The sequence below is a fragment of the Felis catus genome, chromosome D1 (assembly GCF_018350175.1).
Source record: "Felis catus isolate Fca126 chromosome D1, F.catus_Fca126_mat1.0, whole genome shotgun sequence".
Classification (NCBI taxonomy): Eukaryota; Metazoa; Chordata; class Mammalia; order Carnivora; family Felidae; genus Felis; species Felis catus.
In genome coordinates this window covers 68417461-68485466 of record NC_058377.1, presented here as the reverse complement: position 1 = coordinate 68485466, position 68006 = coordinate 68417461, and the positions used below count along the sequence as shown (strand labels likewise).

Genomic DNA, 68006 nt, shown 5'->3' with positions numbered 1-68006 from the left:
CTTAATAGCTGGCAGGGTCAGTCTTCTTGGTTTTCTTCACCGTCACTTAAGCTATTCTTTGGCCTTCTCTCTCCCACGTGAATTTTAGAATTGGCTTGTAAATCTTTGTTGAGATTTTGGTGGGCATTTTGCTAAATTTACATACTAATTTGAGAGAAATTCTCACATTTGTGGTATTGAATTTTCCAATCCGTGAGTCAGGTAAAGCTCTCCGTTTTCTCAGGTTTCCTTTTGTGTGGGATGTGGCCATGAGCCCCGGAGCACCATTCCCAATGGAAGAGTAAAGTGCATCTGAGAAAGCGATCACCGGGCGTGGGCAGAGCCGAGCCAGCAGGAAATGAGAACAGGCTGTTCAAACGGACTGCCGAGGTTTGGCTGCTTCCTAACCCCACTGTGGCAGATACTACCAGTGCTCCAAACCTGGGGCTCTCAGCTGCCTTCCAACCTGGTTCTTTAGGCAGTCCCCCCACCCCCATCAGAGCTGGTGATGCCGAGTGATGAAACCACTATGCCACCCCGCCTAAATCTCTCAAAGCAGAGAGGCATTTGCTGGGACCCTATGACATCCCAGCACTGGTGGCCCTGAGGGACTTTGCAGGCCTGCATGGGGCTCCGGGCCGGCTGCCTTCCACAGACAGAAGTACGGGCACATAGTACCCAGGAGCTTCTCCCTGGAGAAATGGTAGATTTCAGGCAAACCAAAGCGCTGAGTAGACTGAACAAGGGCCTACTTTGCCACACGATCCGGTTTGACTTCTGAGAATTCCTGCTACCAGGCTCCTCTGTGTTTGTAAGTGCAGAAGCCCTTGGGATCTGGTCCCCGAATGCCTGGTAGTGGAAGCTCTTTATGTTTCCTTACACCTTTTATGGAAACAAATCACTACAGTCTATTATGGAAAGATGACAACAGAGGCTTCAGGATCTCCACCTTGCTCCCCCTGGACCTTCTGCATGTGGGGCACAGGAGGGGCTTACCTGACGCGGGTTACAGTCGGAGAACGTGTCTTCAGTACCCATCACATGTCAGGCACTGGGTTAAGGGCTTAAAAGATACGTCCGCAGCACAGCAACACGATCATCTTCCTTTTGAGATGAGAAAAAAAGGCGCAGGGAGCTGAAGTGACTCATCCCACGAGGGTCCCACAGTCGGTGAGAGAACTGGGAGCCAAGCTCAATCTACCTGTGGCCGTGGAATCCAGGTCCAGTGCCATGAACTCACTTTCGCCTGTTCCTGACGAGAGGGAGAGGGAAGAAAAGGGAGACACAATGGAAGGAAGAGAGGGAAAGAGGAAGCTGGGGGCGGGGAGGGAGGGAGGCTGGTGGAGTTGGAGGCTCCAGGCCTGACCCCCTTTTTCCTCCCCCAAGGTCTGCATCCGGGGGTCCTGTGCACCTAGAAGCCCCATTACCACAGTCTCCCAGAGTGCTACTGTTTGCCCTAGGAGGAAGGAGGGGGGGAGGACAGATCTTCACAGCCGAGGACCCTCTCTGAAGGGGAAGGCACAGTTCATGGAGGGCTGGCGGGTGCAGAGGAGGGTCCTGAACCCAATTAGCAAGATAGCCTGACCTTCGCAACAAGGCCGGAAAAGCCTTAGCCACCCATGACCGCTGTGGCCTGGGAGGGGGGCTCGGCTAAAGACCAAAGGGAGTACTAGAGAGGGGATCTGAAGAGCATAATTGGGTTAAACATTATAAAAGCAAACAAACCCTTCCAGACATAGAAACATGTATCTCGAGGGGTAGAACTCAAAATTTTCTTTTCTCTGTTCAGGTATTCTACTATATGCAGATATTACAGTGGGTATAATTCTCTTTCTCTTGCTTCATTTGCTGGATGTTGCTAAGAGATCATCCCCACCTCTCAGCGGATGGAAGGGACAGGGTGTATGTGAGCAGAGGGAGTGGTGGTGGGTGCGGGGAGGCCACCGCAGGGAGGAGCTGGCCTCCTGGGAGCAGATGCTCAGGTGAGGTGCACATTCCATAAGGCGCGTTGCTGGGCCATTACCTCAGCCAGGAAGGAACACTCTGGACTTTAGAATTCACTTTTACTTCCCTCTTCTCTGCTCCTGGCTCCCCAGAACTCCTCCCTTTCTTGATGGCTCCTGAGGGAGTTCTAGAAGGCCGTCTCTTGTCCCCGGATTCCTGGGGTACGGGCCTAATTGGAAACCACTCCGGTTTGCCCCTCGGTAGGAAGTGAGGCAGACAGGATGTTGGTGCCAAGGCAAGCCAAAACCCTAGTCAGCATGGGAGGCGTCTGCAAGCTTCCTGCCATGAGCAGCTGGGCTCAGCTACAAGGCATGCTGGGACAGGAGTAGTGGGAGCCGGCCCCAGGGGTGACGGACTGGCTGCTGCCCTGGCAGGGGCTCCAGGCGGGTGGGCGGGGCTCTGACAGAAAGCATCTCTGGCATGTGCCAAGGGTGTGTGTCCTCAGGTGGGCAGCAACATCTCCTCTCCCAGGAGTTCTGTAGTTCTTCCTCTCCAATTGCTCAGCCTGTGCCGATCCCTGTGCGATTATTTGAGGAGCCAAAGAGGACAGGCAGAAAACAGTGGTGCAGGGGAGAAGGGACCATGCCAAATCTGCCAAATTCAAATATCTCTGTTATCCTTTGCCACAATACTGTTGCGTGGCTGTGGCTGCTTCTGGCTCCCAAAGGTGGCGCCAATCATGTCGCGCCTCCTGCATTGTTTTTTGAAATGTGATCTTGCCATTTCCCCATCAAGAGGCGACATCTATTTCTTTGCCCTCTTGAATTTGGGAGGATGCTATGACTGTTTTGACCTATAAAATACGAGGGAAGTGATGCTGTACCAGAACCGGCATAGCCCTTCACCAGCCTGGCGGCTTCATCTTCCTGCCTCTTGGAAGCCAGTGGCCGTGTTGTGAGAGGCTCATGCCACATGGAAGGGTCATGTGCAGTCAGTAGCCCCAGCCGGGCCCCCAGATGACAGCCAGCCTCAAGCACCAGCCATCTGCCTGAGCCATCTCAGACCCCCGGTCTAGTCGAACCTTCAGATAACTGCAGCCCCCAGTGTCATCTGACTGTGATCATATAAAAGGCCCCAGGTGGGAATTGCCCAGCTGAGACTGGTCAATGCCCAAGACAATGGGAGATCATAATAAATTCGTATATAATAAATTGTTTTAAGCTACTAAGTTTGGGGGTGGTTTGTTACTCCACAATAACTAGCTAGATCAGAAATAGAATATCCAAAACATATGCCATAAACCAACACCACGTGGGGCGCCTGGGTGACTCAGTTGGTTGAGCGTCTGACTCTTGATCCCGGATCTGGTCATGATCCCAGGGTCATGGGATCGAGCCCTGCATTGGGCTCCCTGCTGAGCATCGAGCCGGTTTAAGATTCTCTCTCTCTCTCTCTCTCTCTCTCTCTCTCTCTCTCTCTCTCCCCCCCCCCTCCCTGCTCATGCTCTCTCTCTCTTTCAAAAAATTAACTAATTGTAAAAAAAAAAACAGGGGCACCTGGGTGGCTCAGTAGGTTGAGCATCTGACTTCGGCTCAGGTCATGATCTCACAGTTTGTGGGTTTAAGTCCTGTGTCGGGCTCTGTGCTGACAGCTCAGAGCCTGGAGCCTGCTTCAGATTCTGTCTCCCTCTCTCTCTCTGCCTCTCCCTGCTTACGTTCTCTCTCTCTCTCTCTCTCTCTCTCTCTCTCTCTCAAAATAAATAAACATTACATTAAAAAATTATTTTAAAAAACCCCAGCCACCTGTATTATTTCTCATGAGTCTGTTGTTTATGTGACTTCAGTCAGTTGGCGAGGGGCTGGCTGCCCTGGGGTGGCCTCAGCTGGGTCAACCCAGCTCTCTCTACCTGATCTCTCATTCCCCAGGCGAACCCAGGCTGTTCTCATGGAAGCATCAGGGGTTCAACAGGCTTCTTAACAGGCTTGGAACTGGCATGCTATCACCTCCTCTAAATACTGTTCAAAGCAAATCTCAAGGCCAGTGCATATCCAAAGGGTGGGGAAGTCGATTCTGTGTCTTGGTGAGAGGGTCTATAAATTCACAGAGCATGTGAATAACAGGAGGAGTGGAGAATTGTGGCTGTTTCTGTGATCTATTACAGCATCTAATGAGGATATTAAGAAGTTTGCTGAGGGTTATAAGACATAAACCCTTCCTTTGTTTTTACTAGTGTCTTTAAATCTCCATTGCCTGCTAATACTTTTCATTATTTTAACTTTTCAGCCTCTACATGGAGGTAAGGAGAAAAGGACTGTGAGAAGTAGCTTTTAGGTGGCCAGCCTTTCTTGTCAAGTGCCCCAGTCTTGTGGTTTTCAAATGGGGCTCTGTAAAGCCCTGGGGTTCTCTGGTGGCTTCTCAGCAGCTACTACGAGGGGGGTGGGTGTGTCTAAGTGTGATGTCCCCACCTAAATCAGCCAGTTTTGTTCTCTGGTGATTTCCTTTGGAGAAATGTTATGCGGCTTTGAAAAAAATAAAAGGAAAGATTTGAGGTCCTCTGAACTAGATCAACCTCTGAGTCTTAGAGAAAAGAAAAAAGTCTTAGTGAAGTTGAGTGTCTACTCCAAGTTACTCAGCAAATGGCTGTCTTGGATGGCCAGTCTGCTGACCCACCATTCGATCTGAGACTAGCCCTCTTAACTTATTCCCCCTGCCCTTCACTGGGTTAAGGTAGGAGAAGTTTGAGGTAGCTTGGTGGACACGGGGAAACCAAGGCATGCATAAACGATATTCCTGATACTTTTTAAATTCTATTTCCCCAACAAGTGGGATCATTCACTGTCCTTGAGCCTCGAACCTCAGTGACCCCCATTTATACACAAACATACCCTCACATACTCCCTATAGGGCTTGATCCCCAGAACCACCAACAATTCAGGGCATCATGTTGGCAGACAGGCTGGGTTGGCTGGTCGACCCCAAAACAGAACTGAGTATGCTGGGTGGAGTTGACTCCTACAAGGCAGATGGAGCTCCATCTGGAAGAAAAGCTCATCTCCCAGGAGAAGTCCTGGTCTTGCTTAGAGCCTGTGATCTCCTTGTTCTCCTTCCAGTGTGTTAATTCCATTTCTTCCCAAGTTAGATTTTTTAGGACAGGGGCTATTTATAGCTCCTCCTAAGCCCTTTTCAGTCTGTTTCCTGTTCAAGTACTGCATTAGTCACCAGAAAGTGTCTCAGGCAATCTCCGAGTGCCTGCCTGATCTCAGCAACAGGGAATAGGGATGATGGTCAGACTCAGGGTGGTCCTGTGGGGAAGGGGGGAAGTAGGAGGCAGCAGCCTGAGCAGGGAGGCAGAGGGGATGCTCCCATCCTCTGTGGCATGAAGTTCTGAGTCCTTATGGCTTCCTAGAGTTTGCTTAGCCCTTGGAGACACAGGAACTCCGCTGAGGCACCTCCATTTGGACACATATTTTTGCCATTACTTGATGACCTATTTGCATGCAGCTCCTTGTAGAGAATTTCCTCCCAAGCCATATACGGTGATTTCATTGCACCACAAACCAAGGCTTCTCTTCACAGTCAGTGAGAGGCTCCTTCCTGACTTCCTCCTGCCTGTCCCTGCATCTCTCCTTTTTACTGGAGCCTACCTAGGCTGCTCTGAGCTTTCTCCAAGCCCAGGTCTCACCAAACATGTTTGTTCCCAGGAAATTACCAGCTTCATCTGAGTGAAAGGCCCCTGATCTGAGCTTTTGTGTTCACAGGCCCAGGAGCAGCGACCTCTGAGGCCAAGGGGAGGAAGAGGCAACTTCAGGCAAGGGAGTGGGCAAAAGGGCAGCAGCCAAGCCCTCCATGCCTCTTCACCTTCCCATGCCTCCGTTCACGTGGTTCCCTTGCCCGAGATGCACACACTGGACCGGGGTGAACGTGTCAGGGGACCCGCTGCTAAAGATCTTCAGCGGGGCACCAACATCCCCTGGCAGCCGCTGGCCACCTTGAACGCTTTGATCAACCTCTACAAATCCTTAGCGAAGAAGTTGAGTTCAAGTTCCTGACCCTGCCTTGCTGGGGACAAAAGAGGGAAAGGTAGAGAGGTGCCGGAGCTTCTGTTTGCATAGCACATCATCAGGTGGCCGGCATCCCACAGAACGCCATCTTTCCAAGTGTAGCGTTACCAATTCCACAAGCCCCAAACCAGGGCACTCCTGCACCTTGAACAGAGCTCCCGAGGGCTTCAGAGACAAGCCTCTAGGCTCTCCTCAGGGACAGCGGCCCCCTCTGTCCCAGCTTCCGGGTGCACCGGGCTCCCTAACACCAGATGGTCACTGGGCACTGCTTTGTGCCAGCTGCCTGCCGAGTGCCATGGAGACAAATGCTCCAAATGCTCAGAAACCACCTTGGTGAGAAGGTGTTTGGGCTAAATGGGACCTTCCAGTCTCGCTCAGAGAGCTGGCATGGATGCCAGGGCCCTGAGCGGTGGAGAAGAAAGAATTCAAACTTGAGACAAGCATGCCGGATGCCAGCCCAGGCCCAGGCATATCAGGGCCACTCCACCTCTGTGAGGCGCACCAGCAATCTGGTGCCACTTTTCTGATTTCCATTCAGATTCCATCTAGGAGATGTATTACAGACTATCTCCCCACAGAGCACCCTCAGTTATATCCTTGCGAGTGCCAGAGCCCAGAAGACGCGGTCAGGGGCAGCTGAGTCAGACTTCGTCAAGGATGAGATTGCTTCGGCCAGAGCTGGAGGCCTTGGGACTTATTTCCAGGGGGCAGGTGATCCAGGAGCAGGGCGAGGAGGTCCCTCTTCTGGGACCATGATGACGGACTCTGAAGCAGAGAACATCAGAGGGTGAGAACCTCACCTAAGCCCCTCTTAGAATGAAGCTCTTTCCTGGTTCCATTTTTTAATTACACCCATCCAGAAAAGCGCATAGGACCTTTTACATTCTAGTAACTACAAAGCAATCCCCCACGTACTCACCACTCCCATCAAAAAGCGCAACACTGCCAGCACAGTGAAGCCCCTTGCATATCCCCATCTGATCAGACCCACCCCTCCCTCAGGCTTTTATGGCATCTACTTCCTTGTCTCTTTAATAATGTTACCGAGTTTGCCTCCCTAAAGAAAATAGTTTTGTTTGTTTTGAGCTATTTGTGAAGAGACTCATGGTTGGGTTATTTGTGTGTCTGGCTTCCTTTGTTCAGTTACGTTTACCAGATTCATCCACGCTGTTGTGTGTAGCTACGGTGTATCCATTTTCCTGGCTGTATAGTATTCCACTGCATCGATATGCCATATTTATTTGTCGATACTGCTGTTGATGAATATTTGGGTTGTTTCCAGGTCTCGACTATTATACGCAATGCTGTCACGAACATTCTAGGTATGTGTATCCTGGTACAAATGTGCATGCATTTCTCCAGGGTTTATATCTAGAAGTGGAATTGTTAGGTCATAGGGTGTGCACATCACCCCTTTATGAAATAACAGCCAATGGTTTTCCAAGTTGTTGTGCCTCTTCTTCCTCTCTCTCTTGCCTAACTGTTTATGCAAGAATTGCCGGTCCCACGGAGATGCTTCAGGAGGAAGAACTTCAGTTGAGAAATCAATCTGCATGTGCCTTTGTTTCTTTCCTCATGTTACTGATGGAGCCTGTCAGCCCCTGCCTCACTGTTCCAGCCTCTGTGACTGGAGCTCCCCAAGGTGAGCCCACTACTCTCCCACCTCAGACTCACTCTACTGTGGTTGCCAGACTAATATGGTCAAAGACATGATAGGCAGTTGTCATCTGAAGGTTAGCCCAAGGGTAGTAGGACCCCAGCCATCAGATAGGAAGCCAGAAGAGATGATACATGGTGGGGTCTTTAGCAGGGCTTGCAGCAGGATGGCCCTGTCACATCTGGGGCCTGACGAGCAGGGAAGAGGAGACATTGGGACCCTCACTAGGCCCAGAGACCTGGGGCAGAGGCAGGACTGGCTTCAGCATAGCATATCACCTCTGAGCCTTTGTATTACAGCAGAAACCCAACCTGAATGCTCTTAAACAAGTAGGAGAATTTGTTGGCTTATAACAAAATATAATGACAGGCCTGCCTTCAAGAGGAGCTTAATCAAGAAGAGTAAGATAAAGCTCCAAAGAAAAGACAAGATTCTAGAAGAGGATCAAAACCCAGCAAACCTCACAGAAGCCAGGTCTCAGCAGGATCTGTAACAGGGGGCAAGTTGGGGAGCAATGCCCTGTGTCTGGATACAGTGGGTGTCCCCAGAGTGTTCCTAGTGCCTAGTGGACCACTGACGCTTGGGGAGCAGCATACTCACACAACCCTACAGAGGCCTGTTTGTACCCTCAGATTCCTGGAAAAAAAAGTAACGTATGCTGAGCATCTGGGAGGGTACTCAGGAAAAGAAAAAGTGAATGTCTGTACTAGACATGAACATTTTGAATATATTTTCTACACTAGAAATTGGGAATCAGGGTCTGAGTTAAGATTTGGCACTATTTTCAGGTAGGTGAGGAAATTTGGGTGTCAACATGTGGTCAGCGTCTCTGGGATATTTCTCTGATGTGTGAGATCAAAAGGAGAAAATATCTGAACTCGGCTGTCTTAGAAATCTTAGAAGTACAGTAACGGCATTGATTTTTAATAATATTTACTTGTTTTTTTTTTTTGTTTTATTTGGGGGTGGTGCAGAGAGAGAGAGAGAAAGGGAGAGAGAGAGGGAGGGAGAGAGAGAATCCCAAGCAGGCTCTGCCCTGTCAGCACAGAGCCCACGTGGGGCTCCAACCCACAAACCATGAGATCATGACCTGAGCTGAAACCAAGAGCTGGATGCTCAACCGACGGAGCCACCCAGGCGCCCCTACTTGTTTTTTGTTTTGTTTTGTTTAATACAGAAAAAAAAAAAAAAGAGTAAAAACCAATTGGCCCAAAATCCCACTGATAACCTCCTTGGAGTTTTTCTAAAACAACACCTCTGCATGCTATTTATGCTAAAAGGTATTCAATGAAAAAACAAAACTCCTCTTCTTTAGCTCCCCCTTTTCACAGGGACCCACTAATCAGATTCTTATGTGCTTTCCAAAAAATTATTTCTTCATCAGACCCAGAGTAAAGGATTGGAGAATCGTTCTGTTAGCTGTCCCACCTTAATGAGGGGAGACCCTCTGGCTCCCTCTCTGGCCAGTCCCCCTGCCCCAGCTCCAGGTAGCCCCTCCAATGGGCAGGGCTACACTGACCCTCCTCTCCCCGCTCCTGCCTCACCCCTACCAAGGCACCCCTCCTGAGGAATCTGACAGCAGGGGAATATTTACTGAATGAGAACACCCTGAAGGGAAAGATTTTTCTACTGATTATATGTCTGGCGCCCTAGAACATCTTCTATTTTTTCCACGGTGATTCATCCAGGGATCATGAGAGACAGGCTGCTGGGAAAGATGCCGTTGCCTTCCCAAGCTTTGATCAGGGTTATACAATCTTGAGCTGATTTCTGCTTGGAAGCCCCCTCACTTCCCCCCTTGCTACTTATCCCCGAAACCTAGGGAAGAGGACCGTATAGCGCCTGGGGGTTATGTTAGCGTGAAATCCTTTTTTGTAACCATTGAGTCATATGATATGCCTCTGTATGACACTGGAAGATAGTGTGAGGTTCTCAGAAATTCTCATTTATTCATATCATATAATTCCTGAGAGTTTACCATGTATTCCTCTAATGCCTTTGTACTAGGCTTTAAAAATTAGTCAAGTTTTCCTGAGGCTAAGAGAAGCAACTCAGGTATAAGGAATAACTTGCTCAGAGGTGCAAATGTCTGAGACTAAATGCCAAGGCCTCCTTGAAATTAGAATCTTAGAGTAAGTGAAGGCCAAAGTCAGGAACCAGGTTGGAAAGGTAAACGGGGGGTGGATGATGAAGGAGCTTGAATCCTAAGATCATCAATTTCGACTTCATTTTAAAGGCTGATGGAAAACTTTGTGGCTTATTAAGTAGGAGAAGGGAACCATCCAGGGACCCCACACTCAAGTGAGGATGATTTGAGGAGTGTTAAGGTACGGGGTTACTTACTAAGGTTTGGGCAGCATGTAGTAAAACCACAAGGTGTACTGCTATTTCTGGAATAAGCAGCATCAGGGCTGTAGGAAGGGGTGAGGGACAGGTGCCATTGCTTAGAGAGTCATGCAAATGTTTCCCTGAGAGGAGCTGTGGCCTTTGGTTGGGGTGACTCCACAGTGAGGGGGCCAGGGTGTAAATCCTCAACCTCACTGTCCTCCCCTTTTGACCTCTTGCTGGTACTCCCCATTGGCCAAAACCAACCAGAAGCCAGAAGCCAAGGGAGGCCACTGTCATGTCCATACAGGTCAGCCCCCCCCCCCCCAGGGCCAAGAGCAGGACAGAGTAGATTTGCAGGGGCAAAGGACAGATGTCCAACAAGGCCATCTTGGGCAGAGTGGAGGGTGAATTAGAGGCAGAGGGACAGGAAGAGAGTACAAGGGTCTGAACTAACCTGGGTCATGGAGATAGGGAGGAAGAGAAAGATTCGAGCAATATTGAGGACTTAGAATGACCCTTTCACAGGAGAAACTAGGACAAGGGAGGTATCTAGGGTCACCTGGGTACCTGAGTGGATGGTGACCCCGTTACCTAGGAGAGGAGACAAATCCAGGGGAAGGTGCTGCTAATGGAGAAAAAGAAATCACTCTTTTCTGGCTGGCCAGGGCAACCATGGGCAGAAAGGTGGATGGCTTCTTGTGTGCCTGCTCTGGGCAGAAGCACAATGGCTTCCGGCATCTTTCTCCTTTTCTGAACCCTTCTGCTCCAGCACTTAGCAGCCCCCAATCACCCACTTCCACAGGAGTCTGTCTTCCTCAAAGCATCCAGACTACAAACTGATTTCTTTGTTTTCACTGCGCTCCCTTTCTACTAGTCCAAGAAAACCCAGTCCTCCTTAAAGGGGAAAAAAGTGTAGGGGTGGAGGAGAGTGGGGAAAAAACAATGAGGAGTGACTGACTGCTAGTTCTCTGTGGAGATAGATGCATATTTTTAAAGGAACTACTGGGTTGAGTTTCTAATTAACAGATTATGGGGGGGGGGGTTAGTTTCAACTCTGGACCCTCCCAGGGCACTCAGGATTCCCAACTCTGCCCAGCCCCCCACCTCCTCCGAAGTACACAGGGAAGCAACTTGGCGCCTACTCTACCATGCAAACAACCCCTAATCTGCATTATGTAGTGCTTGGGACTTTCAATGGTGGGTGAAAATTTTAAGTTTGACTTCTAAGAAGCGTGGGAGTAGGGTAGACCTAAACATAATCCTAAAACAACAAGGCCACTTCAGGGTGCTTTGCCAGCCGGGTCTCCAGGAGTGCCCTCTCCCCCCCCCCCCAGTGAAACCCAGTTGTTCTACCCACATAGAGCTGCCTGAAAGGGGAGAGAGCTCCCCGGAGCCCCCTCCCCATTCCTGACCTCCCCACCCCCACCCCTGAAGGTGGGTGTGTGGGAGGCCATGTTGCTAGGCAACTGGCTGTTGTCCTGCAGTTGCCTGGTGACAAGGGCTTGTGTGTACTAGGGGGTGCTCCTGGGTCCTTGCTGTATAAGCAAGCTGGACTCGTCTGTATAAGCAGGCTGGACTTTTCCACCATGATGCGTTCCTGGAAACCGTGTCATAATGTGGTTTGTCAAAATTTCTCAGAGGAACAGCATTTGGTCTCCGTAAGGGGTTACGTTCCCGACTAAAGACGCAGCCAGAGATAAATCACAACTGTGATCAACAATCTGTCATAAGCAGAAGGCACAAGTGCCCAAATATCCTCAATGAGTTCTACGGCTAAAATTATGCTCCAAGCCTCACCACGAAGCTATCACTTGACTGCACGTGAAGCCCTATGCATCATGTTCATTCATTCACTCATTCACTGACATGAAGGCTGTAGGGGTCATTGTGGCTCACTCCTAGCCTCATTTCCACTTCAGATGACTCGTCTTCTAAGACAACATTATGGGTCATAGTCCCTTAAAAAGATGTGTTGACGTCCTAACCTCTACTACCTTAGAATGTGACCTATTTGGAAATCAGGTCTTTACAGAGATCATGAAGCTAAAATGAGGTCATTAGGGTAGATCGTCATCCAGTGTGACTGGTGTCCTTATAAAAAGGGGGAAATTTGAAGAGGCGTGCACAGAGGAAAATGATGTGAGGAGACACAGGGAGAAGGCCACACGAAGACAGAGGTTTGGAATGATGCATCTACAGGCCAAGGAATGCCAAGGATGGCAGGCAAACCACCAGAAGCCAGGAAGAGGCAGGGAAGGATTCCCCTACAGTCCGAAGGGAACAGAGTCCCGCTGCTGTCTTGACTTCAGACTTCTAGCCCGTGAGATAATACATTTCTGTTGCTTTAAAACTGCCAGGCTTGCACCACCTTGTTTCAGCAGGCTTAGGGAACTAATAATGGCCAACCATGGTAATCCCACCCTCTTGGCTCAATCCTGGCCAAAGAGCAGTAAGGAGAGGCTACTGGGCTGTTTCTGAGAAAGGTCCCACTTTTCCTTCTGCCTGTGCCTGGAGGTGACTCCAGGAATTGCTGTAGCCACCATACTGCGAGCCTAAAAGGCAAAGCCCTCGCGGAGGAAGGCAGGGAGTACGTGCAAAGGACCGGGGACAGATGACCTGTTGAGTTGCCATTTGAGCCAAGCCGGAGTGTGGCCAGCCTCTGCGCATCCTGTCACGTGAGATGATGGGGTTCCCTGAGGTTTAAGGCAGAAGGTGAAGCAGAGTCTCCTTGCTGACACAAGTGTCCTCCATGTGGGGTCAACTGTCACATGTGCTCAGCACTTCTCCCTGCCACCTCCTCGTGCTGACTGAGGCTCCAGCCTCCTTCCAACTGCTATTCTGCATCTCGGTACTGACTGTGGTAGATTGTTTGCAAAGGTGGCCGTAATAGCTCCTCCTAGCCGTGCACTTCCCAGTCCGACTTGGCTGCCCCACCAGTACAAGGTGGTGTTTATCTCTCCATCCCTTAAATCCAGGCTTGACCATGTGACCTGCCCTGCCCTGCCCTGTGGGAAATTAACAAATGAGACATGAGCAGAGCTTTCAGAAGCACTTGGGAAGTCGGGCTTGCTCTGTGGGCTTCAGTTGGAAGCCTGAGACCGTGATGCAAATGGCCTGAGGCAGCCTGCTGGAAAGGCCACTAGAGGAGAACTGAGGCACTCCGGCTGACAGTTGCCACTAATTGCCAGCTCTGTGACTAACCTTTCTTGGATTAGTCAACCTTAGTCAACAGCGACATGAATGATCCCAGGTAAGACCAGGAGAAGTGCCACTGAGCTGAGCCCAGCCTGAATTTTTGACCCACAGAACCACAAGCAAGTAAAATGGCTAGTTTTAAGCTACTAAGTTTTGGGGTGATTTTTTTTTTTTTAATTTTTTTTTCAACGTTTATTCATTTTTGGGACAGAGAGAGACAGAGCATGAACGGGGGAGGGGCAGAGAGAGAGGGAGACACAGAATCGGAAACAGGCTCCAGGCTCTGAGCCATCAGCCCAGAGCCCGACGCGGGGCTCGAACTCCCGGACCGCGAGATCGTGACCTGGCTGAAGTCGGACGCCCAACCGACTGCGCCACCCAGGCGCCCCAAGTTTTGGGGTGATTTGTCACATAGCAATAGCTAACCAAGGAACTGGCAGATGGTCCCCAGTCTGGCACAATCTCCTCAGGTTCATTCCCAGGCCAGGCACTGGGTGGGACACTATGGATACAATCATGAGAAAGAATAGACCTCATCTCTGTGCTCTCTCTCTCTCTACTTTTTTTTTTTTAAACGTTTATTTATTTTTGAGACAGAGGGAGACAGAGCATGAATGGGGGAGGGTCAAAGACAGAGGGAGACACAGAATCAGAAGCAGGCTCCAGGCTCTGAGCCATCAGCCCAGAGCCCGACACGGGGCTCGGACTCACGGACCGTGAGATCATGACCTGAGCCGAAGTCAGACGCTTAACCAACTGAGCCACCCAGGCGCCCCTCTCTAATTCCTTTTAAGTTTCTTTATTTATGTTGAGAGAGAGAAGGAGAGACAGAATCCCAAGCAGAATTCACGCCATCTGCACAAAGCCCGATGCGGGGCTCAAACTCACCAACTGTAGGATCATGACCTGAACCGAGAGCAAGAGTCAGACGCTTAACCGACCGCACCACCCAGGCGCCCCTGCTCTCTTTTAATATTAGCATGTGCCAGGCACTATGCCAAAGGCGTTCGGTGTGTTAACCTGAATGACAGTGTTAGTAATTACTACCATCTTACGGCTGAGGAAACCAAATCTCGGAGAAAGTAAACAAATGGCCAGCTTTGCCAGATCGTATTTTCCAAAGGTGGCTGCGGCGATATCTGCCATCAGATATGCTCTGCTAGAACCTTGCCACCCTCCCATCAAGGGGCAGAATGTAATTCCCCTCTTGAATCCAGGCCGGCCTGTGATTGGATTACAAGCGAATAGAAGGCAGCAGGAGTGACACCACGTGACTTCCAAGGCAAGATCATAAAAGAAGCTACAGGTACTTTATGAGCTGGGGCGCTTGCTTTGAAGTCCTAACTTCTGTGCGAGGTTGCCGTGCTCTGAGGAACCCTAGGACACGCTGCGAGGCCCCGTGGGGGTGTCCCGGCTGCCTACTCCCACTAGGACCCAGCTGACAGGCAGCCCCTATCAAACTCCAGATGATTCTACCGCCCAACTGTTGAGTCATCCCAGCCTTTGAATCTTCTCCCTTGAGGCCCAGAAATTATAAGTCAGAGACAAGCTGCCCTCACTGCGCCCTGTCCAATGCACAGAAGGCATGCACGTAACACAGTGGGAGCTTTACGCCGTGAAGTTTGGGGTAGTTTCTTCCACAGCAACAATAAGGAAGCACGCAAGTTTATACAGCTGGATAGCAGGAAGGGGAACGAGATTGGATTTGAACCCTGGCAGTCTGACTCCAGAGCCCCTTCGACCTCGGCGAGCCCTTCACTCCCATGCCCCTCAGCTTCCTCCCCAGAATGGAAGCTTGGCTCCCCTGACACCACCACGTCTTTCTGCGAAGCCACCCCAGTCCCCACCCCGAGAGCAGTGAGGAAAGGAACAGGTTTGCTTCTCCCTCTGCTGCTCCCAGGCCACCCTGCCCTCTTGGAAGCCCAGGCCCTTCCTTACCTCGGCTCCACAACAAGGCTCTCTCAACCTTGAGCACACAGCCTGCTCTCCTTGATGATTGCAGTTCCTGCTTCGGGGGGTTGCTTTGCTCCCCACCGAAGGCTATGCGAAAATGCCCCAAGTGAACCTACTATGGGTCAGGCGCATGGTAGGGAGACAAGGTAGAATGAGCTCTGTGTTTACTCCCTCTTGCTCTTTCACAAATTGCCACCAACTTAGTGGCTGAAAACAACACAAAGTTATTCTGACAGTCCTGGAGGTCAGAAGCCTAAAATCAAGGTGTCTGCAGGGCTGTTTTCCTTCTGGAGGGCCTAGGGGAGATGCCGTTCCCTCCCTTAGCCAGCTTCTAGAAGCTGTCTGCATTCCAGGCCCCATGGCCCCTTCCTCCATTTTCAAAGCCAATAGCACAGCCTCTTCAAATCTCTCTCTCTGACCCTCCCGACCCACTCTTCCACTTACAAAGACCCTTCTGATTACATTGGGCCCACCAGATTGTCCAGGAAAATCTCCCCATCTCAAGGTTCTTAATCATATCTGCAAAGTCCCTTTGGTAAGGAAGGTAACATATTCACAGGTCCTGGGGATTAGGACGTGGATGACTTTAGGAGGCCATCATTCCACCTACCATGGGCTCTTTGATGGAACTCATCTTGGGTGAGGTTATATATTTATAGCAGACACTGCCACTCCTCACCAATTATTCATCTTTTCTTCTTACTAGACACACGCATCCTATGCATGACCACGCAGTTGAGTTCTGGCCAATAAGGTAGAAGCAGAAGTGATAAAGTGAGGGACATAATTGCAGACCTGCCCCATACAAACCCACTTACGGGCCTGGCCACAGAATCCCCAACAGGTTCATATATCTCCCATGCATGAGCTAAGTGAACAGGACTGCAAAGACCCACAGGAAGTTGGAGCCCGTGGGGCAACAAGTCAGGGTCCCTGAATGACAGTGGAATAGTATCCCTGCTGACCCACCTTGTATGCTGACATACATTAAGACATTGACGTTGCGGGTTGTTGGTTACAGCAGTTAGCCTACACTGACAATATACACCCACAGTAATGTACTTTAAAAGAATTTGTATAAACGTATTTCATAAATTTTATGAGGCATTCAATTTTGTAAGTAAATATAATATTTACTTATTACAATGATAAGTTCATCTATGACATAGATCATAGTAACAAGAAGGTTACTTGAGTATGGAAACCAATGTGACAATAAATTTCATATATTGGAAAAGAAAAGAAGAAGGTTACTTGAGAAACACACACAAAAACAAAATCAGTGATGATGCCTCTCAGCTGCAGGCAAGAGGAAAGAAATCTGACTTATTTCTGTTTTGTATGGACTGCACCATAGTGAGGAATCCTGATTAGAACACATAAGTGCAAACAGTAACAAGTATATTTTAACCTACTGTAATCTCCAGAAGCTCTTCAATAAACAGAGATCACCAGAAAAGCTTGAATCTGAGACCAGCACAGGAACTAGCTAACTTGGCAACACAAGTTCGTGTTTCGGGGGACTTCCACATGGATTCATTTATACGTTGTTTACTTTCAAAAGGAGAAAAGACAATTTACCCCCAAACCTGCAGGACCAATAAAACCAAAACCAGGCAAACAAGAACAAGAGTCCAGTGATCAAAGAACTGGAGCTAGGAATTTCACGGACTGAGAAGCCAGGGAATGTGTGTGTATGTGTGCGTGCATGTGTGTGCATACGTGTGTATATGTGCATGTGTGTACATGCATGTGTGTGCAGATGTGCATGTGTGTGCATGCATGTGTGTGCAGATGTGCACTGTGTGCATGCGTGTGTGTGCATGCGTGTGTGTGTGTGTGTGTGTGTGTGTACATACACATGCACGTGATGGGGACCCAGGGGAAAGGGTGGTCAATAAGACCCTGTGGTCTTGGAAACATGAGACCTTTTTCCCAAAATGGTCCTTCTGGGCAAATGACTGCAGGGTCCCACATCTAAATGACCAAGCAGCTGGTCATTTAGAATAAAAGCTTAGGTTCCTGCAATTGTTTATCAGTGAACAGAGTCTGGGAGCCCCAGCCCTGGCGTGCACAAACATTGAAAGAGAACTTGGGGAGAATCTATAGCCCCAGAGCAGTTACTTCCAGACTATGGTCGGTATCTTACGTGTGATACATTACAGAAGATTGGTTCCGCGGCCTCATCAAGGCTGGGTGCAAAGAGGGTCTCGAGGAGCCCCTGTTCCCTCTGGCATAAAAAGACATGAAAAGTTCTGGAAGCCCAGCTAACAAGTGGCCCAGCTGTGGCTCCCAGGACTGCAGGAGAAGGCAGCTTCTCCCAGACCGGCCTGGGCTGCCCACACCAGGAAGGACCCACTGGGGGAAGAAGGACACTCTCACTGACCAAGCACATGTTCTGTGCCAAGCTCTATGCTCTGTTTTTACATATAGTTCAGTTGAACGACAACCCTGTGTGGTAGGTCCTTTTAATCCCCAATTTAGAGAAGGGGGCAGTGAGTCTTAGCAAGATTAGAAAGTCAGCCCCCAAAGCACGCGGCCATTCGTGGCAGGTGGCATCCGAGCGGAGCCGAGTCCGTGTGCTCACACATCTGCCGGGAGTGCTCCAGCTGCACACAATTGTCGGCTCCCTTTCCTCTTGACTCGGAGGCTCGGACTGAAATAGACCAGAGGACGGAGGCACTGTGGCCCTCGGTGCCACGATAAAGCTATAAATGGTACCAGGGGTGAAACCGCTGACCTTGGCTGGCAGCGAGGGAAACAGCAAGCTGCAAAGCCAGGGTACACGGTGTGGCCCTCACCCCCAGCACCAGGGCGGCGGGCACAACGTGCTCCCATCTTCCTCACCTCCTGGGCCTCGTATTTCACAGGCTCAGTGACACCGACCTGCAGGAACAGCGCGAGGGCCCTCAGAACACTCTGAACCTCTCATTGTTTACACAGCAGCGGCTGCTATGAGCTTCCCAGGGTTCATCACTGTGTAACCGCCCATGTCAGGAGTGGGGAGACTGAGGGACCATCAGGTTTCTTCCTAAATCAGGATCCAGAGGCCAGTGAGAGCTGGTAAACTGGTGGACCATGGTCCCCAAGCTTGTTCATCAGATGTCTGATGCGCTGGCTGTGGGCACCGGTTGAGAGCAGGAATAGCAGTCAGCATCTCCCAGATAACCTTTGACCTTACTTCTGTGTGGGCCATGCCTTTACCCATGGAGCAGGTGAGCAGTGGGAGCTGTGGGTGCCGGAGAAAGGGCTCTCACCCACCCCTCGCATCTGCCAGAACGGACACCTCACTTACCCAGGGGCTTTTCCTTGGGACAGGAGAGGCAGGTCTCCCCAAGCCCCAAACAACCAGCCTGTGAAGTTTTCGTTCGGTATGTGTTTGTTTTGTGACAGCGTGTGATTCTAAGTCACCTGCTCTTTCTAAGTGGCTTTGATAGTTACCTGAGTCCCAGCAGCCCAACCAGCGTTCTGTGGATGTTGAAACCCCTTCGGTTCTTTTCTTTAATGAAATTGTTGCCCAAACCCCTGTCCTCCCTATAAAATGCCAAGCCATGATTTTCAGAATGACACTGCAGTGCATACTTTTTTTTTTTTTCAACGTTTATTTATTTTTGGGACAGAGAGAGACAGAGCATGAACGGGGGAGGGGCAGAGAGAGAGAGGGAGACACAGAATCGGAAACAGGCTCCAGGCTCTGAGCAGTCAGCCCAGAGCCCGACGCGGGGCTCGAACTCACGGACCGCGAGATCGTGACCTGGCTGAAGTCGGATGCTTAACCGACTGCGCCACCCAGGCACCCCTGCAGTGCATACTCTTCCAACGGGAAATGACTCGGGGGCATTTGATTAGACTGGAGATTGAGAAGAATGTGGACTTTTCTACAAAACTCTGATTTGGGTACTTTTTCACTTCAAACGTTTCCGAATAATGAAGTAGCATTTGTACACAACTGGCTTTTTCTAGGCCCTTCGTTTTTATTGTCGAATGTTTTATTTAGATATATCTTCAAATTGCTTAGGGTAGGAGATGGGGCTGCTAGAAGAGGGAAGGAGGAGAGAAGAAACCAGCACCGGGTCTGGCTGCAGGGGACCCAGAGCATGGGTTAACTGCACGAGTGAATGGATCAACGAATGAATGAAACCATCATTGAGCAGCGTATCCAAGTGACCCATCCTCCGCTCCTTGTCACCTGCGAAATAATATCCAGACATCTTATGTACTTCAAATGCTCGAGCCTCAGGCCCATCTCGAGGAACTGGGGACAACCTGAGACCCAGGCCAGAGCAGTGGCTGATGTGAGCCAGAAGCCCTGAGGCAGTCACCAGCCCTTCCCCTCCTGGGCACCTGCTGGTTTATCAAGCCTCTCCGAGTGGTTCCCTCCTGGGCTCCTCAGAGCACCCCACCAGGCATCAGAGTGGGGATCGTTCCTGTTGTACACTTAGGGTCTTGCACCTGGGTCTGGAAGGGGCACAGCTACCAGGGGAGGAAGGAAGTCAGGGTGGGCCTATTAAGCTGGACACCAGTGTGGTGAGGCCGATTCAAACCTGGGGAGCTGAGCGAGTTCCCCGGTGACACTCGCACACTTAGTTTTGTCCCCCACCAGACAATGAAACTGTTGAGCTTTGACTTGTCAATTAAATGGTGAGAATAACAAGAAAACTGTATGTCCATTTTCAAAGGCTACAGCCCTTCACCTCAGATTCTGGTAGCATCTCCTAGGGTCTGAGCTCCCCACTCCCCCATCCTGCCCCCGGGTGAGCACTGCCTTGGAAGATCAGAGGGCTGATCCCCTCCCCTGCTGGTTGGGGCCACACAGCACAGGCTGCCTTCAGCGCCACTTCCCACACCCACACCCTGGTCCTAAGAGTTATGGAGCAGCAAAACCAACAGAGCCATTCGGCCCCCCAAATCCAGGGGCCCCTACTTTTGGCTGCTGTTTACTGAAAAATTGGGGCAAAGAAGCAGAATGAGGATGGGTTAAAAGCATCAATCCTCAGTTAAACCCACTGACTATTTTCCTACCTAAAAACCTAGAGCATGAAGAAGTGATCTAAATGTTTTGGGGGGGAGAGGGCTCTCAAAATCTGCAAAATGTCAAGTTAGCCTAACTTACTGAGGGGCAGTGACCCCCTAGAGCCCTTCAGAGGAGGGTAACTAGGATGGCTCTGACACATGAGGGACAGCCAAAAGATACGGTAATGTAACATTCATCCTGGGAAGCAGGTGGGTGGGCACTGTTTTCAAACTTCTGGACAGCTCCAATGGGGGAGAGGGGTGGGCTTGTTCAGAGGGGTCTTACAACTGTGGACAGTGAAGGAAGGCCACATGGAGGTAAATGGCAGGAAGCTGCGGAAAAGCCAACAGTCAAGAGCCATCCAGACACGGGACAGGCTGGCGTGTAAGGTAGTGAGTTCCCCGCCCCTGGAGGTATCCAAATACTTATTCATTCATTTACTCTGTCAATATATATGTCTTAAGGTCCAGCAATAACTTGAGTGCCAGACATGCAAGGTTCCTGCTGTCAGGGAGCTTATATTTTAGTTGGGAAGACAAATAACAAAAAAGTAAAAAACTAAACATAAAAACCCAAAATATATATTCAGCAGAATTATAAAAAAAAAAAATTAAATAGGGTTATGAGAGAGTGTGGGCCGGGTGTCTCCTGTGCACGGCATGGTAAGGGTCAAAGAAGCAGAATGGCCTCTTAGCAGGGCAGGTGTTAAGAACCAGATGCAGCTCTTTGAAACCCCTTCCATTCTGAGCCCAGGACCTCGCACAATCCTACATGCCCGTTTGCTCACTAATGACTACTGGACTCCTCCTCCCCAGAGAGTGGTATGGCTGAAGGAACCTTGAGCAGAGTACCGCCCCCCCCACCCCACCCCCGCCGGGTGCGTGGCTAGGGCCAGGGACCCTGGGCACAGTGGGGTGGTAGCTTCCCCTGTCTCCCACCTGCTACCTCCTCACATCCTGCCTGTCTCACGGGCTTGGCTGCATAATCGCTGGGCCAGGATTTAGAGCCAGCGCAGCAAGGAGCTTGTAAATCTTCTCTCACATCATGAAATGCCAGCAATTTCACAGCCAGGGACTCCTGTTCTCATAAAGTCCCCACACCAGCAGACTTGCATCTAAAAGTGTCCTCTGGGCTGACGGATTGATGTTGGAGCCTCTCTGGAGCCAAACACGGGGACAGGCTGCCTCTGCCACCCGCTTGGCTACTCTGAAGCCCCCAGAAGGAAAGGTCATGATTACCGGGCCAGATTGCCGGGGCTGTGCCTGCAAAGGAACCCTCAAACACAGTGCCCTAAGGAGTAGAGGAACAGAATGGCCACCTCACACCGGGAACCAAGGCCACACTGACCTTCAAGACTATTTGAGGGGAAAAATATTTCCAAGCAATATGCATAGTTGGAATCCATATGGGGACATATCCAATTACATTTAAATGTTTTTAATTTTTTTTTTAATTTTATTTTTGAGAGAGAGGTCAGAGTGTGAATGGGGTATAGGCAAAGAGAGAGGGAGACACAGAACCCAAAGCAGGCTCCAGGCTCTGAGCTGTCTGCACAGAGCCTGACAGAAGGACTTGAACCCACGAACCATGAGATCATGACCTGAGCCAAAGTCAGACACACAACCAACTGAGCCACCCAGGCTCCCCCCAAATTTGCCAGTGACCCTTAACCCTGGCTCCATTAGAATGACCTGTGGAGTTTTTATTTTTTAATTTTTTTTAACGTTTATTTATTTTTGAGACAGAGAAAGACAGAGCATGAACAGGGGAGGGGCAGAGAGAGAGGGAGACACAGAATCGGAAGCAGGCTCCAGGGTCTGAGCCATCAGCCCAGAGCCTGACACAGGGCTCAAACTCACGGACCGCAAGATCATGACCCAAGCTGAAGTCGGCTGCCCAACCGACTGAGCCACCCAGGCGCCCCGCTGTGGAGTTTTTAAAAGCCTCACAGAGAGAGGCAGTTCCCACCTATGGAGACTCCAACCCAGTAGAGTCTAGAAAGGATCTCCTGCATCTGTATGTTCCACAGGGAAGGATTCGCCACTTAGTTCATAAGAAAAACTTCAAAGGAACAAGAAGGACAATGTGGCAGCCTTCCAAGATGGTCCCGAATGATCCCCACTTCCTGGTATTTATGCGCTCATATAATTCCCTCCCCTCAGAGGGGGCTAGACCTAGTGACTCACCTCTATGAACAGAACAAGGCACAAAATGATGGAATGTTACTTTCAAGACTAGATTACACAAAGACTGTGACTTCTATTTGAGTCCCCCCTCTCTTTCTCTTGCCCTCAGGGAAGCCGGCTGCCATGTTGCCAGTCACCCTATGGAGAGACTCATATGGCAAGGAAGTGGTGTCCCCCACCAGTAGCCAGTGAGGACTGGAAGCCTGACCACAGCCTGCACATAAGCTTGGAGAGACATTCTCTCCCAGTCAGGTCTTGAGGTAACTGCCCCACTGACACCTTGATCCCAGCCTTATGACTGATCCTGAGACAAAGCACCCAGAAAAGTACTCCCAGATCCCTGACCCCCAGAAACTTTGAGATGATAAATGTGGGCTGTTTTAAGCTATTACGTTTTGGGGATAATTTGTTACGCAGCAACAGATAACCAATACAGACGTATGTAACAAAATTTTGGTAGTGGTTTATGTCTGAGTGGTGGGATTATGAGGGATCTGTATTTTCTTCCATTTGCTTATCTATATTTTCTGATTTTTTTATATTCTATGAATTACATCCAAAATGAAAAACTAAAAATCATTTTCAAATCATATTCGAAAAAACTTTGACAGGAAAACATAGGAGAAAACCTTTGTGAACTTATGCTAGGCAAAGCTTTCTGAGACAAGTCACCAAAGAAGGGGACGCCCAAAGAAAGATAAATTGGACTTTATCAAAACTCAGAACTCTTGTTCTTCAACAAACATCATTAACCAAATAGGAAAGACAAGCTCCAGACCAGGAGAAAGATTTGAAAATCATAGATCTGATAAAGGACAGGTTTCCAGAATATATGGAGAACAAGAAGTAGACACATAACCCAATTAAAAAATGAGCAAAAGGTTTGAATAGAATCTTTTCTATTTCTCCAAAGAAGATACACAAATGGCCAATCATCACAGTCGTTAGGAAAATGTGAATTCAAGCCACAAAGCTATACCAATATACGCCTATTAGAAGGGCTAAAATTGAAATGGCAAGTGTCGACCAGGATGTGACAGAAGTGTCACCTTCATACACCACTGGTGGGAATGGAAAATGTGGCAGATACTTTGGTTTCTTAAAAAATTAAATATGAACTTGCCATACGACCCACTCCTAGGTATCTCCCCAAGAGAAGTGCAAACGTCCACACAAAGACTTATAAGCAAATATTCGTAGCAAAAACTGGAAACAACCCAAATTTCCATCAACAGGTAAATGGATAAACAAAGTGTTGTCCATCCATACAAGATACTGTTCAGCAATAAAAAGGAACTCAGTCCTGACTCATGCTACATCACCACACCACAAAAACAGTATGCTAAGGGAAAGGAACTATGCAATAAAGAATATATATTGTGTGATTCTGTTTATTGGAAATGTCTAGAAAAGGCAGTTCTACAGCTAGAAAGCAGATCGGTATTGTCTGGGGCTCGAATGGGAGTTTGACAGCAAACGAACAGGAGGAAATGTTCTGGCGTGATAAAGATGTTCTAAAACTGAACCATAGGGATGGTTGCATGATTGTCTACGTTTACTAAAAATCACTGAATTATATGCTTACAGTGGGTGAATTTTATGTTGTGTAAATCATACCTCAGCAAAGCTATAAAAAAGTTATGTCTATAACCTTGGACCCAGTAAGTTCATGTCAAGGGCATAATCAGAAATGTACACAAAGACATATCAAGGATGCTCACAACAGTGTTTTTTTTAAGTTAATGAAAAACTAGAATCTGAATGCTTAGTAACAGATAATAAATGATTAATAAGTGGTGATGCACTCGCTAGACTAGTATGTGACCATTAAGAATGGTATTTACCAAGAATTTTTAACAACCTGGGGAAACGCTTAGGATAGAGTACAAAAGCTGTTCCGGTGGCCTGATTTCTCCATGAGCAAAGAGTCTATAGATAAATGTTTATTTTTAAACACACTTGAATTTGTTCTGTGTGAATGCGTCGAATGCATTCTGTTGAATGCGTCTGTACATGCAACACAACCAGATGTATATATATAGACTTTTTTCCTTCTGGATATGTAGAAATAGTAAACAGCTGGTGATTATATAAGTAATTCTTGTTGTTTGTTTTGTCCTTTATCTTTTCTGATATGTTTCTTCAAAAAGCATGTATTCATTTTAAAGCCTGAAGAAAAAAAGAAAGAAAGGAAAGCGATGGCAGGCCTCTCTTCTCCTTGTCAGAGGAGGGGCTGTGGTTTCCTGAGTGAGGGGTACACCCTGGCCTCGATACAATGAGACAGAGGGCCTATCAGCTACTGCAGATGTAAATGGCAGCCAACACACCTGGAAACAGCTGTCTCAGTCCATTCGTCCCAGCCTGGACTCATTGATCTTAAAACAGGGCCAGCCTTAATGCAAGGACACTTCCCTTTTCATTAGCCAAGAGGAGGAGCTCCTACCAGGGAAAGGTCTCCAGGGGCTGGTGTTTTGTCACTGCAGCGAAGGGAAGGTAACAATGATCTTAGAAACAGATGCATGAGACTTACTAGGAACTGCTGGACAAATACCACGTAATTTCACTCATATGTGGAATTCAGGAAACAAATGAGCAAAGGGAAAAAAGAGAGAGAGAGAGAGAGAAGCAAACCTAGACACACACTCTTAATTTTAGAGAACAAAGTGATGGTCACCAGAAGGGCGGTGAGTGGGGGAATGGGTGGATAGGTGATGGGGATTAAGGAGGGCACTTGTGATGAGCACCAGATGCTGTATGGAAGTATTGAATCACTATATTGTACACCTGAAACTAATACTATTCTGTATTTTAACTCACTGGAATTAAAAAAAAAAAAACTTTTAAGAAACCTGCTGGAAACCCAGTCTATAAGCTGGGGAATCACGGGGAGAACCTAAACCTGGGGGGGAGAGAGACGAGGGTTTGACTCCTGGTTTTGCTACAGAAGCCACACTCTGTGGAGTCTGGAATGAGCTACAGATTTAAACAGAAATTCAGTTTCCCCACCTTTAGATGGGAGACGAATAGACTGCCTATTTCCAAAATGGAAATCTACATCATTGGCTAATAAGATTCAAGGAATAAAGGGGATAGATTCGTGTCCCAGAGCTAACATAACAAATTATCACAACCTGGGTGACTTAAAACGACAGGAATTTATTCTCCGAAATTCTGGAAGCTAGAAGTCCAAAATCAAGGTGTTGGTGACATGCCCTCTCCAAAAGCTTTCTGGAAGACCTCGTCTGGCTTGTCCATGGCGGAATCCGCAAAGACTAGAAGAATAGTAACAGGTACATGCTCAACAGAATTTATACAAATAACAAACTGGTGAATAATTCAGAGGACAATGAATTATGTTTTGTCTTATGATAACCTTTTTACTCCTAAAATAAAAGCAACATATGTTCATTTTATAAAATACCAAAAACACACATAAGCAAAAAGCTTAAAATCTGCCAGAATCACACCTTTTGCAGATAAACTACTAATATTATTGCATATAATTAATATGCAATAATAATAATGCAATATTATTGAATATAGTTATCCAATATTTATATGGTAACTTTTTGTTAAACATCATACTGTAAACACATTGTTGTAACCTGATTTTTACACCTAACATTTTATGAATATCTTTCTGAGTCATTACATATATTCCTTGACCCACCATGGGGTTACATCCTAATACACCCATCCTAAGTTGAAATATTGTGAGTCAAAAATGCAGGCACACATTGGATATACTGTGGGTTTAGTTCCAGACCACCCCAAGAAAGCGAATATCACAATAAAGTGAGTCGAATGAATTTTTTGGTTTCCCGGTGCGTATAAAAGTTATGTTTCCACTAATACTATAGTTTATTAAGTATGCAATAGCACTGTGTAAAAAAAAAAAAAAAAGCTCTGTACATATCTTAATTTAAAAATAATTTCTTGTGGGGGCACCTGAGTGGCTCAGTCGGTTAAGCGTCTGATTTTGACTCAGGTCATGATCTCACGGTTCTTGAGTTCGAGACCCACTTTGGGCTCTGTGCTGATAGCTCAGAACCTGGAACCTGCTTTGGATTCTGTCTCCCTCTCTGTCCCTCCCCTGCTCCTGCTGTTTCTCTCTCCCTCCAAAATAAATAAATGTTAAAAAAATTTTTTTTAATAAATAAATAAATAATTTCTTGGGGCGCCTGAGTGGCTCACTTGGTTGACTGTCTGACTCTTGGTTTTGGCTCAGATCATGATCTTGTAGTTTGTGAGTCTGAGCCCTACATTGGTCTCTGCACAGACAGTGCAGAGCCTGCTTGGGATTCTCTCTCTCCCTACCCCTCCCCTACTTGTGCACATGCTCGCCTGCTCTCTCTCTCTCTCTCTCTGTCTCTCTCTCTCTCTCTCTCTCTCAAACAAATAAGCATTACAAAATAATTTCTTGCTAAAAAATGCCAACCATCATTTGAGCTTTCTGGGAGTCATAATCTTTTTGCTGGTGGACTGTCTCGTCTCAGTGTTGATGGCTACTGACTGATCAGGTTGCTGGGTTGCTGAAGGTTGGGCTGGCTGTAGCGATTTCTTAGAATAAAACAACATTGAAGTTTCCTGCATCAATTGACTCTTCCTTTCATGAATGATCTCTCTGTAACACACAATGCTATTTGATGGCATTTTACCCACAGTAGAGCTTCTCTCAAAATTGGAATTAATCCTCTCAAACTCTGCTTCTGCCTTATCAACTAAGCGTATGTAACATTCCAAATCTTCTGTTGTCATTTCAACAGTCTTCACAGCCTCTGCACCAGGAGTAGATTCCATCTCAAGAAAACCCTTCTTTTTTTTCTCCTCAGGAAGCAACTCCTCATCTGTTCAAGTTTTATCATGAGATTGTAGCCATTCAGTTCCATCTTCAGGCTCCACTTCGAATTCTCATTCTCTTGCTTTTCCTGCCAGGTCTGCGGTTACTTCCTCCACTAAAGTCCCTCCTTAAAAGTCATCCATGAGGGCCCAAATCATCTTCTTCCAAACTCTTGTTACTGTTGATATTTTGTTCTCTTCCCATGAATCACGAATATTCTTAATGGCATCTAGAATGGTGAATCCTTTCCAGAAGGTTTTCAACTGACTTTGCCCAAATCTATCAGAGGAATCACGATCTATGGCAACTACAGCCTTACAAAATATGTTTCTTAAATAATAAGACTTGAAAGTCAAAATTACTCTTGGATCCATGGGCTGCAGAATGGATATTGTGTTACAGGCATGAAAATGTGAGTCTTGTTGTACATCTCCATCAGAGCTCTTGGGTGACCAGGTGCATTGTCAATGAGCGGTAATATTTTGAAAGGAATCTCTTTTTCTGAGCAGGTCTCAAATATTAAATATTCAGTGGACTTAAAATATTCATAAATCACGTTGTAAACAGATGTGCTGTCATCCAGGCTTTGTTGTTCTATTGATCGAGCACAGGCACAGTAGATTGCACACAATTCCTAAGGGCCCCAGGATTCTCAGAATGTTCCATGAACAATGGCTTTAACTCAGAGTCACCAGCTGCATTTGACTCTAACAAGAGAGTCAGTCTGTCCTTTAAAGCTTTGATGCCAGGCACTGACTTCTCTTCTCTAGCTATGGAAGTCCCAGATGATATCTTCTTCCAGTAGAAGGCTGTTAGGTCTACATTAAAAGTCTGTAATTTAGTGTAGCTACCTTCATTAATTCTTTTAGTTAGATCTTCTGGACAACTCACTGCAACTTCTATATAAGCACTTGCTGCTTTACCTTGTGCCTTTATGTTACAGAGACGGCCTCTTCCCTTAAACCTCATGAACCAACCTCTGCTAGCCTCAAACTTTTCTTCTGCAGTTTCCTCACCACACTCAGCCTTTCTAGAATCAAAGAGAGTTAGGTCCGTGCTCTGGATTAGGCTTTGGCTCAAGGGAATGGTGTCGTTGGTTTGATTCTCTACCCAGACCACTAAAACTTTCTCCATATCAGCAATAAGGCTTTTTAACTTTCTTATTATTTGTGTTTTCACTGGAATAGCACTTTTAATTATCCTTCAAGAACTTTTCTTTTTCATTTATAACTTGGCTAACTGTTCGGTGTGAGAGGTCTAGCTATTGGCCGAGCTCAGCTTCCTTACTAAGCTTAATCATTTTCAACTTCTGATTTAAGGTGAGAGACAGGGTGCCTGGGTGGCTCAGTTGGTTGAGCATCCAACTCTTGATTTTAGCTCAGGTCATGATTCCAAGATCATGGGGTCAAGCCTCACATCAGGCTCTGCTCTGTATGTGGAGCCTGTTTGGGATATTTTCTCTCTCTGTCTCTCTCTCTCTCTCCTTCTCTCCCTTGCCAGCTCATGCACTCTCTCTGTCTCTGTCTCTCTGTCTCTAAAAAAAAAAAGACATGTGACTCTTCCTTTCACTTGAAACCTAGAGGCCATGGTAGGGTTACTAACTGGGCTAATTTCAATATTCTTGCATCTCAGGGAATAGGGAGGCCCAGGGAGAGGGAGAGAGAGATGGGAGGATGGCCAGTCAGTGGAACAGTCAGAACATATACAACATTTAAGTTCACCACCTTATATGAACACGGTTCACAATACCCCGAAACAATTACAGTGGTACCATCCGAGATCACTGATCATGAATCACCATAATAAATAATGAAAAAGCTTAAAATATTATGAGAATTACTAAAATTGTGAGGCACACACAAGAAGTGAGCAAATCCTGTTGGAAAAATGGCGCCAATCGACTTGCATGGTGTGGGGCTAACACAAACCTTCAATTTGTTTAAAAAAAACAAACACTGTATCCACGAAGTGCAATAAAGCGAAGCACAATAAAAAGAGATACGCCTATTCACCTAACCAACCTATCATAGCCTCGCCTAGCCTACCTCAAACGTGCTCAGAACATTAGCCTACAGTTGGGCGAAATCGTCTGATACCAACCCTATTTTATAATGAAGTGTTGACTACCTAGCGTAACATATTGAACACAGTACTGAAAGCGAAAACCAGAACAGTTGTATGACCACAGAAGGGTTGTGAGGGTATCGGTTGTTAAACCCTGTGATGGCGTGGTTGACTGGAAGCTTCAGGTTCATCATATCGCTAGCCCAGGAACAGATCAAAATTCACAATTCAGACGACTGTTTCTACTGCATGTGTGTCACTTTCACACCGATGTAAAGTTAAAAAAAAAATCCTAAGTTGAGGGGCACGTGGATGGCTCAAGTCTTGATCTCACGGTCACGAGTTTAAGCTCTGCATGGGGCTCCTTGCTGGGAGTGAAGCTTACTTACACACACACACACACACACTCGTAAGTAGAACCACTGTAAGTCAGGGATCATCTGTATGTAATATCCGACCCTATCAAGTTTTTTGGTTGTATGGTGGGATGACCTATTGAAATACTAACCAAGTTTCCCCTACCCTTCTGAATGTCCTCCTTTTCTGAGACCCTTCCTCCAATCAGACAGCTGTTGAACTGAGCTGGTATCATTGCCTCAGGAAATGGACCGTGTAAGAAACACAGACGGCATTCAAGCTTTGAGGCGGCAGATTACAGATGACTATAGATCCCTTGCCACGGCTCCCATGAAGAAGCAGGGTCTATGTCCCCTCCTGGTGAAGCCAGGCGGGTTTTGTGATTCTGCCGGTAGAATAAGGCAGAGGTGATGTCGTACCGGTTGTGATACCCAAGACTGAAGAGACTGACAGCAATTGTTTCCTGTTTCTGGAGCCAGGTCTCAGAGCCTCCTAGTAAGAAGGCTGACTATCCTGAGGCCGCCATTGTGTGAGAATCCCCAACTTCATGGAAAAGCCTTGGAGGATGAGACTTCATGTGAAGAGAGAGTGTGAGGCTGGGAAGCACCCTTGCACCAGACATGGACGTGAAGACCCAACATGGAAGGGTATCCTTTACCCCTTCCAATCCCTGCTCAAATTCCTGACCCACAAAACAGTGACCAAAATAGGGTTGCTGGATTCAGCAAATAAAAAGATAGGACATCGGTTAAATTTGAATTTCAGATTAAGAACGAGTAATTTTTTAGTCTAAGTATGTCCCCAGTATTGCATGGGATATACTTATACTAAAAAAAAAAAGTACATTGTCTAAAATCCAAATTTAACTGGGATTAAGTTTTATACATATAGTATTTGAAGATAAATTTTAATTTTTTAACACTTAAGGATAAAATATACACAGGTAACATATTCACCATAGTTCACCTGGCAACTCTAGACCAAATTAAAATGTATGTTTTATACCACCAATTTATAGGGTAGCTTGTTATTCAACAATAAAAAACCAAAACAGCAGCAACAGAAAGGAATTGGCGATGGAGAATACACCCGATGTGGAGCTAGAGTCGCTGGACGGAGCTGTTTTTCTCACTCTTGAAAGGAAAACAAAAACAAACACCAAAAAAAAACTTCTTCGATGGGAGAAAAAGAGAAAGAGAGAGGCTAGGACAGGAGCAGGGTCTATTGCACTACATTGCCCCTCCCTCTCCCGGGCAGAGTCCCCTCGTGTAGGGGTGGGTGAGGGAAAGGACGGTGTCACATGCAGACACAGGGGCTGATCTCAGAAAGCAGAAGGAAACAGGCTTTGCTTTCAGGGTCGTCAAGGGCATTCGAGAGATGCCCTTTCACTGCCACAGAGCCAGCGCACCCAGCGGGACTCAGGATGGAGGAGCTGGTGTGGACAAGGGACCCAGTAACAAATGGCAAGAAGGCCCTCTCTCTGCGACCCTTAACGCCATCCCACTTCAACCAACATACGTCACCATACACCTTCCCTGGCCCCAGGAGAGGGGTCAAGGCAACCCGTGCACTTATTGGGATTATTCTCCCCCATTTAGTGAGATATGTCTAAAATAAAACTCATCTCAGGCTCTGGAAATAATGAGATGTATGTTTCTAGCCCACCCGAGTTAATAGACTAAGATTTCTACCGGCTACAGCCATAAACCATTTGGTACTGCCCTGGTGTTGATATATTTAAATTTGAAAACTTATATTTTTGTACGTTAATATTAACACCCCTCAACTCCATTCCATACGCCACGTTCAGACTTCTACCAATCAGCTAAGCAACTGTTCCTAGCAGTTGCCCAGGCATTGCCATATAGGCTGATTAGGAGCAAGCATTCTGGAGCAAGACTGCCAACATTTGCTGCCTAATGGCTGTGTGTCCACGAGCAAGTTACTTAACCTCCCTGGGCCTCCACTTCTTTATCTATAAACTACCAATAGCCATCATGGTATCTACCCCATACCATTGCAATGAGGCTAAAGTGAACATGAGTATGTTTTTATAAGTGTTGGCCATTGGTGCTGTTTCTTGTGCACTTACTTGGAGATTGCATTCGATGCTTACTATTTTATAAAGAGCCGTGGAAAGTAGAAAGGTTGACACCTAATCACTAAACTGTGACAAAGATCAGAAACCATGTGGGGAATCTTTATTCTCAAATGAACACCCTTTGGATTGGCTTGCCGCCTGTAGGTTCATTGGTTAAAGAAAAGAACGAGATTCAGGGAAAAACATACAAAATCTGGAGGCATACCATAGCAGACCCAACGAGTGCCTCACCGTCGCCCCTCAGCATTTACTGCTTCCGTGTCCTGCAGCCTGACTTCCCACCTGCCTGCACTCAAATTTTTGTCTCAGGTGTTGCTTTTGGGGAAACCCCAACTCAGACACATGTTATTCAAGATTGTGTCTAAACAGTTAGGCATGTTCAGTGATTTGACAATGTTTTTAAAATAGTGGTGGGGGAGAGGAATCGTGGATATTAACATCATTTCCAACTTTATAAAGCTTAGGGGCACCTGGGTGGCTTAACTGATTAAGCGTCTGACTCTGGATTTTGGTTCAAGTCATGATCTTGCAGTTTATCTTATCAAGGCTCTGCGCTGACAGCTCAGAGCCTGCTTGGGATTCTTCCTCTCCCTTGCACTCTGTCCCTTCCCCTGCTGGCATATGAGCGCGCTCTCTCTCTCTCTCTCTCATAAATAAATAAACTTTAAAAGCTACTGTTAGTTTTTCAAAATAAGCTACTGTCCCAGTTTCAAACATTTGACATTTGGATGGATTTCTGGGAACGCTCCTGTGTGTGCAAGTCAAGGACAATCTATGATTCAGTCACTCCTTCTCCTGATGGACTTTTGGGTTATTTTCAACTGCTGCTAACACAGACAATGCTTCAACTAACACCTTTGGCAAAATCTGTACACACATCGTGGATTCTCTCTGAAGCGCAAATTCCCTAGAGCAGCATCATGGTCCCAAAAGACGTGCATCCACGTTGCCCAGTTCCTCCCCTGAAAGGCTCTCCTGGTTTGCACTCTACCCCTTCCCTAGGTCTAGCTTCAGAAGTATTTTCTCAACTCCCATGTTCGGCTCATCCGTGACGGTGCGGACACTGCCTTTGGCCCTAGCCGAGGCCTCTGCAGGGCAGGTGAGTTGCAGGTAGTGAGCCGAGCCACTGTGGACACCAGGCAGGGGCAGGGTTCTGGGTCCAGTGTCGGGGTTAAGAGACAGAGATGAGTGGAATCAGGGTCCAGGTCAAGGCTGACCCGGGGAGCAGGGCGGGAGCTACTTGAGAACTGAAACGTTACACAGGGACATGGAGGGTGAGGCCTCACTGCACAGACGGCGACCGCAAAGGCTGCGTCTCTGTGAACCAGGGCGGGGCCTGCATGGCCCATGGGACACCTTCATGCAAATTAGGAAAAGATGCCCCTTCCTCAGGTTAAAAGAAAGGTCGAGTGAGTAGATCTCTGAACAACCTAAACTCTGCCTGCTGAACAGCAGCACTGGCTCCATGCACACACAACACAGGGGCACACTTGGGGACACAGGAAACCCCGCTCCTCCCCACCCACCCCCTGTGAGGCAACCATGTCAGGTTCAAAGTCTCAGGGGCCTGTGAGTCAGGCACTAAAGGGCAGCTAGAGCGCAGGCATTATAGGATGCACACACGTATGCCAAGCTCATGCACAGGCCCAAGTGCCATCGTGAGTTGAGGTCAAAGATAACTCTTCCCTGATACCTATCTGGCGACCCAGAGTCCCTGTGCCATCCAGCATGCACTCACATAAGTTAGTGTGAATCTACCAAGTGGAAGATGCCCCTTAGGTGTAACACCCTTGAGCAGTGCACTACATGAATTCCTGAACATAGGCCACAAGGCACCATCCATTCAAAGTCTACAGCTGAGTAGCAGCCCCCCAACTGGTGGTAGGCTGCTGCTCCTCAAGACCTGCTCTGCGTAAGCTCTGGGTTGGAGCAGACTTCAGTGACTTGAACAGGGAGGGGCTGGGGAGGCCGACTTCAAGCCAGGCCTCCACCACCTCCCGAGGTAGTTCTCTGGGCTCAGACCTGCCAATTAAAGCCCTCGAAGATGAAAGAGGAAGGCTTTGGTAAGCAGCTGGGCGAGATGAAAGTCAAGTCCAAGTGGTGTTTTACAGCCTCCTAAAGGGAGGATTTCTCGGCGTGTCTGGCATTTTGCCATGAACATCCTTGCCACAAAATTAGTTTGCTGGAAGGCAATTCTGCTATGAAGATAAAATAATGAAATCTAAAAGAGGGACACTGAAAAGGATATAATGAGGGGCACCTGGGTGGCTAGGTCGGTTGAGCATCCGACTTCGGTTGAGGTCATGATCTCATGGTCTGTGGGATCAAGCCCCACGTTGGGCTCTGTGCCGACAGCTCAGAGCCTGGAGCCTGCTTCAGATTCTGTGTCTCCCTCTCTCTTTGCCCCTCCCCTGCTCGTTCTCTCTCTCTCTCTCTCTCTCTCTCTCTCTCAAAAACGAATAAACATTAAAAAAAAATTAAGGATATAGTGAAACATGAAAAAAATTAATACAATTCATAATTAATTTCTTCCTTCATTAAGAGAGGTATCAGTTTTCCAAGCACGAGGATACACGCTTGCATCGTGTTGTGCATGGTTCTGGGCTGCTCGTTCTGGGCATGGGGAAGAAAGACTAAGGCTCTAACGCACTTGTAACTGAGCTTTGCTATTGTGGGGACTGGTACGTTTTCACTGTCCTGCAGAGTGTAGCATGCAGTCTGGCCTTTTACTTTCTATTTCACGCCTCCAGGAAGCTTTATCACCGGATCTTCTATCAAAGTGATCTCGGTAGTTGTTACCATCCACCGTCTTAAGATGGCCCACCTACCGGTTGCTGTAAGACCACTGTAAAGGCTAGCTGACATTTACCTACCGCAGTCCCCCCTTGGTCCCGAGGGACCACAGTCCAAGACCCCCTAGGGTACTGAACCCCTGGATGTACTGTTTTTTCCTAGACATACGCACCTAGGATAAAGTTTAACTTATAAGTTAGGCACAGTAAGAGATTAACAATAATAAAATAGAACAATTATAACACTATGCTGTAATAAAGGTTATGTGAATGTGTGTTTCTCAAAATATCTTATTGTCCCGTACTCACCCTTCTTCCTGTGCTGATGGGAGATGATAAGACGCCTACGTGATGAGATGAAGTGCGGTGAATGACCTAGGCAGCGTGACCCGGTGGGCTGCTATTGACCTTCTGGCCCTATGTCGGAAGAAGGATCATCTGCTTCCAGAACGCGGTTGGCCACAGGTAACAGAAACCCTGGAGCCCAAAAAGAGGAGAGCAGGGTCTACTGTAACATAAAAGTGAGAATTGTGTCCATGGAGAAATAAAACCCAATTGACAACTAGCTTCATTCAATACGTCGACTCTGCCAAAGGCAGTGGATTCATCAATGGGGGAATGTAACCAGCCAGCCAGTTATTTTATCTTTTACTGCAAAACTGCCTTACGGTTGATTAGTAATGCAGTGAAAATGCCTGCGGCGAAGATATTTCCAACGAAACTACCTAGAGCTGCTTCTAGGTGCCGCTCATTAAGCTCAGTCAAGAGCTTGCGCCACAAAAACCTGGAGAGGCTCTCGCAGAGGCAGCTGGCTCTCCCTCCCTCGCTCTGACAAATCCATATTCTCATCGTTCTCATCCTTCTCCTGGCCTCACCAGCAGGCCTCCTGGGGGCAAGCTAGTTGGCCCAGACTTCTGGCAGCAGCCCCACCCACCCCTGCACCTGACTCTGCACACCTGCCCCTCCCCAGCAGGAGCCCGGAGCGCAAGCTGTGCATCCCACCAGAGCCCAGGAGCACTGAGATGGAAAGGAGGGGCATGACCTGTGGGGGGTGCCGATGGCTGGGGGGATGGCCGACTGGTGAGCTCCACCCAGCCTGTCCTGCCCCCTGCTCTCTGCTGCTACATCTGAGCTCAGCAGCCTGGCTCACCACCCCACAGAAAGGAGAGCAATTGCCCGTCCCACACACCATGTTTATTTCCCTATTTATTTCCTTATTATCTATCTCCCCCTACGCGAATGTAAGCTCCCAGAGGAAGGGTTTATGTTAGTACCCTATGGCTGCTGTCACAAATTCCCACAAATTTACTGGCTTAAAACAACACAGACTTATTTTCCTACAGTTCTGGAGGGCGGAGGGCTCACTGGCCAAAATCAGGGGCAGAGTTGCATTCTTTTCCGGAGGCTCCAGCGGGGGGAACTCGGCTCCTTCCCTTTCCCAGCTTCCACAGGCCACACACACTCCTTGGCTCGCGGCCCTCGTCCATCTTCAAAGCCCGAAATCGCATCACTCTGACCCCCGCTTCGCCCTCACACGTCTGCCTCTGCCTCTCATCTTCCTCCTCTACTCAGAAGGACCCTCATGATTACGTTGAGCACCCGCCCCCTGATTACCCAAGATAATCTCCCTATCTTCTGGCCAGCTGATTCGAAACCTTAACTCCCCTCTGCATGTAGCACAGACTATGTACGCATTCTGGGATTAGAACGTGGATGTCCGGGGGGGGGGGGGGGAGACATCATTCTACCTACCACAGGGTTTGTCTCTTATTCACCCTTGTATTCCCAGTGCCTGAACGGTATTCTGACACATAGCAGGCCCTCAATAAATACTTGCTGAATGAATAAGTGAATGAATACATGAATAGCTTACTAAGAATAACATTTAATTCATAGTAAACACTTAATCGTGCTTATTAAGAGCCAGGCACTATTCACAGTGCCTTATGTGTATTAACTCATCGGATCCCCGACAGCTCCGTGAGGTATGTTTTATTATTCCCTGCCTTCTGTAGATGAGGGAGTGAAGGCACAGGTGTGTAGTCTGCCCTAGTCTACACAGCGAGTGAGTGGTAAAGCCAGGATTTGATCTCGGATTTACCGAGCACTTCCTGTGTCACCGGCCCTGGCTGGGCGTGTTACATTTCTGATCTCATTTTATCCTCACAAGAGGCCATGAGGAAAACGGGCAGAATGGGAAGTCTGGTCTCAACAGGGACAGAATTAAGTCACCGGCTGAGGGACTCTGAGGGGTTCTGTGGGGCAATGGATTGCATATTCCTCCCTGAGCCTCCTTTGATGCCAATCAGATGAGGACTTTGCACCCCTAAAAGGACTGTGGGTGTCCATGTTCCCGTTACGGGGCTCCTGCCTTGGACTCTATACCACTAGTATCCACACCCCCCACAGGCCTGTAGCAGACCATGACCTTCACCAGACAGGCCTGGCTGCTCTGTGTCCTGGAAGCCTGTTCTCCTTCAAGGAACAGGAGCCTGCTTCAAACCTCATCCACAGGCACCTGGGCGGCTCAGTCGGTTAAGCGTCTGACTTCAGCTCAGGTCACGATCTCACAGCTCATGAGATCGGGCTCTGTGCTGACAGCTCAGAGCCTGGAGCCTGCTTCAGATTCTGTGTCTCCCTCTTTCTGCCCCTCCCCTGCTTGCGCTCTCTCTCTCTCACTCTCTTTCTCTCTCTCTCAAATATAAAATAATGCTTGCGCGCTCTCTCGCTCTCTCTCTCAAATATAAAATAAAATAAAAACATAAACATTAAAAAAAAAACCCTCATCCAGAACTGAAGCTGCATTTCCCATTCCCCTGATGACAACTCTGGGGACTCCCCCCTAGCTGGGCCCCATACTTGTTTTGCATGGGCTGGAGCTGCTTACTGTCTGGACGCTGGCCCTCCAGAGCCACCTCTGATTTACCCTGCCAGCCTGCTCCTGAGCACACAGGCCTGCAGGAGGCCCCCAGGCCTCAGCCACCCCGAGCCCTGTAGAAGGAAGTAGAAAGAACGCTGCTTGGACAAGGAGATGGCGCTACCCCCTGGCTTGCACCTTAACCTTTGCAGTCAGGGCCAAGAAGAACAAAACGCACTTGAGCCTCTGCCAGCACAGTGGGGCAACGCAGTTTCTGTTCCCGCCAGCACATTTTTCTAGGTCAGTGTCAGATCAGGGAAATCCAATACCACATGTCCCAACTTTTTATTTGAAAATAGAGAAGTTGCTTTCCAAAATAAATAGTGTTTACAAGCGGAGGCTGGAGAAGCCTCCATCAGACATGGTCTCAGTGCCCAGGCAGGACAGATTCTTCCCGGCCTGGTTGCTGTGAACCCAATGCCAGCCCCAGCTCCAACCCCAGCAGAGGCCGGATCAGGGGGAGCACACGTGTATATACACATGTGTGTTGATGTTTGCCTGCATGTGTGCATACACGTGCATTTGCATAAATGTGCATATGCATGTTTCCTTAAGGGTCTCTGGGTATGATGAACATGCACATGTAAGTTGGGGGCTGTATGCATGTACTTGTGTGTGGGGGGGGCCTACGGGCACGTGCACATAGGGAGAGGGGCTTCTGCCCTGTGAATCTGTACCCAGCCCTGCTTCTCAGACCCCTAGTCCAGTCTGGAGTCCCCTCCCGCCTCCACTCACTGCTACATCCCATCTCAGCCCTCACCCTGTTCTTTTTCTCAGCTGCCTGAGGGGCTGGGGCTCAGATCTGGATATGCTGTGAATGCATTTCCTCCATCCTGCCTCCTCTCACTCCCCACCCTCCGCCCACGGCCACCTGGACTACTGGTACAAGCCAACTGAGTGCCCTTTCTGGTGAACACGTATGTGAAGGGCCCTCAGTACAGGTCCCTGCTGTCACAGCTCCCTGACAGTCACCTTGACTCCCTCACAGGCCCTCCTCCTGATGCTGGCAGCACAGGCTTCCTCAGCCTCTGCCTGGTTCTCAGTGCAAAGCCCCACCTGCCCAGGAACCACCTGCTTCATCAGACTCAAGCAACTCAGCCAGGCTTCCAAGAGCTGCGTGATTTTCTTAGCAAACCCTTCTGGCTCCTCCTCACAGAAAACTCGGCTCAGCTGCCCCTCACCGCTCGCACGTTAACCCAGGCCACTCCTTTACCCACCTCGGCTTCTGCCTTCGCTCATGCTGTTCCTCTGCCCCGGCACCATTCTCCAATCAGCTCTGCCCGTCCCACCCGACGCTACCTTGCAGACCAGATCTCTTCTCACCCCTCCCTCTACGAGGCCTGTCACATAAACCTCCTGCCCTACAAATGCCTTTCCCGTTGGGCCCTGTATCGCCGCACAACGCGCTGCCCTGTGTGTTGCCTAAGAATTGCGTTCAGGTTGCTTCATGCACTTATCTTGCCCTCTCACCTAGATTGCAATCTCCTTCTAGAATTAAGCCCGGTGCTCCCTTTGAATAAACCTCGGGACCCGACACAGGTCTGAACATAGTAGAGACCAGAGATAAGGGCTTTTGTGGGTTGAGTGGATGCAAGAAGACGGAATCAGGCTGGGGTGGTCAGGCCATAAAACTGCATGCCAGGCATTGCCTCTGGTGACTCACTTGCCCTATCTCATTTAATCCTCCCAGTAACCAGGGCCGTGGGGTGATACTGTCCGCATTGCATAGATGAGAAAACGGAGGCTGACAGAGGCGAAGTGACTTCTCCAGGCCCACAAAACTAGTAAATGGCAAAGTCAGGGGTGAGTCCTGGGTCTGTCTGACTCCATTTCTCTCTCCCCTGTTGCCACAACCACAGCAGTAGAAGGTAGTGCACTAGAGTCAAAAGCTTTCTGAAATTCTAGACCACACCCTGTCCCGAAGAGGTTAGAGTAAGTTCTAGATTAGCGTTATCCAACAGAACTTTCTGCGATGATGGAAATACTCGTTTCTATGTCGTCTGATATGGGAGCTGCTAGCCACGGTATGGCCACTGAGTGCCTGAAATGTGGCAGGTGTGGACTTTGAATTTTTTAAAATTGTAAGTCATTTAAATTTAAATAGTCACCTGCGGCTAGTGGTTAGCGTCCCTACTGGACAGCAGAGCCGAAGATAAGTGCTTCCCAATCACGTTCATTTCAAGTAAATACAGGTTTGCTGTCCAATCATAGAACGTTCCTATGAAACCTTTCCCAAGCCAAAATGGTGTAAGGCAAAGAAGCCATTATCATTAATTTACACGTGCAGGCCCGAAAAATAACCTCTCAGGCCCCCCAAATAACCTCTCTTATACCTTAGGACACATCTCGCTAGTGGATACACAAAATACACCCAGATAAAACACAGATGCTCACAGACACAGTTCAAAGCTGTGGCAGCTTGGTGTGGAGATGCTGAGCAGGTTCCCGGGGAAGGAGCCTGGCAAGGCTGATCTCTCTGCTTGGGGTTCCCATTGCCTCTGTAATGGCTCGCTGCACAACGAATGCTGAACGCTAGTTTTGCTTCTTGCCTCTTTTCTTAAAGGCCAAAATCCTCTCTGGGTCTCTGGCAGTGGGCGAAAACAGATATCAACATGGGTCTCACATGAAGCAGAGTGATGTAACGTGAACTTTTGGAAAGCGGATATACCTGTGTAGGAAATAATAATAATAATTGTGCAGCGAATGAGGCTGCTTCTTGCCACAGGCAACTGGCTCAAGGGGTCCCACCCACCTGGTTCCACCAGCCACCCCCGGGGCCAGGACCCCAAGAGTCAATGTCCCCATACACTTGTAACCCATTTCAGGCACGCCAGCTCCGAATAATGGTCAAGTTCTCTGCCAGCTCCCAGTCCAAGACACGGACATCTTTGTGATGATGGGAAATCCCAGCATAGGAAGTACACGGACGATGTCACTCCTTGCATGACATTCTGTCCCCCATTCCCCACACAGACTGGTCAGGGGCTGGGGTACAAAGAGTGGCCCAGAGCCCAGCCTGAGGGAGCACGGGGCCCCTGTAATGAGCAAAACCTTCCTGGCCTTCACTGTCAGGGAGCCATTGGAGGGCAGGACCCTGTCACAACAACAGAACCTAAGGCAGGCTCTGGCCCTGAGGAGGGGAGCCCACCAGGCCCTTCTTCAGCACTTTGGCGCCACCTCCTGGGCACTTGCAGAGTGCCAGCGCATACAAGCTTCCAGGAGGAACCAAGACTGGGCACTGGTGACTGACAGGGGCTGTCAGAGACCTCCCAGGTCCCACCTGGTTAGGCCAAGGGGGAATGTCAGGCCACCTGCTTAGGCCCACTGGGACACTTTCCTGCAGGGAAAGGGCACTTGGGGAAAGAAGGGAGGGAAGCATTGTCCAGGAGCACTGGGAGAGGGGGCGGAGAAGGCTACTTCTGTGTTGTTCCAGTCTGGAATGGGAACGTTCCAGAGTCCAGGACCTCGTTTACACCTCCATCATTACACTGTGCCAGGCCCTGGATGTGCATGGAGAAGCGGAACAGGACTTTGGTGGTGGCCATAACAGGGTGACCGTGGGAAACAGGATGAATGAAGGACGTGATGTGTGGGCTGGTCTCTGGGGGTAAGAGCAGGCCACGCATAGAGAGGCAGTGGGGAGCGGCCTGGGGACCAAGGCCTGGAGGGGAGAGGGAGAGTGGCTGGCTGGGGGCGGCTCCAGGCGGCCAGCCAGGGGAGACCGTGTATGGGGAAGATGGCTGGAGCGTAAACAGCTGGGTGTGGGACTGAAGGGGTCCGGCTCACCCAGGGCCTTGTTTTCTGCACCCCCCACCGCATCCAGCAGACCCCGAGTCAGACCCCCAGGGGCTTCTGAGCTTGAGTGGTTTTCTCCAAGGCTGTCCAGGACAGATCCAGAGCTGCCAGCAAATGCGGTGGATGGACGCAGGCTACGTAGTTTGGTGGTAGAGAGGGGTGCAGGGGCGGGGGGGGGGACGGGAGAGCCCAGGATGGGAGTCTAGAGACTGCCACTGACTAGTTCCATGACCTGGCAACATTCCCCCTCTCTGCGCCTCAGTTTCCCCATTGAGAAACTGCAGGGATTGACTGATGGTCTCCAATTCTCCAACTTAATCGGTCCTAAAGTACAGAGGGAGTGAGATACGGAGACGTTTGTGCTGGGAAGAATGTCCCTCTGGCCAGAAGGCGGGGGCACTGTTGCATGCAGGTGCAGATCAGTCGTAAACTGAGTCTTGAGTTCTGTCACTGGGAGAGCTGGGGCCCTCGTGGAGGGCATACGCCTGCCTGAGCCAAGAGCCTTACGGGGTTCAGACTTCAGCCTCACACAGTTTCTCCACAGCACCGAAGGAGGCCTGCTTTCAGGGTGCTCCGGCGGAGCCCAGACTCTGTCTTGCTCAACACGTGAGAGGAGCCCAGAAAGAGGGAAGAGGCCCAGGAACGAGGCCAGGGAATCCTTTATGGGAGCTGCAGTCAGCGACATCTGGAGCTCTGGAGTCTGGGCAGAGAAGTCGGGGCGGCTTCTGGAAATCCTCCGGAAGCAGGGACGGGCAGACATGACAGGAATAAGGGGCTTCCCTCTCACTGGAAAGCACTTGCTGTGTGTCCGCGAGCTCTCACAGGCTTGCCCTGAGCGGAGCGTCTCAACAACCCCTGAGGCAGGCAGAGCAGGGCAAGGCATGGTTAGGCCTCGTTTGGCGATTGTAAAGCTTCCCTTCAGGAAGAAGCATCAGAGATCAGCAGTCCAGCCCCATATCCCATAGGAAAGGACAGTAAGACCCGCATTAGGGAGTGATTTGCGCTGGGCCACAGGGTACATCGGTGACTCAGTGACAGAGAAGAGACCCCAGATGTCCTTAAGAATAAGGCGCCTGGGTGGGGGCGCCTGGGTGGCTCAGTCGGTTAAGCATCCAACTTCGGCTCAGGTCATGATCTCATGGTCCGTGAGTTCAAGCCCCGCGTCGGGCTCTGTGCTGACAGCTCAGAGCCTGGAGCCTGCTTTGAATTCTGTGTCTCCCTCTCTCTCTGACCCTCCCCTGTTCATGCTCTGTCTCTCTGTCTCAAAAATAAATAAACATTAAAAAAAATTAAAAAAAAAAAAAAAAAGAATAGGGCCTGTGGTAGGATACCAGTGTCAAATAAACACCGAATTTCAAAGGCTTTAGTACAGGGACGGGGGCGGGGAGGGGGGTGGATAAAATATCTGATTTTTATTTAAAATTTTGTTTAACGTTTATTTATTTTTGAGAGAGACAGAGCGTGAGCAGGGAAGGGGCAGAGAGAGCAGGAGACACAGAATCTGACACGAGCTCCAGGCTCCCAGCTGTCAGCACAGAGCCCAACCCACGTGGAGCTCAAACTTGCAAACTGAGAGATCATGACCTGAGTGGAAGTCGGATGCTTAACCGACTGAGCCACCCGGGCATCCCTGATTTTTATTTTAATTACATGGTGAAGCGACAAGCTATTGATATATTGGGTTAAATGAAATATGTTATGGAAAGTAATTGCACCTGTTTCTTTCGACTTTTTTCAAGGCGACGACTAGAAAATGTTAGATCAAGGACGGGGCTTGCATCCACGGCAGGTGGTGTATCTGTGCGGGACAGAGCTGCACAGGGCGGTCAGCTCTGATGCTGGTCAATTCAGCTCCTGGCTGTTACCCCATGTCTAGTCCACTGAGTGGAAGAGGGTGGGGACAGACGTGGGAAGCTTTGAGGACTTTCCACGTGCCAGGCACTGGGCGAAGTCCCTTACATTTCGTTTTATCTTCCCTGCCACCCTGTGCCAGGGCTGGGAGGACAGGGAGTGCGGGAGGGCTCACTCAGGACCCCCGGACTGGGGTCAGGGTGAGGTCAAGGTGAGGGGCAGCGTCCTCTTGTCCTCACACGTGTCCTGAGTTTCTTGCCCTCCCTCTGTGTACCTTCTGGTGTACAGTCTTCACACCTCGGCCTCACACACGTCAGTTGTGAAATCTGTCCCCTCTCCTCTCGGGCTCTGCCCTCCTTTTCTGGACGCAGACACTGTCCCACGAGGCACACCTCCCAACAACCACACACCCTGCCTGGTAGCCCTCCCTGGCCTTGGCAGTGTGGCAGCTTTCGGAGAAGGGCTGCCAAGCGAGGCGGCTGGGCCTGCTGCTGGGGGGCAGCCTGGACTCTAACACCCGCCCCTTCCCAATAAATTGAGAACCCCCATTTCCAGGAGTTTGGTCCCCGTAGGAGCCAGCACTTAGCTCTGGGACCAGGCAGGCCCTGCTCCGGCAAGTGACCGCAGGAACCACAAGGTGGCGCTATTCCCACAACCCTCCGCTTCCCAGGACCCTCCGGTCACAGGTGCTGGCACTCCAGCATTTGGGAAGAGGCTTTCCCCGGAAGGGTGAATTTCTTAGCCTTCAGCTGCCGAAGGTTATTCAAACTCAGGAATGCTGCGCTTAAACATGGTCATCTCTGAGCACACGCTTAAAAATAAAAGGCAAGCAAGCTACAGGTTCGTTGCTGATTCTTTAAAAAAAAAATATTTTTTTAATGTTTTATTTGTTTTTGAGACAGAGTGAGACAGAGCATGAGCAGGGGAGGGGCAGAGAGAGAGGGCGACACAGAATCCGAAGCAGGCTCCAGGCTCTGGGCTGTCGGCACAGAGCCCGACGCAGGGCTTGAACTCACAAACTGCGAGATCATGATCTGAACCAAAGTCGGGTGCTCAACCCACCGAACCACCCAGGTGCCCCTCGTTGCTGATTCTTAGAAAGGAATTCTGTACCCAGAGGCTCTCATGCACACCTAATACGTGCAAGAGGAATGCACACACGTGACATAAACAGCACAAATAGCACATGGGTCCATATGTGTGTGAACGTGACAGAAAGAAGGATGTTACAGATTATTTAGCAGTGAGGGTTTCTTACCCCCCTCCCCTGTTTTAATTTAGCTCCAGGATTTTGGAAAGAAAGAAAGAGAGAAAGAGAGAGAGGGAGTTGAGGGAGAGAGAGAAGGAAAGAAAAGAAAAAAGAAAAGAAAACCTTACAATAAAGCCAAATATGTAAAGTTAGGGGAATTTTTTTTTTTTAATGTTGGCTGCTCTAGTTGCAGATGTGGGGTTAGAAGAGTCTCTTCCCAGTGCATAGTTTTCTGGAGCATAGTTTAAAAGCCATCAATCCAGTCCCCTTGCCTCATGTCATAGGAACATAAACAGACACTCAGGAAGGAGAAATGACTCTTTCAATATCACACAGCTACTCTTAAATATTTTCATTGAAACCTAAGCCCCCCAAAGCAGGTGTTTCCACTGAGGAAGGAAAAAAAAAACAATTTCTATTTTTTCTGACTTATGTCCAGATTCTCTGCAAGTTGTGGTGACACCCCATGACCAGACAGATGGCAGTAATGGTGACACTCAGACCAGCTCCCTCCATTTCAAGCCCTCTCAGCATCCACTGTCCTGTACGACCCTCCCTATGCCCCTGAGGGCAAGTAGATACCCCACGGATCTTCCCCAAGAGGGGAAACCAAGGCACAGAGATGACTTGACTTGCTTTTGAGCACACAGTGAGTGAGTGTCAAAAAAAAAAAAGTACGAGACTAGCACACAAGACTCTAGTAATTATTCTACACACTGGTCTAGAGTTGAGTTAATTCTAGGTCTGGTGAGAAACTTTTTTTTTTTAAAGTTTATTTATTTATTTTGAGAAAGAGAGAGCGTGCATGCACACACGTGTGAGCAGGGGAGGGGCAGAAAGAGAGGGAGAGACAGAATCCCAAGCAGGCTCCAAGCTGTCAGTGCAGAGCCCAACGTGGGGCTCCATCCCCTGAACTGTAACATCATGACCTGAGCTGAAATCCAGAGTCAGTTGCTTAACCTACTGAGCCACCTGGGTGCCTTAGTGGGAAATATTTTTTAAGAGGGAGACAGCTGCTAGGTATGGGTGCTCAAGCTGATGAGAAAGAAGAGTGAGAACAAGAGACTGCTCCTTAAGAATGGGAACCTTCTGGGGAGCGTGGGTGGCTCAGTCCTTAAGCATCTAGCTTCAGCTCAGGTCATGATCTCACAGCTCGCGGGTTTGAGCCCCGCATTGGGCTCTGTGCTGACAGCAGCCTGGAGCCTGCTTCAGATTCTGTGTCTTCCTCTCTCTCTGCCCCTCCCCCACTTGTGCTCTGTCTCTCAAAAATGAATAAACATTCAAAAAAAAAAAAAAAGAATGGGAACCTGCCTTCTTTATTTTCGTGTCTTCAGGGCCAGGCATAAAGCAGCCGGTACATTGCGGGCCTCTAGACATTCCCTGGATGAATAAATAAATGTGACATAGACACATAAATAATACATTTGGTTCCTGAGACCAGAAATTAAGATTCTGCCCATGCTAATACCATTTCCATAATCCAGTAGGCAGAAACCCTGGAGAGATGTCTTGAGAGGAGGAAGGGCTCGCAGCACACAGTGATTTGTTGGTCTTTCTCGCCTGTCACTCTGAACAGCACACTTCCGGGAGTAGGGTGGCCTTCTGCAACATTTTTATTATGCAAACCATTCATTTAGCTAACATTTTCGTTCCCACCTACTAGGCGTTAGGCCCTGAGGGGTGTAGCACAGACAGATCAGATAGCATATTTAATACATTTCAGAACTTTGAAAATGAGAACATTTGAAAGGAACTCTGTAATCTTGAACAAGTGCTGACTCATAGTGTAGGTGGGGACAGGGCAAGCAATAATCAGCCATTCAATCCAGCAACAATTCACTGAACTCTAATAGCCCTGAACACAAGTGCTAGGTGAGCACAGGAACAGGGATGATAGGACAGGCCAGTGGAGCTCACCAGGCAGATGGGAAAAGACGGCCCCATAAATAACTACAATGTGAGGTGATCGCCGCTGAAAAATAAATAATGTAAGCCTCCCCATTCAAAAACCACTAATGGTTTGGTATGCTTCCCACCTTTGACTTGTGGTTATATAATGAATACATTCCCTTTATATATACAGTTCTCCCTTATTCCCCCACAGAAATGGAATCATATGGTCCATATTTTTGTACACTCTATCCAGATTAACACGCTGCAAGCAGCTTCATTCTTTCTACAGACTTGGGCACGCCATTCATCCTTCACATAGCATATACCAGGGACCATGCTGGGTGTTGTGTAATAGGGACTAAAACATGGTCCCTGCTCTCGGGTAGCTTAAACCACATAGACGTACCTTAATTCAGTAAATAATTTCCTTGTTGCTGGACGTTTCCATGGTCACACTGTTCCTCTGTTTGTAGTGATAATGACAGGTAAGATTTATTGAGCACCTACTATGGGCCAGGAACTGTCAGAAGCACTTAATGTGGATCATTTCATTTCATCTTTGTAAAGAGCCCCCTGTTATAATTTCAAATGTAGATGAGGAAATGGAAGATAAGGGCTTATTAATTTATTCAAGGCCAGGTAGCTATTAAGTGACAGAGCCCAGATTTGAAGCCAGGCATTTTGACTCTAGAACCAGTCTCTCTTCCACTGGTAGGAGCAAAGCTACGATGAACATACCTGTTAATATACCTTTTCACATTTATGTGAGCATTTCTGAAAAATGGATTCTTGGAAATTGGAATTAGTGTTTCAGAGTGTATACAAATATCTTCTAAGTACCCCAGAGACATGACTTTTAAAAGAGAAAATGGAAAGATCTCTTTTGAGTTGTTGAAAGATCATTTTTTTGTCCAATTAAACCTCTGTTTGTCAAATATGGCAGCCGCCAGTCATATGCGCCTGTTAAGCACTTGAAATGTAGTTAGTCCAAATTGAGATATGCTCTAAGTATAAAACACATCAGATTTTGAAGACTTAGTATGGAAAAATGTAAAATATCTCGTTGGTAAGTTCTATATTGATTACAGTGGTAGCACTTGGGATGCATTAGGTTAAATAAAACCTATTATTAAAATGTATTGTTTTAATTTTAATTTAATATAATTTTAATTTTAACTTTTTAAACATTTTTTAATGTTTATTTATTCTTTTTTTTTAATTTTTTTTCAATGTTTTTTATTTATTTTTGGGACAGAGAGAGACAGAGCACGAACAGGGGAGGGGCAGAGAGAGAGGGAGACACAGAATCGGAAACAGGCTCCAGGCTCCGAGCCATCAGCCCAGAGCCCGACGCGGGGCTCAAACTCACGGACCGCGAGATCGTGACCTGGCTGAAGTCGGACGCTTAACCGACTGCGCCACCCAGGCGCCCCTATGTTTATTTATTCTTGAGAGAGAGAGAGAGAGAGAGACAGAGTGTGAGTGGGGGAGGGGCAGAGAGAGGGGAAGACACACAGAATCCGAAGCACGCTCGTCTCCAAGCTGTCAGCACAGAGCCCAACATGGGGCTTGAACTCACGAACCATGAGATCATGACATGAGCTAAAGTCAGACACTTGACTGACTGAGCCACCCAGGCGCCCCTAATTTTATTTTATTTTTATTTAAATGTGGGACTGAGCCCTTAACCTGTGGATTTTATCTAGCTTTATCTGAGCCCTTAACCTGTGGCTTCATCTAGCCACTGGGTCAGAAAAGCAGGTTGCACTAGCCCTGGGTAAGTAGTGTCAGAATTGAACTGAACACCAGTCGGTGACCAGGTGTTGCAGAACTGGCTGGTGGTGTGGAGGAAACCCACATACTTGTCATCAGAAGTTTATGAGTACAAACCACTCACGCCATTTCCTCAGCACTCGCAGTATCCCAAGCACTGTGCCCTTTACATGCACAATCTCATTAATGTACATGACAAGCTGAGGAGGTGGTACAATTACTGTGCCGTGCTACAGATGTGGATGTGAGGCTCAGAAAGGCACAAGGTCATCAGTCGATGCCCAGCAGAGTAGGGATTCCAACCCAGATCTGACTCTGCAGTTAGCGTTGCGTTTACAAATAATTCATTAATTTGCTTTTAGTTTTTCGCATAGGTGATACGTGCACATTTTACAAACGTCACCGGGTACAGAAAGGTACCTGGGGATGTTCCGCGTTGATAGAGACATGGTAATATACACACACCGTTATACACTGTCTTGCTTTTCCTTAGCAGTTTTTCTTAGGGATCATCCTGCCCCTCACTTTCTTTCGTTGTTGTTTTTTTCTGAAAATTTAATGAGGTGAGATTCCCATAACACAAATCAGCCATTTTATTTTTTTAATTTTTTTTTTCAACGTTTATTTATTTTTGGGACAGAGAGAGACAGAGCATGAACGGGGGAGGGGCAGAGAGAGAGGGAGACACAGAATCGGAAACAGGCTCCAGGCTCCGAGCCATCAGCCCAGAGCCTGATGCGGGGCTCGAACTCACGGACCGCGAGATCGTGACCTGGCTGAAGTCGGACGCTTAACCGACTGCGCCACCCAGGCGCCCCCAAATCAGCCATTTTAAGGGAAACAATTCTGTGGCACTCAGTACGTTCCCAGTGTTATACAACCACAACCTCTACCTAGTTGCAAAGTATTGTCATCGCTCCGAAGTAGAACTTCTTACCCATTGGGCAGTTGCCGCCCTTTAGCCTCCCCTGCCAGCCCCAGGTAACCACCACCTGCATTCTGTCTCCATGGAGTGAGCCATCCTGGATATTTGGTATAAATGGAATCATACAATCCGTGACCTTTGGCATCCAGCTCCTTTCACTTAGCCTAATGTTTTGGAGGTTCATGTATGTTGTAGCATCTGTCAGCACTTTACTCCTTTTTAAAACGAATATCCCGTTGTGTGATATACCACAATTTGTTTATCCATTCATCCACTGATGGACCCTGGGTGGCTTCCACCTTCTGGCTCTCATGAACAGTCCTGCTATGAATATGCACGAGCGTATACTTGGTTGGGTACCTCTTTTCAATTTTAGGACTGGAGTTACTTGGTCATATGGCAATTCTACACTTCATTTTTTGGGAAGTTGCCAAACTGTGTTTCACACTGACTAAACCATTTTACCTTCCCACGGGCAATGTATAAGAATACCAATCTCTCTCCATCCTCACCAATACTTATTTTCCCTTTCTTTAACTAACCATCCTAATGAGTGTGGAGTGGTTTTGATGTGCATTTCTGTAATGACCGAAGGTGTCAGATGGGAGGTAAAGGCTGTTGAACCTCTTTCTTGTGCTGGTTGGCCATGTGGATATCTTCTTTGCAAAAAACGTTCAAGTCCTTTGCCCATTTATTTGTCTTTTTGTCGTTGAGTCGTAAGAGTTCTTCGCCTATTCTGGACACGAGAGTTTTATCAGAGATCATTCTGCACTTTCTTCGTGTCTGGTCAAATGTCATGTTGTTGGAGAAGTCTCCCCAAAGCTCACATACTATAGCCACTCTCCCTGCTTTATTTTTTCTCCTCAGCATTGATCACCACGTAAAATATAAATGTTTAATATCATTTCTGTGTGTGTGCATGTGTGTTGTGCGCAGGTTTGGAGATTTCTCTATCCTGTGGAATGCAAACTATATAAAAACAGAGGCTTTGCTCTTGTGTTCATCTCTATCCCCAGCTCCTGGAACAGAGCCTTAGCACCCAATAAGTAATCGTAGAATGAATGAATGAGAACAGATAGAGCTACTCGTTCTTTTGATAGGTGAAAACAGTTTTATAAACTATTTGTAGTTCTATAAAATGTGATTCTTAGAACACAGCATCTCTGCCCACCTAACTCTTAAGCTTTAAGAGAACTGTTCAGGCCTGTCTGGTTCCTAAAACCAGCAGCGGCCCATTCTAGGGTTTATCTAGCCCTCAGGTCAGAAAAGCAGGCTGCTCTGCAGCACCCACTCACCCTTTACAGAGTAGTATCTTCACTGTCTGCCCTACCCCATGTCAGGTTCCACATCCAAACCTGTTCCTAAGCTGCTCACTTTTTATTTTCTCCCTGTTTCTAACCTCACCTTATGTTGGATGGGACGCTCAGCATTGTGCTTTCCGCTCTGCCCCCTTGAGTTGTGTTCTGGAAACACAATGGAGATTCTAATATTCACAATGGTTCTGTTTGTCCACCTGGTGCCTGGACCATCTTCTGGGTCCATGTTCTTGAGCAGATCTTTTACCAATTCCTCCTCTCTTGGTCCTGTGATCTGAACCCAATTGAGAATGTCTGGTGGTAGCAGCTGACAGAAAGCAGAGGGGAAATTTGGAAAACAATTTCATCGACACTCGTACTCTCTCTCTTTCCCTTGGGCTGAAGTTCTACCAACAACTCCCTCACCATTCTTCTAATCACGGGTGATATTTGCTATCTCGCCAACAATCAGGAATAGAAGTTCTAAAGGCTGGGTCTCTGGGCAGACGGTGTTAGAATCACCTAGGAATTTGTTAGAGATGCAACGTCCAGGGCCCCCTCCAGGAGCCTGCCCCTCCTGCCCCCAGGTGGTTCTGATACTTGCTGATGTTTGAAAGCCGCCAGGTCAAAATGATGGGCACTGGGATGTTCTGCCCGGCAGCGTTGGCCAACCTCAGGGCCAGCGGCGTGCATTCCCCAAGCAGCACAAACCAGCTAGGGGCTATCAGATATGAGGCAAATAGACCCACTCCAAGGGTCTGCTTCGGATCAAGAAGGAACAGACAGAGCAAGACAGCGACAGGGGAATAAAACCGAGGGACCCGATTTTAGCAGTAGCTATCCAATTTGCTCCCATGGCGGGAAGTCTCCCCTGGTAACTGTGGGACTTTGAACATGTCCTTCATTTGAATCCTGCTCACGTCTCAGCAGAGGGCTGGATGGAAATCTTCTTTCCGACAGGGATGTGCAGACCCTGAGCGAGAAAAGAAAAGGAGTCTAAAATATAAGAGCCTCAGCAACCGGACCGAAATGGGGATGGGAACGTGTTTATTATGTGAACTTCTTCTGACCCTGCCATCCTGGCGGCACTGTGCGCTGAGGCGGATAAAAGGTTTGCCTGTGTAAACAGAAGAGAGCTGTCTGCACCGAGACCCTCCATAACCCTTTGTGGTCTAAGCAAAATTGCTGTAGACACTTCCCTCACCCTGCCTTCCCTGGAGCCCCAGCTGAGCATATACAAAGGGAGCTCTGTTCCCTGCTCACTTGCAAGAGCTCTGTTGGCTGGGCTTGGTAATGACGTTGAGGGTGACAATATAATAATAGTTAACACTCAGTGATGCTTACGACATGCCAGGCACTTCATTGAGTGGCTTAAAAAACTACTTCTTGTAAGACCTACAACATTCCCATGAAGTGGATGCAGTTCCTGTCCTCCTTTTACAGACGAGGGAAGTGGAGTTCTGACGATTGGAGAGACCTGTCCCAGTCCCCCGGCTGGAGAGTAACGCGGGGCTGGGGTTGCCCTTGGCACCGACCCTGCAATGTCTCCCAACAAGGGCTTATTTCTTAAGGTTGGCTTTTATTGCTCTCTTTCAACAAAGGAAAAGTTATTCAAAGGTGAGAGAACTAGACTTTAGAGAGAGAAATCCATTTATCCAAGATGATAAATCTAGGAGGTAGCAAAACTGTGAGCGGAACACAGTTCGTTCACCCACACCATGATGTCCACCGCTGGCTCCTTTGCCTGACCTTCCTGACCGAGGTCAAGGCCCCCTTTCCTGAGAAGCACCACTTGCACCTGTGGAGCTGCCTATGGTTGGTGAGCGGCTATACTGCAGGGCAGTTCCAAGTCTGGACCCAGGAGTTCAACACAACCTGCTTCAACTCCTGGCTCTGACCTTGGGCGAGCTAGTTTACCCTTTCCCCTCATTGTCTTTTAGTTTGGGTAGGATTTATGTACACTAAATTCAGTCTTCTCAGTGTACGATGAGCTGTGACAAATGTATATCCATGCTCCCTGCCCACCACCACAATCAAGGTATAAAATCCCCCAAATGTCCCTGTGCCCTTTGTAGTCAACCCATCTGGCAACCAATGATCTGTTTGCAGTCCCTATGGTTTGCCTTTTCTAGAATATTGTATAAATGGAACCAGTATATAGCCTTTAAGCCTGGCTTCTTAACGGAATGCTTAACGGAATGCATTTGAGACGTATCCGTGTTGTCATGTGTATAGGTAGCTTATTCTTTTTTTACTGTTGACCAGCAAGGATTTTAATGTAGCAGAAACCAATAGCAGCAACTGGAAATGCCCTGCCAGGGTGTTGAGCACACCGCCTCTCAAGTCTTGGCCTATTATCTTCAAGATGGCACAATTGTCTTGGAGACAGTGGTGGTGAAGGCAACTGGAAAGTAGGTGCACAAATACACCCCTTAGAGACCTTCTCAGATTATCTTCTTAGTGACAGTGGGATTGGGCTAACTAAGAGCCCTGTGGTTCGGGCACTAACATGTCCGTAAGCTAGAGAATCCTGGGATACTCAGGTCATGGCAGTTATGGTCAGAGTCAGAAATCAAACCCAGGACTGTCTAGTTCCAAGTCCAGCCTTTGTTCCACTATTCCAGCAGCTTCCAACCACATCCATGAAAGCAAGCACTGCTGGGCCAGACCATGCTGTTCCTCAGGTCGGGGGGTGGGGTGGGTAGGGTGGAGACTGACGGTATGGTAGGAGACTTTTTGGTGAGGCCTGACGATAACAGAATCCTTAGCAAGGACCATTCCAGAATGTAGCCTGAAGGGTCCCATCTCACACCTGCTGGATCCACATCTCCAAAGGGCACCCAGGCACCTGTTGTGTTTAGCAAGCTTTATGGGGGCTTCTGTTATGTCACCTGCATTGAAAGTTGCTCCAGAGAAGAAATAAGCACATCGTTCTGTCCCCAGGCAGTGGAGAGAATTGGGTAGAATCACATACCTAGATATTCTTTCCCTGTTAGTTGCCTAAGGACATCGATTCTTAGCTTTTCCTCTTTTGGCACAGGCCCTACCAAATTCTCTTGCTCCTTAGTCACCCTCCACTTCAGACTCACAGGCAAGCGTACACAGAGCACATGAAACCACCTGCTAAATAAAAAAGCAAGACAGCGAGGCTGGGGGCTCATCCTCCTGGTCTGTGTTCCATGGGCGATGGCCAGGAATATGGTCCCCCGGGTCTCTTTGGTTCACCCACCCATGGAAACTTGGCAAATCACATGTATGTTTTGGATATTCAGTGGCTGTTACTCATGGAAATCCTGAATCCACGTGAACACTCTTTCCAAAACCAGATGGAGTTTCCATTCAGAGAAACCTTGGCACCACTTTCCGCCTGAACAATCACAAGTTACAGGCAGGACCTGGGAGGGCTTCATGAAAGTGGTGGCTGGCACTGCAAACAGGGATCAACTAGGGAAGGAGAGGATGCCCCTGGCTGGCATTTCCCTTTCCTGCAAAACGGCATGGCCCGCTGCCTCTAACTCATGGGTCTCAGAGAGGGGTAGGAACCTCCTCTAATTGAAACCTTCCTTGAAGAGAATTGTTTTGCTAAGATATAAGCAGCCCCACTCCAGACATTTAAGGCAGTTTGGCAGCCACTAATAGAACGTCCCTAAACCTAACTCCAACAAAAAGGGGAGTATATGAGAAGAATGCAAAACATCTCACAGAATCTAAGAGCGGCTGGGCTTCAGAAAGACTCGAGAAAGATTAGAACCAGGAACCAGAATGACGTGGTTATGACATCGCCACTCTCTTCCTTCCCATCACCCCCTCTCTGGGGCTCACAAATGTCTTTCTGGATATCTCGTTCCCTCAATGTCTCTATCCCTGAATTTCTCTCTCCAAGTTGGCTTTTGTCATCAAGTAGCTGAATGGTGTCTCCAGCCCTAAATCCAAGACAGAATCTGATGGGTCAAGCTTTAGACAAGTTTGTCCCTGGCCCAAAGGGGTGGATAAGGAGAGTCATCCATGCAGATTAATGGATCCCACCAGAGTTAATGGGTCCTGGCATTATCTGCTTATCTCTCTGTTTCGCACTAGATTCCTTGAGGGCCAGCCCCCAGCCCCTAGCAGGTGCTCTGGCTGCACTGAAGATCGTTGCAAGGACAGGCATCTTGTGCAATCTTGTGCAGGTGACTTTCATTCTGACAGAGAAAACAGACACTAAATAGCCATGCAGATACCTTTTCTCCAGCCAGCTCTTCACATTTTACTTCCAAATTATGTGCAGAGTACTCTATGGAAGGGAAAGAAAAAGAGAGAGAAACGGCCCCCCAACCAGATATAATGAATTATTGTGAATTGTTAACGTTTTAAAAATCAGTGCATAATGGGCATCTGTGCAGACTGGGTGCCTGTAAGTTCTGGATCTCCGAGGTTTCCTTGTTTGCATGGGGCACAGATAAGCCCCACCCCCTGCCTAGAGCCTTTACCTGGCTCCGGCTCCCTGGCCCAACAAAACACCCCAGGAGGAAAGCTATAACCATTGAAGCAGACAGAAGGGCCTTTTATGAAGAGAAATGCCCCTCCCTGCCAGCCTGTGCCACCTCTCCCCTCCCACCGCCCGTCCCTGCTTCTCACCTCACAATAATGGCAGCCACTGCTGGGCTTTGGGGAGGTGAGCATTTCTATCAAGAACAGATCTAAGAAACATCTACTTGGCACTAGGAGGTTTTTCATTTTGTCTCGTTCTGGGTGGCGGGATGGAGGTGGAGGGACTTGCCTATTGCCTTTTTGTTTGCTTGTTTCAATTTATTCACAAGCTATTTCAAACATACCAAAAATAGTACAATGGACACTCCCATGCACTTACACGTAGTTAATCAACTATGATGATTAAATAGATACCAATATTTAGACACTTCTAATTCAGAACCTCCCCCTTCTGGCACGCGCTCTTTCCTAAAGAAATAAGATGTTATTAATCCCACTGAAGACGACTTCCATCTCTTCCTCTGCCTTCCACCTCAGGGCATTCGACACATGTTCTGTAATTTTCACTATATTTGTAGCATCCATAAGCAATATAAACTTCCATTTTGTGTTTTTACAATATGCACCAACAGTATTGTGTGCATTTCATTTTGCAAATTGCCTTTCCTGCTCCACATTATGTCTTCTGAGATTTATCCATGTCGTTGCCTAGAAATATTGCTCATTACATTAACGGCGTATTCTCTTGCTTGCAGAAATCCCAGGTTATCCATTTTCCTGCTGGAAAGCCACTAAGCAAGTGGTTTTCACATTTTTGTAAAAAGTGGCTTCGGTAAACATATTTATATTATGCCTTGTTAGGCACATGGTCACGAGTTTCTGGAGGGCAGACAGCTAGTCGTGAAATTGCTGTGTAGGGGCTCGCTGTCTAGGTAAATTTTTAGAAGGTTACAACGGCTCTTCTGTCACTTCCTCTCAACAGTGACATGGGACCCCAGTTTATGATTCTGAGGGTCCCTCGTAGAGAAAATGTGAGAACTTAGAATTTTTAATTTATTTATTTATTTTGAGAGAGCATGACGGGGGGAGGGTCAGACAGACAGGGAGCGAGAGAATCCCTAGCAGGCTCCACACTGTCAGTGTGGAACCCAACACGGGGCTTGAACCCACGAACCATGAGATCATGACCTGAGCCGAAATCAAGAATCAGATGCTTGACCAACTGAGCCATGCAGGCGCCCATGAGCACTTAGAATTTTTAAAAAATAATTATAGAGTGCTTCCAATACCTTAAAAGAGAAAAAACACGTGTCACTAATTGTTACAGAACTTATACCAGTGATATAATGGAAATTGTGGCATTTTAGAAGGTTCCTTACCCTGAAGAGGATTGATCTGGATAGCTCTGCCTGCTCTGTGTGTCCCTGGACCCCTTACCTTCCAGTGACCATTTAGAATGTGACCCTTTCTCAACTCAGGTCCCAAACCCACAGGCCTTCCCCTTCCCCTGCCCCCAAACTTCTTGGAGCCCAGACTGTGTATGGATCCAGTTGGGGCCCTCTCCCGGCTGACAGTGCCTGTCCTCCTTGCCTGAGAATGCCTCAGGTTGCTGATCGGATTGGCAAAAGCTCGGCAGGGAGGATGCTTATATTCGAGGTCCATAGATTTTCTTACCTTTCCTTTCTTATTTCCTCCCATTTTTTTTTTGTAGTTTCACTTAATAATGGAACTATCAATACATCTCCCCACCCATGTAGGAATGCAAAATGTAGACCCCATGTGAAAAAGTACATGCCCCTTTGCTTACCACTCGGGGTCGCTCAACATGTTTTTGTTTTAAAGTTCAGTCTGAAAGTCAAGATCTCCAGACCTCATGGCAAAACGTGTAAGGCAGAAGACGAGTCTTATTTGGGGAAATTCCCAATCTTCACAGCCAGCACCATGGAGGACTGAAACCGCATGGTTTGCTCTGTAAATCTGCACCAAGGCAGCTCTCAGCTTGGCCCCAGTGCGCCCCCTGGCCGCAGCCTGCAGTCCTGCTTTAGTTTCTTCCTAGCGAGTGCACCTCAAGTGGCAAGGTGGTGCGCCTGGAGACTTGGCTCCAGCCAAGGGCTCAGCATGGGCTCAGCCACCCCCAGAAAGCTAATGAATAGGTAAGGTGCCACATATCTAGAGGATAGAGCAGTGGATGCTGGGGGAAGGGGCTTTCCCTGGATGTTCAGCAGGGCCCAGCCCAGAGGTTCAGTACCTGAAGAGAACATAGCTAGAAGCCTCATCTTTGCAACAAATGGTGATGTGGAAAGTTCTACAGAGAAACACAGTCACGAGAAATAAGGCGGAAGAGCACATCCGAGTCTCCTTCCAGACCACCCCTTGCTTGCTGTCTGGCTTTGAGGGAATGGCGTAACTTCTCTGAGTCTCCTGCCCTCACTATGGACTTGGGGCGTGTACAGTGCCTGGTGACATGAAGGCCTTGGATACGCTTTCTCCCCACTCGACACTCTGCTGTGGACCCAAGTGAATGAATACTACAAAGAGGCCGTGGGCCCTGTAGGGGAGGAACAATTTCTCTTCTACCTTTGTAGGGTCTCCAGCTGGGCCTACGAACTAAACTGACATCAGGCAGACTAAGAGGAGAAAGGTGGACAAATTGTACTAAAATTCCATGTGAACCTGGGAGCCTTCACAAGAGAATGAGGACCCAGGGAAGTGACCAGAGCAGAAAGCGTATAGATGTTTTAGACAAAGAAACAATAACTTTGTGAAGAAATGACAGGGCAAAGGGCTCTGGGCTTGAGATGGTAAATTGTGGGGTAGCGACTAGATCTGGGGTGGGGGGGGAAAGCTGGTGGAAAGTAAGGGTCATTTTAGTAAATTTGTTTGTACAGATCCATTTTGACATCGGTTCCCAGTACCTACTTAGTGATAAGGACATTCTTCTCTTGCTGGCACAGGGAAGGCACCTCTCTCATAGGGAATTTCATGGTGTTTCCAGGTAGGAAAGGGGACGTCTGAGAGCCTTTCCTGCATCTGCTATTTCTCAAGTGCCTTCAGCTCAAAATAATCAGTATGCCAGGGGCACCTCTCAGCTCAGGTCATGATCTCACAGTCTGTGAGTTTGAGCCCCGAGTCGGGCTCTGTGCTGACAGCTCGGAGCCTGGAGCTGGCTTCAAATTCTGTGTCTCCCTCTCTCTCTGCCCCTTCCCTGTTCATGCTCTGTCTCTCCCTCTTTATCAAATAAATAAATAAACACTCTATCAGTATGCCAAAGTGACATATTTGGGGTGGCATGTCCTGAATTTCTTCGTGTTCAAACACACGTTTTCCAAGTAGTCACCTACAGAATATTTCATTTTATACTCCCAAGTCAGCTCCAACACCACCTGGGCAGTTTATAGCAGAGGAGTTTGGCAGCGAGGGGGTGAAGACTCTCTGAAGCCAGATTCCTGGGTTCGACCACTTACTAGCTACCTGGCCTTAGAAAAGTTTCCTTATTTTTTTTAAAGTTTTTATTTTATTTATTTTGAGAGACACAGACACATCACGAGCAGGGGAGGGGCAGAGAGAGGGAGGGAGAGAGAATCCCAAGCAGGCTCCACAGTGTCAGCACAGAGCCCAGTGTGGGGCTCGAACTCATGAACTGTGAGGTCATGACCTGAGCTGAAACCAAGAGTCGGATGCTCAACTGACTGAGCCACCCGGGCTCCCCAAAAGTTTCCTTATTAGTAAAATGGGAATAAAAGCAGTAGTACCAACCTCAGAATTAAATCAGTTAATTTGTGTTCCTGGCACACAGCACTCAGTAATGGTATCGCTTTATCAAAATACTAATAGCTATTGTTATACTAATGAGCCCATCCATTTCTCAGGGGCCAAGTGTGTATTATGGCTGTGGCCCTAGTGACACAAAGGTGAGCGAGTCATTCTCTGCTTCCTAAGGGCTCCTGGTCACTGCAGGTGGGGGGGGGGGGGGAAGGGAGGATGGGCCAGTGACCAGACAGACCATGGCAAGGCTGGGGCAATGGGACAGCACATGGTGCTGGGGAGCTAGAGGAGAAATGGGGAGGAGCCTGGAGAGCACTGGAGAGACTTCCGGTTCTTTAAAGATGGGGAGAAGTCAGCTAGATGCTGGGGAGACTGCTGTGAATAAAACAAAGTTCTGCTCTCACGATGATTCGCCAACATATCCCACTCACCACATGCCCCGCACTTTTCTGCATGCGTTATGCTTGTTAACTAGTAGGTCCACGTGCCACTCTAACCTCCTTTTTCCGTTTGGACTAACCGGAGCGCAGACAAATCTGATGACTTGGCCAGACTGGTCAAGGAGTGCTCCCAAGGAGCAGACTGCTCCCAAGGAGCAGACTGCTCCCAAGGAGCAGAGCTGGGATTCACACCAGGCAGTCTGGCCGCCGCTGTCTGGCCTCAACCACTCTGCTGTGTCGCCCTAGAGGAGCTTGCTCACATTCTCACGACCTACTCCGGGAGCTACAAGTGGGTTTTTTGTTTTGTTTTGTTTTGTTTTTTTGGCTGCAGTGAGGCGTCAAGCACGGCAGGCGTGTTAAGGCCAGCCTGTGAGGGTCCTCGGCCCCCAGGCTGGGGGGCTGGGGCTTTACCCTGCATGCTGGGTACAGGATGGCTTGGAAAGGGCAAGGGGGACGCGGGGAGAACAGCCTCCCCGCGCCTACCATAAGCTGTATCGAGAATCCAGACCAGGGATGACAATGGATAGGAATGGATGCAGGGAAGGGGCGGCTCACGCGGCCGAGGAGGCAGGCCTGCGGCGCGGGGTCGCGGTCGCCCGGCCGGCCAATGGCGTGGGACTGGGCGGCGGCCCCTCCCGCGGGGCGGGGGCCGGGCGGGCGGGGCGCGCTGCGGGCTCGCCGGGTACCAGCGCTGCCGCATCCCTGCGCGCTCCCCGCCCCCGCGCCGCTCCCGTTCCCGCAGCCCGCGGCGGCGTCCCGGCGAGGCCTGGCAGGTCCAACCCGAGCGCGGCTCTGTCCAGTTGGGTGCGTGAGGGACGGCGGCGGGGAAGGGGCGGCTCTGTTCGGTCTCGTCTGGACCGGTGAGGGGCCGGGCCCTCGACCGGGTTCCGATCCCGCGGGGAGGGTGCTGACGGGCGCTCGGATCGCCCCAGAGTGGGCTGCCCAGGGCTGGGCTGGGAGTGGGGTCGTGGCGCTCGAGCTGCGCTGGGACCTGGTCGTGAAGGGGCAGTTCTCGAACCGGGGGCGGCGGGGGCGTGAGCGGAGGTGTGGGGGGAGCGCCACGGGCGTTGGGGACTAGGCTCTGTCGCTGCTCCGGGGAGGGGGGCATCCCTGGGGGCCGGGGAAGAGCTCAGCCCATGCTGGAGGAGGGGGTGGGGGTGCGGAAGGGATGGAGCGGTGGGGGCGGGGGGCGCCGCGCCCCGAGGGCACTCTGGGGGTAGAGGGGCGCCGGGGGCGGGCCGGGGTGCAGGGCGGGGCGGGGCGCCGGGGCCGGCGTGGGGGTGGTCGGCTCGCCTCTGACCGCGTTCCGGGACGCAGGCGGCGGCGGCGGCGGCGGGCGCAGAGCGGAGATGCGGCGGCTCGGGGGCACCCTGCTGTGCCTGCTGCTGGCGGCGGCGGTCCCCACGGCCCCTGCGCCGGCTCCCACGGCGACCGCGGCTCCCGTCGAGCCCGGCCCGGCTCTCAGCTACCCGCAGGAGGAGGCCACCCTCAACGAGATGTTCCGCGAGGTTGAGGAGCTGATGGAGGACACGCAGCACAAACTGCGCAGCGCCGTGGAAGAGGTGGGTGCGTCTGGCGGGCGGGCGGCTCGGGATAGCCCTTGGCTGGGGGAAGCAGTGCTCGGAGCGCTGGCCGGGTTCCTCCGTTCCGCGAAGGGGCTGTAAAGAGCGGGCAGCAGATTCGGAGTGATCCGGCGGCAGCGCAGGGTGATCTCAACTCCCGTCTCATTCTGACTTTCCTGCCAAAAGATCTGGGTCTGGGCCTGTTCGCCGAGAGCCTCCGGCTGGGCTCACCCCAGGGGCAGCCGGGGTCACCACCTGCTTACAGGCCGCTGGCCACTACCCTGCAATTGTCTTCAAGTGTGCAGTTGTCCCCTCCCCCCTGTCGTAAGCGGATGCTTGCATGGCCCCTGGTATTCCAGCGCTGTGGTTTTGCAGAGAGGCAGAGGAAGCTCCAGGGATGTCAAGTTCTAGCTTGTACGTCGGGCTCTGAACTTGTGCCATCTTCTCAAGACATAGTTAGGATGCCACGTGAGGACAAAAAGCCCCGAAAGCTTTGCCGTGTGAGGCAAAGAAGGAAAATCAGAATCCTGAATCCCAGCAGTGTGCGTTTTCAGATGTGGGGTGGGGGTGGGGAGGGCAATGTGGAAGGCAACGCACCTCCACCTCAGTAGTGCTTTGGAGTCAGTCCTGGGCTCAAGGTTCTCCTCTGCCACTGACTAGCAGGGCGACATTGGGCAAGTCCCTTAACATCCTGTACCTCGGTTTCCTGTTAGAACTAAATGCCATGGTATGTGTGGGCACCTGGCATATAATAGGTGGGCAATATACAGCAACTGTTATTATCAGGTACCAGATACCTTAGCAAAACTTTGCCTGGCTTCTTCTTTCCATCACCTCCCAGGTCCAGACACTATGGATGGCATCCCCTATGGTGAACACCCATTTGTCGTCAGGGCAAGAGGTGCAGCTGGCCCAGCCCTCCCAGCCCAGGTGTTAGGAGCTGTCCCTGGTGCCTGGGGTCGGTGGGCATGGTCACTGTCCGGCCTGGTTCTGGCTGTATGTAGCCTGTGTTTGGAGAGAAGCCAGCCATCCCAGTGAAGGAGTCAGCAAGAGACCAGATGTCCAGGCTGGGGGCGGGGGGTGTCAGGCATCTTCCCACCCATTTCTCTACATTCCATCTGGACAGAGCCTTAAATGCTAGCTCTGGTCTACCGGGTCAGGTTGCTTTCTCCCCACAATCTGCGTAGTTTGGGGATATTTCCCCTTCCTTCCCACAGCAGTCAGCCTGATGGAGTATGCAGTGAAGGGGACATTGGATTGGGAGGCGGCTGTGTGGGAAGCTGTACTGAACATCCACTGGACAGGCCAGGTTCCAAAACCCATGGACAGACGTTCTATTTCCTGTGAAGGCAATAGAATCATGACATGGAACAATTAAAAGGAGAGGGGAATCAGATGGACCCTAACGTCTCTTACTCTGCCCCTTCATATTAATGGAGCTCGTGATCCTTCTGGTGCCAGGGTGGGTCATCTGCTTTCTTTCTCTGGGTTCCAGGATTTTCCCTGTTGCACACGGATTCCCACTGAGACTGATGAGGTCAACTCCATGTTTTTATTCCGTGTGAACTTGTTTGTGCAGCATGGTCTTCTGATGGTGGCGCTTGCTGAGGGAGATGAGGGAGAAGCAGGGGCCTCTTTAATCCTGCTCATTGATCAGAGCAGTTTGGGATCAGCAGCTCTTAGTGGCCTGTCTACTCCATGGGAGTTGTCCTCATTGTCTCTGCCAGGGCCCCAGCTTCCTCCCTCCAGATGCACCTCTGCTTGGGTTGTGAAGGTGGGCTGGTGGAAGTTTGCCACCAGGGGATCTGCTGGCTGCTACCTCTGTCCTGCTCAGTGGTCACTCCCCAGAGAGTGTCCTCGATGGCAGTGAGGACAGGTTGAGAGTGGCTGAACACCTGCATGGCAGGAGAACAGGCCTGGGAATCAACCTTTCTCCGTCTGGTCCTAGCTCTGCCACTTACTAGTGGTGGGATTTAGGAAATGTCCCCCCGCCTCCGTTAGGCTAAGGGGGGATGTAAACGAGAGGATGCAAGTAAAGCAAGTTGTCTGCTGTCTAAAATGGGATTAAGTAAAACTGTGTAATAGAAGTCACCCCCTGAGTTTGCGGTCAGGGTTATGGGAGATTGTTGGTTCCCAAGAAGAAATGGCTGTCATTGTCATCATATTAATAGTACCAGCGTGGATGATGACAAAGAACCACCAGTGTCTGATACTTAATAGAGTCTCAATAGATTGTAGCTATCAGTATTAATTTTTTAAAAAGAGACTGCTGGAGGGGTGCCAGGGTAGTTCAGTCGGTTAAGCGGCCGACTTTTGACATGGGCTCAGGTCATGATCTCCCAGTAGTGAGATCGAGCCTCCGAGTTAGGCTCTGCATCGAGCATGGACACTGCTTGGGATTCTCTCTCTCTCTCTCTCTCTCTCTCTCTCTCTCTCTCTCTCTCTCTGCCTTTTTCCCACTCATTGACTCTGTCTCTGTCTCTCTCTGAAAATAAGTAAGCATTAAAAAAAACTAGAAGTGACTGCCGGAAAGCCCCTCACATCTCATAAATACAGGATAGTTGCTATTTACTTCCCTGAGGAAAGGACCAGGACAGATGGATTAGTTGTTTACATAGTTGCATAATGAATCTGCTTTCAAGTAATTTCCTGATATTTTAAATATCCCAGCTGACTCGAGCTGCCGATTACTTTTTTTTTTAATGTTTATTTTTGAGAGAGAGACAGAGCATGAATGGGGGAGGGGCAGAGAGAGAGGGAGACACAGAATGTGAAGCAGGCTTCAGGCTCTGAGCTGTCAGCACAGAGCCCGGCACGGGGCTCAAACTCGTGAACTGCGAGATCATGGCCTGAGTCGAAGTCGGATGCTTAACCAACTGAGCCACCCAGCACCCCAAGCTGCTGATTACTGTTAAGGGAAAGATGAAGTTAACTGTACTTGTAGGATCATTATTGGGGGAAGCATATGTCCAAATGGTTCAATATAGGCTGTTCCTACTTTGATGTTTTAATATTCTATATGTTACTGATGAGTGTGTTTTGAGGATAAAACCACGTTCTTCCCCTCCCTTCCTTCTGTTCATTGTAACTGACACATTCTAGAATGTTCTTAATCACTTCGGGTATTCCGAGGAAGAGCCCCAATACCAAGCCTCGATTTATCTCCCCAGTTTTTCTTGCTATACCCCTTTAACGGACACACAGAAACAACCAGCTCTAAATGCCATTTTTTATAGCATGCACATTCCTCCTTTATGAAGCAACTCCTATTGCTGTAGGCTTAAGTTTCTCTTGCTAGTGGCAGTAATAGTTGTGGTTGAAATTTCCATTGTAAACTGTACTTTTAGTTCATGGTGCCATTAGAGAACTATATTAGCTCATTCTATTGAAATAACCACTGGTTGAGAGGGAGAAGGTTTTATAAAAAGAATCTCTGCTCAGCCCAGAGCAAACTTTAGATTTGGTAATTTGTCGATTATTCGAAAGCCAAACTGGAGGATTCAGGTTCCAATGGGAATTTTAAAAACATGAAAATATTCCCTTCTGCTTCTGGATATAGCCTCTCTAGCATCTTCAGCCTCCTGCTCTTTCCAGGTGTATCTTTTCTGTCGCTAAACATTCCAGGATCTGTCACTTAAAAAAAATTTAAGGGGCTCCTGGGTGACTCAGTTGGTTAAGCGTCTGACCTCGGCTCAGGTCATGATCTCATGGTTTGTAGGTTCGCACCCCACGTTGAGCTCTGTGCTGACAGCTGGATCTGCCCATGAGTCCCTCTCTACTTCATCATCCACCGTTTTATCCTGTGCCCAACGTGGACCCTGTGCCCCAGCCAACAACACACACCATTCTTGTCCAGGCTGCCACAGCCTTGCCTCCTCATGCCCCTTTCCGTTCACATCCTACCCATTCTTGGAGACCAGCTCAGTCACCCCTCCTCCTCCTCTTGGAGGCCTTTCTTTTCATTTCTTTAAACTCCTGCCTTGCTTCTAGAAACTCATAATCATCCCCAAAGTGGTTTATGTGGGGCTCTGCTATCTCCCCAGTAAATGCATAAGCTACTCAGGGCAGAATCACACTGGACAAGTCACAATATTCGGAGTCAGATTGCCCTGAGTTCTGTCTGAGCTTTGCCGCTTACTAACAATGTGATGTGATGACTTAGGAAGGTCCCTTCACTTCTCTTCACTCGTGTTCTTCATCTGCAGAATGAGGGCAACCACACCTTCCTCCTAGCGTTGCTGTGAATGCTCAGGGAGGCAGGGAAGGCGTGGCGCATTGGCTCAGACATAGCTGATGCCCAAACGTGGAGGCCGTCTATTGTGACGATGACCACGATGATGATGAACCCAGTGATCAAGTTTCGGACACCTTGGCAATCCTCTCAGGGTCAAACACAGCAGTTGCTGACCAAGTCCTCATTTGTGTCTACCAGACTCGCTTCTAGTTCAGTGTTTTTGTGCTACGTCGCGACATGGCAATTCTTTTCCCTTATCCATCCCAGCTCATCAAATGTGGTTGAGAGACACAGGAAAAGAGTTGCCTTAATTAGTACATGAGAGAATAGAAGACAGTGATTTTTTTTTTTTAAATAGGAGAATCTTTTTGAGGATTAGTTTCGAGAAGTAAAAATAGCCCAGAGTCAAAGATAGCAGTGTTGGAAAACTGCCAGCCACCAACTAGAACTTCTCTTTGTGTCTCTCGTTTAAATCCTAGAGAGAGTATCGGATTGGCTCAACTGGCCTTTCTTTGAGTCCAGTCAGCTATGAACTGGTCACATTGTCAACTACTCCCTCGAGGTGGGGCACGGTGGTAAACGCACAAGGGGAAATTGGGTACAGCTTCAGGTTGAATGACATCTCTGGTATAAGTGTCACAGAGGCTCATAAGACTGGAGGATTTGAGACCAGCAGCCTCAGAAATCTGACACCAGGGGCACCTCCGACTTCGGCTCAGGTCATGATCTCACGGTTCGTGGGTTTGTGCCCCACGTCGGGCTCTGTGCTGACAGCTCAGAGCCTGGAGCCTGCTTGGGATTCTGTGTGTGTGTGTGTGTGTGTGTGTGTGTGTGTGTGTATGTGTGTGTGTGTGTGTGTGTGTGTGTGTCTGCCCCTCCCCACTCACTCTTTGTCTGTCTCTCTCAAAAATAAATAAACATTAAAAAAAAGAAAAAGAAATCTGACACCAGAGAAGAACACATGTTCAAGAGGAGCCAGAAAGAGGGGAGACCCTGGGAACTAGTCAGCTGACCCTCTCTCTACAAGGGTCCCTGTTGTACCCAAGAGGTGGGGTGGGGAAGGAGACATAGCTGTCGCCCTACCTGTATCAGGTAAGGGGCTGTCTTGGGGATGTTTGGCTCTTCCCACCCCTCACCACCAGACCCTGCAGCAAAGGTTTGGGGACAAATAATTTATTTGGGAAGTGATCCCAGAAATACTAGAAGGAAGTGGGAAAGTAAGATGGAGGAGAAGAGAAGGAATAGAGACTGTGCTAATGAGCAGGTTACTGCTAGGCACTGAGGCACCACTGGGGTTCAGTCCCACTGGGCGTCAGAGAGACTCTGCCTCTTTGCGGGGAGAAGGGGGTGGGGTACTTACCGGCATAGTCTTTGGCTCACTGATTGAGGATGGTTCCTGGGGTATTAACTCCCCAGCGCTTGAGGTCTGTGCAGGCTGAGCACGCTGAGCTGCTAGAGAGAGACAAAGCTGGTTGTTGGCACGTAAGGGAGTTGGATGCAGGTCACGGGGAGATGGACGGGGCACCAACAGCGGGTGTACAAGGGCCAGGACCGTTCAATGGAAGCATGCTCAGATCCCACGTCTGCCCTTTCCTGACAGTCTTTTTTTGTTCTCTTTATGTGTCTTGTGGATATCCTACAGTGAATTTTTTTATTTTTTTATTAAAAAAATTTTTTTTGACATTTATTTTTGAGAGACAGAGAGAGACAGAGCACAAGTGGGGGAGGGGCAGAGAGAGAAGGGGACACAGAATCCGAAGCAGGCTCCAGGCTCCGAGCTGTCAGCACAGAGCCTGACGTGGGGCTCGAATCCATGAACTGTGAGATCATGACCTGAGCCAAAGTCGGATGCTCAACCTACTGAGCCACCCAGGTGCCCCAAATTTTTTTATTTTTAATTTCTGTAAACATACAGTATAATATTGGTTTCAGGTGTACAATATAGTGATTCAACAATTCTACACATCACTCAGTGTTCATTGGGATAAGTATACATTCAAAAAAAATTTTTTTAACGTTTATTTATTATTGAGAGACAGAGAGACAGAGCATGAGCAGGGGAGGGGCAGAGAGAGGAGGAGATACAGAATCCGAAGCAGGCTCCAGGCTCCGAGCTGTCAGCACAGAGCCCAGCGCGGGGCTCAAACTCACAAACTGCGAGGTCATGACCTGAGCTGAAGTCGGATGCTCAACCGACTGAGCCACCCAGGCGCCCCAAGTATACTCTTAATTCACTTCATTCACTGTTTCACCCATCCCCTCACCCATCTCCCCTCTGGTAACCACCAGTTTGTTCTCTATAGTTAAGAGTCACTTGTTTGTCTCTTTTTTGTCTTTGTTTTTTTGTTTTGTTTCTTAAATTCCGCATTTGAGTGTTATCTTCTGGTATTTGTCTTTCTCTGAATGACTTATTTCACTTAGCATTATACCCTCTAGCTCCATCCATGTTGTTGCAAATGGCAAGGTTTCATTCTTTTTAATGGCTGAATAATATTCCAGTGTGTGTGTGTGTGTGTGTGTGTGTGTGTGTGTGTGTGTACCACATCTTCTTTATCCACTCATCTATCGATGGACACTCGGGCTGCTTCCTTAGTTTGGCTATTGTAAATAATGCTGTAGTAAACATAGGGGTGCATGTATCTTTTCGAATCAGTGTTTTTGTGTTCTTTGGGTAACTACCCAGTAGTGGAATTACTGGATCATACAGTAATTCTATTTTCAGTTTTTGGGGGAACCTTCATTCTGTTTTCCATCATGACTGCACCAGTTTGCATTCCCACCAGCAGTGCATGAAGGCTTTTTTTTTTTTTCTCTACCTCCTCACCAACAACTTGTTGTTTCTCGTGTTCTTGGTTTTAGCCATTCCGACAGCTATGAGGTGGTATCTCATTGTGGTTTGGGTTTGCATTTCCCTGATGATGAGTGATGTCCTTCACTGATAGTCTTGGGGAGTTATCCAGTCTCCCTGAGCCTTACTCTCCGCATTTGTAAAATGGGTACATTCACACCCACCTCCTAGGGAGGTGGGATTTAAGGCTATAACATATGTAAAACATTTAGCGCAGTGTCTTATTGTAGTGGGTATTCACTTAATGGTATCTATTGCTACCATTATTTGTAATTGCAGAAGAGGACAAGAGAAGTGGTTTTCTTTTTTTCTAGTGGAATGATTTGTATCAAGAGAAAACAATTTTGCTCATTAAGTTCATTGATTTAATAGATGGAAGCAGAAGAAGCTGCTGCTAAAACATCGTCAGAAGTGAACGTGGCAAAATTACCTTCCAGTTATCACAATGAGACCAACACAGAAACCAAGATTGGAAATAATACCATCCACGTGCACCGAGAAATTCACAAGGTAAGCGT

The 68006-nt window shown here is 48.7% G+C and overlaps 1 protein-coding gene, 1 long non-coding RNA gene and 1 pseudogene across 2 annotated transcripts in view; 2 read left to right on the top strand and 1 right to left on the bottom strand.

Annotated features, from left to right (window-relative positions):
- The first annotated feature begins 7431 nt into the window (after nt 1-7431).
- On the top strand, nt 7432-22706 carry LOC109492004. Its single transcript, XR_002145695.3, has 2 exons — nt 7432-7626; nt 22427-22706. It is a non-coding gene; the product is annotated as an uncharacterized LOC109492004 (long non-coding RNA).
- Nucleotides 22707-25509: 2803 nt separating this feature from the next.
- Nucleotides 25510-35320, bottom strand: LOC109492003 (annotated as a pseudogene).
- A 24219-nt stretch (nt 35321-59539) lies between these two features.
- Nucleotides 59540-68006, top strand: part of DKK3 (dickkopf WNT signaling pathway inhibitor 3) — a 46823-nt gene continuing 38356 nt past the window's right edge. Inside the window, exons 1-3 of the mRNA XM_019812064.3 lie at nt 59540-59648; nt 60162-60406; nt 67861-67998. Coding sequence (XP_019667623.1) covers nt 60194-60406; nt 67861-67998 — 351 coding nt within the window. The 5' untranslated portion in view covers nt 59540-59648; nt 60162-60193. The remainder of the gene's footprint in view (nt 59649-60161; nt 60407-67860; nt 67999-68006) is intronic.